At 33.1% G+C, this 72,089-nt stretch overlaps 2 protein-coding genes across 3 annotated transcripts in view; one reads left to right on the top strand and one right to left on the bottom strand.

Moving 5' to 3' along the window:
- Positions 1–3,305, bottom strand: part of LOC136970420 (uncharacterized protein DDB_G0287625-like) — a 6,103-nt gene extending 2,798 nt beyond the window's left edge. For both annotated transcript variants that reach the window (XM_067264864.1, XM_067264860.1), the window contains exon 1: positions 2,059–3,305. In XM_067264864.1, coding sequence (XP_067120965.1) covers positions 2,059–3,208 — 1,150 coding nt within the window. In that variant the 5' untranslated portion in view covers positions 3,209–3,305. The remainder of the gene's footprint in view (positions 1–2,058) is intronic.
- Positions 3,306–16,894: 13,589 nt separating this feature from the next.
- Positions 16,895–70,668, top strand: Mtpalpha (monolysocardiolipin acyltransferase Mtpalpha). Its single transcript, XM_067264857.1, has 17 exons — positions 16,895–17,045; positions 24,482–24,520; positions 25,659–25,729; positions 33,254–33,387; positions 34,920–35,058; positions 37,006–37,125; positions 48,257–48,359; positions 49,558–49,680; positions 49,766–49,884; positions 54,402–54,568; positions 55,086–55,256; positions 55,335–55,557; positions 57,884–58,093; positions 63,619–63,814; positions 65,823–65,934; positions 69,837–69,927; positions 70,229–70,668. Exons 1-17 carry the CDS (start codon positions 16,985–16,987, stop codon positions 70,433–70,435), a joined length of 2,286 nt encoding a protein of 761 aa, XP_067120958.1. The 5' UTR covers positions 16,895–16,984; the 3' UTR covers positions 70,436–70,668.
- Positions 70,669–72,089: the final 1,421 nt, after the last annotated feature.

Below are 72,089 nucleotides of genomic sequence, written 5' to 3'. Positions count from 1 at the left end.
TACTCCTCCATTCACATACTTACCCCAGAAGTGTTTTCATTTTGCAAAACAATCCTGGTACGCTTGTTTTGGACTGTCCTTCAATGCTTGTGATGAATTTGTTTTAATGTCATCAATTGTGTTAAAATGGCGTCCTTTCAGCAGTGATTTTAATTTTGGAAACAAGAAAAAACCGTAAAGAGCCAGGTCTGGTGAATAGGGAGGCTGGGGGAATAGTTATTTGATTTTTGGCATAAATCTGGCAAATTGACAAGGCTGAGTGAGCAGGCACCTTGTCATGGTGAAGAAACCATGACTTGTCTTGCCACAACTCTGGTCTCTTTTTCCAAATTTTTTCATGCAATTGTTTCAAAACACCTGTGTAGTACTACCAGTTGACTGACCTTGAGGCAAAAATTTAAAGTGCACAACTCTGATTTTCTGAACATAAATGTCATCAGTTGAGGTTTACCCAATTCAAACATGGTTGTCAATTAGTTGAAAATGACCCTCATCCAGGAAAGCCTTTGAGGCTTTCCTGGATGAGGGTCATTTTCAACTAATTGACAACCACGTTTGAATTGGGTAAACCATTCATTACACTGCATATGACCTAGAGCAGCAATTTTCAACCTTCTTAGCTCCGTGACCCCCAAATAGTAAATATAAATAAAATTAATATTTTGCGACCCCCCAACCCAAAGGAATAATAACAGTAAGCCTTACTATTACTAATTAAATTTTGACTGTAATTATAAATGTAAATTTTTTAAAATATTATGTAATCACATTGCACTAATTTTATACATTAAGAAAATACTGACAGAATAAAAAATGTAATACAACTATTCCTATTATTTTATGTCGTTGCATTTATAGCAATGGGCATGTATGTATGATGTGTATATACATGAGCAATTTACAAGTTCCAACTTGATGTGTATGTGCTCTTTGTAATTTGATCTCCTATAATACTCATTGTGAGAGCATGTTTGAACATGCATATGGATGCCTTTGAACAAGTCCTGCTGTCACTAGTATAAAAAAGGCACTGGCAATTGCACCACTTCAGTTAAGTCTTGAATGCGAAGCGTGCATCTGGTGCTTTTATTTTAGTGTGCGGTCGACCGTGAAACTGAATTGTCTTTTTTAATTTCTAATGTGAAATGAATAAATTTGTGAAAAATGAAGTGAGCCATCTACATCCAGTGAATCAGAAATGATTTCGTTATTGTTTCATGACCCCCCTTTAATATCACCACGACCCCGAGAAACGCTGACCTAGAGCATTGCTTCCATAAGCTTGATTAAAAGCTTGAAATGTTTCCGTAAAAGTTTTCCTGCAAACTTCACATTGCATTGTTGCTCCCTTACATCACAAAAATTGCCACAAACTCTAAAACATCTTTCATTCAAAAAACAATAATGCGGGAATGAAACGAGATATCGACAATCCAAAAACAGCAGCTTACTTAGTATGTTATCACCAACATAGTGTTGTCAACTTCATGACACTAGGACACAATGTTTTTGCTCTATTCAAAAAGTTTGGTTATTTTTTGAACAGACCTTGTACAACTTGAAGATAAAATACAAAGCTTCACTAAAATGATCGACAATATAACATTAAAAACACATACAGAATATACTTGATGTCAAACTCAGTTGTATTTAAAGGTTTCACCTCTAAATACAACTGAGTTAGTAATAGTAAATATTTTCTATTAATACAGAATCTTTGTGTAATATATCCAAAATACATAATTTAATTTAAAATAAATTTCTCCTATATAAAACTACTAACTTTGAAGACATGTTTTAGTTCATGGTTTGTTACTTTAACTTTACCTTGGTTTGCTTCAAACCATTTTTATATAAAATTTAATATATATGTGTTAATAGTATACAAAATTGATATTCATATTGTTTCTGTTGGCAATATTATTATAGATTTTAAATAAACATAAAGTATCAAATAAATATATTCAAAATTAAACTAATTCTTGTCATTATATTCATGATAAGAATTAGATAATTATATTCTTTCAAATATATTTTACTATTGTTAAAATTTCTTACCTTTTAAAATTTCTGAATAAATAGAAACAGACTTGTTATTAATATAATTAGCTATTTTCATGTTATTTTTCAGGTCATTTTGTAGATTTTTTGAATTTAAATCATTATCAATTATTTGAATTGCATCCCTTATTTTCTTATTTAGATTTCTCCCATTTAATTGTTTTTGATTTGATGGAGTAAATAATGGTTCAAGCAGTTTTAATGTTTTGTTGTGTACAGTTGAATTTACTTCATCTGGAACAGATGAATCTGTCAGGTTGTTACTAGATTCCATTGGAGTTAAACAAATAGTAGAAAAACTATCATAAATTTTCGAATTTTTCCCATTGTTAGTGATATTTTTCTTTTGGCTCCTGCTAATTCTTACATTTTTCTTAAAATTCCTGTTCCTTTTGTTCAATAATTTTTTACATTTCATAGAATTAGAATTAGTGTTAGTATTAATCTTCAAACTACAATTTAATGATTTTGAATTTGTTGGCTTGACAGATTGTTCTCCATCTATGGACATAAAAGATTTTTGAGAAGTTTCTAAATTCCTCTTATTTTTTTTATTTTCTATAATTTTTGACACATTTCCAACATTTTCTGTATTACTCTTCTTATTTGGACAAATTTCAAGCAAAGTGTTGTTGCTTTTCAAGTTTAATGTTTGTTTTTTATTAACTAAGTTTTTATTTAAAATTATCAATTTGCCTAGATTTTTAGATGAACTTTTAGAAAGATCATCAGTATCTCGAAGCTTTTCATTATTTTTACCACTTTTACTTCTATTGTCTCTAATGGATGATTCCGAATAAAATTGATTACTGGTAATATTTGGAGCATAAGTGGAAAATAAACTTAAAATGCTATCTTTAGGGACATCTGATATTGAATTTGCTTCTGTTCTATTACTCATATCAATCCTTTTATTAGAACGGTTTCTACTGAATTTTGAGTACTCATTGCAATCATTGTCACTATCTTGTTTTCTTTTCTTATTCAAAACACTTCTTTCACAGACTGGTGATGATATATAATCTTCTACACTCCCATCTTCTATATATCCACTATATTCCAATGGATCTTCAAAACAAATCTTAATATCATTAGATGTAAGGGAAGATGACTTTCTCTTAGAAATATTTAATTTTCTTTTATCCATTATAGATGAGTGGTAATCAAACTTAATGATTCACATTGAAACTTTTAAACTTCTTTTGTAAGTGAAATATTATTCTTTGATAAAAATTTTCAATTTTTTCTTTCTATCGATATTCTGTAAAAAATTAAGAATTAGTTTGATATATTAATACTTTATTTAGAAAAATAAGAATTATATTTATTTTAATCTGCATGAAGTTTTTATTTTAATCCTTATTCTAAAATCTGTATTTACTTGGATAAAAATCTTTTGTTAAAGATTTGACAAAATAATTTTAATTTATATGCATGAAAGTAATTTGATAAGTCATGGCAACAATAGTTTTTCTCCAAAAATATGACAGATCTGTGAAAGTAAAAAAAATGAGAGTTTAATTTGGATTATATTAAAATTTTTGGCACAATTTGATAAATTTAGCTACAATAGAGTCATCACAGTGATGTCATAAAATTAACATTGCACTGTAAAGCACAATGAGAAACTTACAACAAACTTTTGTGGTTTACGATGCAATAAAAGAATGACTCACCTTATTGACAACTTTCAAAGTACTCACTCACATATTCCATGCACTTTTCCCACAAATCCATCAAGATATTAGGTACCCATCAAGAGCAAACTTTTCTTTTATGCAATATTTTTGAAAGAATGTGATGGACCAACAAAAATAATACTTGGACTTTGCACCATATCCAAAAAGATGAAGAGAAAAAATTCATGGAGCAGTGTTACATCTTTTTGCACAAAAGCCTAGAATTATCGATGTCCACAACCCTTTATCCTTAGGTAGTAAAATATGATACTATTGTTTTTATTCAAAAAGTCCTTTCTAACTTTATCTAGAAGCAGAATCAATGAGAGTGTTTGTTAAAAGTCATATAGTATGGGTGACCATGGGTCTACATAACATTGTAGTGTGTTATATTTAATTCATTTGTTTATAATTTCCTGTTTACTTTATTTGATTTTACTTTATTTTTTACTTTCTGAATAATTATAACTTTCCTTGTAATTTTAAATTTGAAAAATTTTAAACAAAGATGATCTCTCTTTCAAATATATTCATTCTAACAAACTTGATAACTTTCACAGCTGATGATGTTCTTATAAATGATGACTGAAAATGTTACTGAATAAAAATTTAATTTAGTTTCCAGATTTAAGCATTTTCCCCCCCCTCATCTTTTAGAATGTGAGAAACTGTAAACTGTATAGACAGTAAGACTCGTCTCTACAGATAAATAAATGTAGCTCCATCACCAATCAATCTGAAGGCATTGCACAACAGCTACAACTGACAAACTTTTAATTTTTGTCGATGGATGCCTGCAGTTAAATATAGAGATTGGATGAAAAGTGCTTACCAATACCTAGGCAGAGAAACCTGTCATTACAGAATATATTCACCTCAAACTGCACACAGAACTCACAATGTTGAGGTATCCTCGACACCAAGACATTATCTAACTGTCACCATGTGCCCATTCTGACCTATGATCGAAAACATGGACACTTACAAAAAAGAAAAAAGTAGAATTCAAGCAATGGAAATGAAATTCCTGAAGTGAATTCTGGAAAAAACAAGAATAGATAAAACTACAATCTTTTTAAATTGCAGCCAATAAGAAACAAAGATATAAGAAGTGCATAATATTGGAAATAGAATGATGCAATCTACAAGGAGAGTCCAATATTAAAGGTACAGGCCAAAAATTTCTTTAAAGATCCAAATAAATGAAAATCCGACAGGGGGGTACATTTGGACCATACAGAGGATGTTGCAGGACCTCCCAATTTCACCCTGCCAACCACAGTATGATTTGATTTGATGTATGGAGTATAGTCCAGATTTAGCCCCCTCATATTTTCATTTATTCAGACCTTTAAAGAAATTTTTGGTGGGAGAAATGCTTTGCAGATCAAAAAGAATTGGAAGACACCATTCTGGACTACTTCAAGCAACTTGACAAATAGTACTATGAAGAGATATTCAAACTGGTGTCACGCTGGGACAAATGTCTCAACATTTAAGAAGATTATGTTGAGAAATAAACAAAAGTATGTAGTTTTTGTGGAATGTATTAAACATTTTCTTTAATTATAAAGTTTAGTGTAATTTTGGCCTACACCTTTAATATCGAACTCCCCTCATAGATTGAGATGGTTTAGACATTTGAAAAGGATGGGGAAGATAGACTTCCAAGATAAATTTTTGATTAACAATTACAGGAGAAAAGGCCAGCATGACATCCAAGAAAGAGAGGGAGAGAGCAGGTAAAGGCAGTCAGAGAAAATTGGAGGAAGATCAGACAGCAGAATACGAAAAAATGGGGTCGACTCGGCCAACCCATTTTGTCGGAACAGCAGACAGACACGACGATGACCGTTAACAATTACATTCGTCCTTAAGTATTGGATCCACGTGTCAAAAACTTAATATGTGTATGTATACAAAAAGTATAGTTGACAGGATGAAAGATGGCACTTAGTTAATACTAACTGTGCCTACTTTAGGGAAGATAAAGTAACAGAATGGAGTAATATTCTCCACATCCAAACTTTTGGACCAGACAGTTTACTTTTGTTTACACAAATACTCTTTTCCAAGAAAAATGACATAATATAACTGATGACGTACAGCATACGCACTCGCACGTGCGGCAAAATTATACCTGAAGTTTACTCTGTCAAACTTTTAAATGCAATTAATCGATTAATTAATCTTAAAATAAGGCTTATAATCTTCAATTGATAAAAACATTCATTTAGGTACTTTCATTTATTTCCAATGATAAACCATTAGGCTTAAGCTATTTTTCTTACCTGAAAACAATCTTATTTTCAATTTTTGAACGATTTTCTTTATCTTTATAAATTCCACATGATAGAAGTTATTATTACGGCTATTCTATAACTTTTTTAGCTGTACTAATGATAAATAAGAATACCTTTATATTGAATTATGTTTATAATACAATCCGTTACAACAATATCCATTACGTACTTCGCGCGTCCTTCCACAACATTTCGTAAATACACCAATAAGAATCCGTGGTACAAAACTCTTCTGACCAATAAAATTCGATCTCAGATTGAACAGACGACAGACGATAACCTACTTTAAGATCTTTTTTAATAAAAACTTTTTCTTTTTATAAAACTCAAATACAAATTAAATTTATAAATTTCATGTTGTTACAACTTATATAATATTAAGCCTTTTATCACAATAAGAAAAAGTACTGAAAACGAAGCCGTCAGTTGGCGTTGCGAGGAATGCATGTTACTGTCGATAACGAAACATATCACGTGAAATAACAGCAATGCGAGAGTGACTTTGCAGTGTGTTTTGTGTTCATAGCAGGACTGTGGAGTCGGTAGATTTTTACACGACTTCGAGTTTTTCTTATTATCCGACTCCGACCAAGGTCCTAGAATATTCTAGGACGTTGGACTTCGACTCCAACCAGGGGCGGATTTGTTAACAAAGTAGGCCCGAAAATTCTGACGTCATCACGTGACCTCAGAATAAAAGTTTCAATAAATAGGTCTAATAAAAATAGAACGTAGAAACTTTTTTGTTCCAAAGCTATAGAATTAGTAATGACATAGTCAATATATAAATATGTATTTGATATTTTCTTTTTTGGTTGTTATATAATATAACAGAGAGAAAGTGTAGCGATCGGTCAAACAAGACCCCATCCCAAATTTTTTACATTTTTGGACTCAGGACACCTTGAAATGTCAACATTTACAAAAAATCCGGGTTTTTTTTTGTATGTACAGTACAGTACAGTACCAGTGGCGTGCCGTGACATTTGATGACAGAGAAGCTGTGTTTCTGTAAGAAGCCGACTTCCAGGAAATCAGTTAATTGCTAGTGTTGCAACGAATAGTATATTCGGCCAAACTATTCGGCTTGATTAATGCACCTACGAAAATTGGCGCGCAAACCTCATTATGGCAAGGACCCTGCTCTCTATTTGCCCGCTGTGACTACGCTTCGCCAATCGCGTTAATTCTTGACAGTTGTAACGGACAGACAGCGCGTCATGGCAGTATGTGATAAGTGATATCAAATGCGGATAACAATGAAATGACCTACAGGTGTAAATAACAGAAAAAGAACAGAGAAGGATCGCGAAGTGAAAATGTGAAAATAAATATGAAATTGAGTTGATAACATGATCGAACGAGTCGAGGCAGCTTATTGGCGGCCGTCAATGCCAAATAATTGTTCTCATAGACTTCGGAAAGCTAAATGCTTGTAATGAAAGTCACTTAGCATGCACGGGCGAAAGCCTGGGGCCATTCAGGCTACCAAGCTGTCTGGAATCTGTGAAATCATAACTGTGACTTTGTGAGGACCCAGACGAGGTCCGAAATCGCAAAAATGCAGAATTCTGTTGTGAAAAAAATAACGATAAATTATATAAGAGAGAGAGAAAAAAAACTCTTGATCAAAACAACGTAACGAAAAATGTAAACAACGAGTCTCGGGATGACGTCAACGCGTGTTAAACGACCTGTTAATGTTTAATCCAAAGGTAGAACTCTGACACACGCACTCATAAAGAGGTATAAGTTTGACACAAGTATTCAAAGAAAAAAATTGAACTTAGGAAAACAATTTCAGAAAAAGGGAAAAATTGGAGAGATAGAAAAATATCGCGTGATCGTTAAAATTCCAAAATGACATCAATTACAAACAACGGATTAAATTATGAGTGCAGGTGTTGTGGTTCTATCAACAATCTTGGAGCATAGTCGACCAAGGGTGTCAAATAGACACCTCTAATCGGACCTTTCCCGCGACCCGACATGGTCTCGTTTTGCGCTTGAAAACAAAGAGAAGGCCAATCGGGAAGCGAGGAAAGGGACGAGGGACCAATCCGCAAGGTGGATAGTACACGAGAAAAACGTATAAAAACTGGAACTTCAAGGTCAGAAGAGGAGTCTTTCGGAATGACGGACATGACTCTTGTAGATTAAGACAGTGTGTGTAGTGTCGTCACTCGGAACTTTAAGTGTGTCACCGCCCGTCACCATCGTCCAACAATCCTTCTCGTCCGCCCGGGACTGGATAGATCGACCAACCGAACTCTCACGTTACTGAAGATCGCAGAGATTTGGAACAACCTAACCGATGTAAGCATGTATTCGTCCAAATAAACGGTTTTCTGCTTGTAAACACTTGTCATCATTTGCCTCCTTCGCAATCGCCCACATACACGGGTTCCCTTAAGCTCATCCTGACGCGGGATATTTAAGCCCAGTCTACACCAGTCCAAATCTTACACTGGTGTCAGTGACGCGGGATTAATTGTATCCCCCTTTAAAGTCGGCGAATCTTACACTTATACCGACGTCCTATCTGTCTCTTTTCTCCTTATCATCAGGCTATGAGTCACGTAATTGTAAAATGGGAAATCTACGATGGAAACAGGGCCGGATTATCGAACAGGCAAAGTAGACAAATGTCTAGGGCCCGTAATTCGGAGGGGCCCGGCTTCAGTGCAGAAGATTTCTCTGTTTCAAAACGAGTTAAAAATTATGTAAGAAATTCGATAGGACAGAAAAGGCTGTATTTAACAATTCCTACTAAGCTCCGCTCGACTAGCTATTATCTAAAAGAAAAAAAAAAGGTCAACACCCACCCGTGCGTCAGAAGTAATGGTCTTAGGTCTTATGGTTGACGTTGGGCGTCAGTTACTCGGACTATTGCGCCCCGTGGTGGTTGGGGAGTAATGTACGCCACGAGATCTCTCGCGCCATCTAGAAATATTCCTAAGGCCGCTCTCGTGGTAGTACTGATGTATGGTTATGATTTATTTTCTAAATCTAAACTTATATGTCGCGACATCGCATATTCGATATAGCGTTCAAGTTGCCCGAGTGCGAAGATATTACAATTCAATAGTGTTTTATAAAAGAGTTAAAAAGGGTGACACTACGGTGTGACTCGGGGTGACACTACGATGTCCGCACCGGGTGTCACCTATGCTAGCTATGTTAATGTCACATTATATAAGATTTGTTTAGAACTTATTTAAATGGGGCCCCAATTTTAAATTTTGTCTAGGCCCGCTAGAGGCTTAATCCGGCGCTGGATGGAAAAGTGACGAATCGAAAGTATCGTGCGCGCACATTATGATGTATGCATAGCATACGTGGACTAGAGCGATAGAGGAAAGAGAAAGGAAAGAGCAAAGACGAGCGCTTAAAAAGAAGGATAGGTAGGGTCGGACCCTCAGATGTGCGACGATTCTCGAACGAATAGGTGTGTACGTGTGCTAATCTTTGTAATTATAAATTGTGAATACATGTGACTAATATTATTTTGTTTTTTTTTATTTTGTGAAAGTTATGTTATAAATCAACATAAACAAACAACACTAACCCGGTAACATTAAATCTAAATACCAAAATGATTAATTTACTGTGTTTTTGTTATTTCTTATTTCTGTTTTTAGGTATTCGGTATTCGGCTGAATAGCAAAAAATAGGCCAAATAGTAACCGAATATTCGTTGCATCACTATTAATTGCGTGTCAGTGATGGTCTAGGGTCCATTCGTATTCATTTGTTCGAAAAGCCAGTAAAAACTGTAGACTTTTCAAAATGTATTTTTAATATCACAATTACATTCTGAATCGCTAGCCACGGTATAAGGGCTAAAATTAAAAACTTACTTGGTGAAATAAAATGTGCGGTGGATATAGGCTACGCAAAAACCTAATATTCTCGTATAAAGACGAATAGAAATTTCGATCTTATCATGTCCCTTACAACCGAAAAAAACAATAAACTTCAAGTATAGAAACCCCAATTTTAACTACCTTTGTAATTTAGTTAGGGCGCCTTAAACATTTCTGCTTTTGTGGGAACACTGGTATGCTTCAGCTACTCACTATAGTTGTTCAGCTCTTTGTATCGATTTTTACTTTTTCTGTACGAAGCTACAATAAAATAGGGAGATGTTCACGTAGAAAATAGAAATGAAAGGCCAAATGAACGCCTGACGTTAACAAAAATAGTTGTGTTCATTAAACGGTGTAGGCCAATTCACTGAGTCACGTAAGGGTTTTACTGGTAAAAATCACGACTGTGGCTGAAAAACTTCTTTGAAATTTTGGGGATTCAGTCGTCTGCAAACTTTTTCTACAGTCGACCCCTTAAGACCCTTTAAGCTACGTAAATTATAATAGGGCAAGCAAGCAAACAAGACGCTTATTGGGCGGCAATAAGAAAATTTTGCCTGTCTTTTCCTTATCTCGAGAACGGAGTTAAGTAGATGAAAGACGAGACCAGATATAAAAATTAGGGGTAGCAGGAGACCCCGACTATGTACCAGGTATGTACGAACTCGAAATCGTTTAATTTACAAACGTTTACGGTTTACTTTATAATAAGTCTGCCTCGGGTTTTATTAAACTACGAATTTCCGAAATCCCTGCAGTTTGTAGATTCAAACCCGAGGCACCTACGACCAACAATCTCGTGGGCGCTGGGCGACACGACGGCCATCCACCGAATGCTTTCAATATGCTGTTAGTGTAACGGTTACAAAAAAGTTAATTTGCATAAATTTGAGCTTTTGTTATACTGAACAACAACATTTGTTCGGATCAATTTTATCCTAAAAAGCGATAAAAGCAAGGATAGGACCCCGCCAAGTTTGATTTATCCACCCGCAAGTTTCGCCAGCCCGTCACTGATAACGAGAGAGGCTTAAGTTTAAAATTTGCGCTCTTTAGACCCAGTGGTGTTCTTTCTCTAGGAGCATCTGCACCGCCGAATGAATAAGAAAGGGAAAAGTTACAGCTTTTATGGAGATCTTTGTACTTTTCAATTACTTATATTTCGGCAATCCCTTTACAGAAAAACCTGAAATTTTGCACGCTACCTAAGAAAACAAGTATCTTTTGAACGAATAATTCAAATTTACTACAGGCGTTTAAAAGACGGAGAAATCGGCAATTTTGATTCCTGTATCAGCGAATTTTCCACTTGGCGCTGTGACTGCGATACTGCAGAACGGCCCTTTCGCTTCGAAATTCGGCGCTGTAAAAGCGGGAAAGCAGTTTTGTTGGTAAATTCCCGAAAAATCTGAAAGACGCTCCTCTGCCTTCAAAGGTATGTAAAGAAGTTTTTTTGTGTCTGTAAAGATCATCTACACGCGCGTTTTTTGTAAATAAACTAAGTTTTTTGTTATTTTTAATACTTCTGTAGCATTACACTGAGAAGGGGCTTAAACGCTAAATAGGCCCGAAATGCATTTGTAATTTCCAATAAAGGAGTACCTAACCTGATAGCTGTGAGGAAGTCTACCGGATTTATTTATTCGGATTAAAGAGACATTCATTCACATTAAATTTTTTATTAATATAAAATGTGTACAGTGCCTGTAGATGCTGAACGCTTCTGATTCTCAGATTGAAGTTTATTTACATAGGCAAGTAAATAATTGTGTTCTGACAAAAATGATTAAAAATAAATTTATTGGTCTACTTGAAATGATATTCAATTTTTTTTTTTAAATCTTACCTTCTATCATCAATTTTTGCTATTTTTTCATCAATTACAAAGTGAGTGATATGTTTCGTTATCAACAGCAATGTACAGTAGACTCTCGTATAACGCGGGGGATACGTTCCACGTTGTAGGAAATTGCGTTATACGGGACAGATCAATTTATGCAAATTCAGGAGTCTCTAAATTGTAATGGTTGTCAATAAATCTGTACTGTACAACCAATATTAACAAAACGGCATCGTTGAAACTTATTTGTTGATACTTCCGATAGTGAATAAATGTTAAACAGTGAAGTGCATAATTTTATTTTAAGTTGAATGAAATTATTTTCCTCTTATATCTTTAAATGAGCATGTATTATTATTTTTTTATAAACCACTACTACTTCTTTAAACTATCAGCTTCATTATTCATATATAAGCAACAGGTAAGTGTATACATTTGCTTTTCTAAACAAAAAATCAGAAACTATGTGAAAATGTTAAATTTATCTTACGCGTTATACAGGACTGTTTATCGCGCTGTATGAGTACTAGTCGCAATTTTTTCGTCGCGTTGTACGAATTCGCGTTTTACGAAAGCGCATTATACGAGAGTCTTGTACATTCTTTCTTTCTTGGATTGATATGGAGATTGCAGTCAGGGTGGCTATATTCTCCAATGAGGCGCCATCTAGGGGTTACAGGAATTGACCTGTCTGGCGTATGAATGTCTCTAACGCTGCTACATGCTTTTTGGAGACAAAGCAGCATGTGGCCAGTAAATGGGGGTAAGGTCTTAAACCAAGTTCGGGTCTATGTTGAGTGCCAAGCCAAGGGTACAAGGCTGATTTAAATGTGGGCATCTGAGCCTATAGTGATTGGAGTTTCAATCGTGCTGCAATGGGGACACGCTGGCGAGGCACTGAGCTGTGTCCGGGTTTGCTCCACGTATGTAACGCCTAAATAGAGGCCAGTTACCCTTTGAAAGACTTCCCGGAAGGCATCCCCGTAGGGAGATCGCTCAAGTATTGCGTTGCCATAAGATAACAAACAATAGCAATAATGAAAATGCAGAAGTGACTGTGTCTAGTAGTACGTACTGTACCTATTCTCAGACGGCCGGATGACTGAGCGGTCAAGGTGGCAACCTACGGCTCTGGGGATCTGGCGATCGAATCCAGACAGGTCAAAAAATCCCCAGGAATTTTTTGGGGGATGGTCCGTCCGGAGTTTTCACTCTCAGTTCTAAATTATCTTTTTCTAACCCTCATCACTCTATGTCTAAACAAAAGTAACTTTGCGATGTCAACCATCTTACTTAATTTTAAGTTCACAGTAATGAATGTCTTCTTTATGGTTGGGGTAACTTGGATAAATTTTATGGCTGTGCAATGGAGAAAGATTATCAATTTTCTTTCTGGCCAAATGTTTGTCTTTTATACGCCATCTGATTTTAAAAAACAGTTTCCTTTTACTCGAGTCATTATTGACTCTTTGGAATGTAAAATTAATAAACCAAAAATTCTAGTAGCCAACAGGCAACCTGGTCAACTTACAAAAATGACAACACAGTTAAATATGTAGGTTGTACACCAGTTGGCGTAATTAGTTTTTGTTCAGACAGTTTTGATCTACAAGTAATTGAGAGGTCTAGATTAATAAACTTCTGCAAGCTAGGAGATTCTGTCATGGCAAACTTTGGCTTCAATATTGAAGACCTGTTAACAGTACCGTCTTTAGGGGAAGGCCTACGGGGTCCGGGCCCAGGGCCCCGAGGTCGTAGGGGCCCCAGAATCCGAATGTAATAAAGTTACAAAGAAAACAAATAGGTTACTTGAAATGAAGAAACTATTAATAATACGATTGAAATTACTCCTTCAACACGTAGTGTGAAGTGTTGAGTACAGGGTGAAAAATCTCACTGGCTAAAAAAAACGGTCAACAGATTTTCTGGGATATGTTAAAAGGGTGATAGCACGATATCCGTAACCGCTCTCGCTCGTGCTAGCTACACCAGCGACCCCTAGGTCTGTAATCTAGTATTGATTCTGTTTCTTCATGAGGGGCCCCAACATTCTTCTGGCCCAGGGCCCCTTACGTTCTAAAGACGGCACTGCCTGTTAATAGCAAAGAATGTAACCTTAAACCTGCCATGTTTTGTGAAAGAAAAATCTCAAATTGATAATGCCGCATTAATTTGCGATGGTAAAGTATCCAGTAAGAGAGTTCACGTTGAGAGGATGATAGGACTTGGAAAGAGACAAAATTCTGAAGTATTCCATGAATCCAACTACAATCTCTGGTCAAAAGTATGATGTAATGTTATAAATTCCTACATCATATCATTTCAAGCGCGAGTTTTAAAAAATATTTAATGTTTGCTTGTTGATTGCTTTTGCAAATTTTGAGACAACATATTTGTATAAACTGTATATAACTGTATTTCCGGCTTCTGTTTACCTAACCACACTGTAGTTAGTTGACCCATGTGGTCTGAACTGCAATAAAACAAAAGGGGGTGACACCCGATCGGTCGAAGGTTACTGGCAGAGGAGGGAGGGAGATTCGAACGGAACAAAGGGCTGATTCGGGGAGAGAGGAAAGCAGGACGCGGGATACGTGAGGACGAGTACGTAAAGAAGACAATTATTAAGGAACGGATTCGAGGGGTTTTTTTAAAATTATTATTATTATTGCCAGTCACCCCTTTGAACTTTTCATTCTGTACAATTCCTGTATAATTCTATGACTCATATCTTACTCTAAATTTTGGCCCGATATTAGTATAATTTAGTTAAGTTAAATCTAAGCTATAGTAAGCTCTTTGTTTGTCGGTACTTGGGAACCCGTCAGTTGTATTGTAAAGACCGGTCCCAGTTAATTTGTATATCGTAGTTTGTAAGCGTGAATATTTGTATATTCAGGATTTGGAATAATTTTTGAAACCATTAAAATTTTATCAACGCCAAGCGATTCTCCGGATTCTGTTATTTATTACTCGGCTACAATCCATTATAAAAGAAAATATGATTTATTTACTAATCAAGAGAAGAGAGAAAAATATGGAATACTAATATAGCTGGGACAAAGGTTTAGAATACGATGGGTATGTTACATATTAAAATTAATTTAGTGACACTGTTATTGCGTAATATCAAACTGAAATTGAATATGCAAAACTGTAATCGTATTTAATGTTTTTATTCTAAAACTATGCCGAAAACACCAGAATTGAGTAGTGCTAAGAAACAGTTGATAACTTCATATTACAGACATGGTGGAAAGCAACACATAATTACAAAACACGTACAATTTACCCAATTTGCAGTGTCTAAAATTATAGCTAACTATAAAACACAAGGAACTGTTCAATCAACATAGATGTAGACGCCCTACATAACTATTGCACCAGAAGACAGAAATTTCATCAAAATCGTTAAAAGAGGAAGATTTAAGTCATTCAGAGAGATAAATGCTGAATGGAAAAAAGCTGGTACAGATATATTTGAAAAATCAACTCACATATGGTTAAATGAACATGGCTACATATTAAGAAAAGCAAAGCAGAAACCATATCTGATAAAAACCTACGTCTACAGTGAGCAAAAGCCTACTAGAATTGGGATTTGATGGATTGGAAACAAGTTATGTTCACCAACAAGTCACGTATTTGTATGGGGATATGGAGATAACAATAGTAACAAAGTTTGGAAAAAACCCAATGAAAAGTTACTATCAGAATGCTTTCTTTCAGAAACAAAATTTCCAAATAGAGTTATGGTTTGAGGTGCCATAACTGCAGCAGGATCTGAAAATTTGAAAATTGTCAACACTACAGTGAATGCAGAGGTCCACTTGGAAATTTTAGATAATTTTATGCTAAAAACAGCAGAGGAACATTTTAGTGAATCTGGCTTTATCTATCAAGATGGCAATGCATCTTTCCACCGTTCTAAAACAGCACGCCAATGGTTTCTAAACAAAACATTTCACATTTAGATTGGTACCAAACATCCCGGATTTAAATCCAATGGGAAATTTCTGAAATATTTTAAAGAAACTGGTTCGAAAAAAGAAACCGATTTCATTGTCCTAATTGAAGAGTGCTATTCAAACCAGCTGGGCAGAAATATCTTTACAGACTTGTGAAAACGGCGGCGTGGCAGTTCTCTATTTTTCTTTCGAGTCCCTCGGTGGTAAGGTCGGGCTGGTGTTGATAAGCTGATGTGAATGAATTGAAATATATCGACGATACACGGTTCAGACAGAAGAGTGGTTTTTGAGATTAAAAGTTGCAGAAGCGTGGTTTCTTTGAAGAACGGTCAAAAAAACATGGTTGCAGATCGGTTGGAGTAAATCGCTTTGACCTTGAGATGCGATTTTATATAAATTTTAACCGCGAACCGAACAATTTAGTTGGTTCCTAATTTTTCACTTTCCTCCCCAATTGGTCCTTTTATTGTCTTCAGATAGAACGACACCCGATCGGGAGCGAGAAAGGTCGAACCTCGATGTTAACGGCAATCAAGTGGTCTCCATCAATACCCAATTGGATAAAACACCGAACACTGGTAATTTAGTCGCGAGAAAATCCGAACAAATAGGTATATGTCTTTTACGTTCGGGATGAATTCCAGATTCTGGGTGGTTGTATGACTAACTTTTCTGTACGTGAAAGTTTTATAGTTTCGTGCATAAAATTTCATTTTAATTAAAGATCCTCTAACTTCATATATATTTTATATAATCATGAGAACACAGTTTCAAAAAAATTCAAAGCAATATTTAGACTATCGAAGTTCAACAAATATATTTTAAATTGTGCACTAACAATCTATCTATGTACTTTTCAGAACGAAAATGATTGGATTCGATCTTTGTCGGGATGAGAAATGGGGTCCTCACCATTTGGACATCCCCGAAACATTTCAGTTGTAACTTTTCGGGTTCCAGGATTCCATCCTGGATCCCTCAAAACAAACTCAAAACAGCTGTGCACTCTGCCAGCGTCATATTAAAAAATTAAATTTTAGAAAGCTTTATATAATTAATTAATTAATTAATATAATTTATATATTAATTAATGTTATAAGTTAAAAAATAAAATGAACCTGATAATTAAATTCTACAATTTATGAAAAATATAAAAATTTACATCGATCGTTGCGTCACTACCGGTTGATACAGAAATTGGAATATTTTCCGGGAAGGTGTACACGAGATTTAGTTTGTAGTTGAACCTAAGTTAGCTGTAGCAATGGCCACGATGTTAATCGGACGATCAAAATTAAATAAAGTCCTTCACTTTACGAGATCAGGTAACTATATTTTCTATTAATATCTTATCACAGAAATAAACTGATCTTAATTTTATATAATTAACGCATAATCTTCAGTTTAATGAAGACATAATGATATTGAGTTAAAATTAATGTAATTATTAAAGAAGTGAAGGAAATGTTTGATGTTTACTGCAGCTAATGAGGAAAAGTCTTGTAAACATGAAGAGAATTCAGCATTGTGCAAGATTTTACAGCAATTGAAATATGACCCTATTTTTTCCTTCATTAACCTCTTGCTTGAATTATACACACTTGATACATAAAAAATTAGCACAGAAAAAGCCAAAAATATTGTTTAAAACTTTAGCTTATAATTAAACACAATTCAAATTAGTGAGCTGATTTGCATCATTTTTTTCTTATTGAAATATTAAGCAACTTGTATATAAAATATGTATATAAGCTAAACATTAAAATTCTGTCTGAATATTTAAATTATTTGAATGTTGACTGATTTTATCTATCTTTTGAATGTTAAATAAAAAAAAGATACGTTTCAAGATAAAGGGCGGAGTCCAGACTCTGTAGGAAATTGAACTTTGACCTTCCTGTTGGTTTGTGGTGATAGGTCATATCTGAATGACTGAAATTTGTAATGACATGGCATAATTCAATGAACCTGTTTAATAATAATAATAATTATTATTGTCAGTATCATTGAAGTGGAAGATAGTTTTATTACAAATGGAAATAAGCTTTTTTTTTTTTTTTTTGCTTTCTAGTGTCTACAAATTAATACAGGTCTTTATAATTCCCAGCTTTAATTCCTGTTGATGTTTGTATGGTAGAATTTTAACAGATTAGTTTTTAATGTTTAGTTTAACTTCAAAAATTTTTCTTTCATCAAAACTACCAGCTTTACACTTTAATGAGCAAAATACTTTATTTAAAGGTTATATTGTTTGTGAATTATTATTCCACTTTTAGAAGTATTATAGTTAGTACTCTTTGGGTGAGTGTAAGATGGAATATTTCAAAAATAATACAAATGCAGCTTTGAATGAGGTGTTTGGGCACAAATTTGCCAAAAAATTTAGCAAGCTGCATTCACTTTCCACCAATCACACACAGTTGTCTGGTTGCAGCTGGTTAAACTCTTTGACATCTTTTTTCTGACTGTGGGGTCCTATCAAAATAACTTAAATCCATTCTTCCTCACTGAGCACCTTGCTTTATTTGTAAAAGATTAAACGAAGATCAACATAATTCCTATGGTTTGAAACTTATGGAACACACATTTTTGTAAAAATTAAACTTCTTCATACTACAGAAATGTATTTGTAATTTTATTAATGAAAAATCAGCAATATATTACCAATAAGAGGATTTTATAACAAGATTTGCTTATTTCTTATAAAGAATCATATTTCTTTCAATCATTATTATCTATATAAGAAAATTAAGAGAGTTTGAAACAAAATAAATGTGTATACTTTCCTGTGGTCACTGTATTTTTATTCATTAAATTTGTAAAAACTTATAATTTTTAACTAAAATTCTTTAGAAATCTATAGTTTAGTTAAATCCTAAAAAGGTCTAATATAATTACTTAAATATTTTTATCATTCATGATAAAGAATTTTTTATCTTTCACTTGATATTTATTTATTTTTATTAATGAAATTAAAATTCATAACTTTGGAGAGTTTGAGGTAAACAATTTATAAAATTATATTTTGAGTTTATCTAATAGGTTAGATTTAATGTGTGATAAATCTCAAATTGTGGATTTTTTTTACTGAATTTATACTCTTTTCATACTTTTAAATCCAATTCTATTGTTTATTTAATTGAACATTAGTATAAATTTAAATGGAGAAGCTATCAGTTCAGATTTATAACTGAATAGCTATAATTTAAGTTGATACAATAATATATCAATTCTCTCATCACAATGATGGTGGACAGAATGTATAGTTATTCATTCTGTGTTGTTTGCATAGAATAGGAAGAATCTCATTCATTCTCATTATTGTTTGGATAGTGTTAATAAAAAGAAAATTGTTTTTTTTTATTGATGCTTTATTTCCAAACTTTATTAATGTTTCTCACCTGTTTAATTCCATTTTGAGAAATGTGTAATAGCAGCCATGGAAATTGCCTCATTTGTGATATATACCAAAAACCATTTGATAGAATGTGACATGGAATATTTAAGCTATGACTGTGACTATATCCATAATACTAGCAATTCTCAACAGTTTTGAAATCAGAAATGTTACTTACTGGCCAGTTTAGCATCTGGAGAGCCTGACTCTTATAGATTGTTAAGTTATGGCAATGCAACACATGGGCGATCTGCCTAGGGGGATGCCTTCCGGGAGGTCTTTTAAGGGAAACTGGCCCCTATTTAGGCATTACAGACGTGGAGAAAACCTGGAAAACTCCACGTGGCTGGCCCATCCGAGCGAGGTGCAAACCCACAACCAAACTCCCAGTATTCATGATATGAAGACTGCTTTGCCACTGGTGGGCTGACTCTTGCAGAAATTTTTTTTGAATGTAAACAACAATTTACACATTAAATTAAGTGATAATGCAAACAAACTGTAGAGAAAAGATACATTATACTTCACTCACCATCTTGGTGCAGTGACATGATGCATGGTTAACCTTTAAGATGTAGGATTTCATGTTACAGAATTGTTCCTTAATTGCTGAAACTAGCTTGGAGATAGTATGTTTCTGTAATACTGCACATCCACAGACTCATAAAGTCTGCTGATATCTTTAGAGGATATGCATTCCTGCACCATTTGACACACTGGAAGCTTTATTTTCTACATCAAGCAATCTTTTATAGGCTTATTTTTAAACCCATGTTGCATAGGGGATGTTGCACAGTTTGTACTCTTTTACATCTGATCTTTACACTTTACTTTCAGTTCAGGAGAACTGACAGTACATTCTCCCATGCTAACATACTATAGCATCCTATTCTGAAATAACATACTTGCATATTTATCTCTTGATCCAATTTTTAATGTTGCAATGCTTATGTTTTCTTTAGAACAAATACACAATTGTTAATTAATGATAATGCATTCTGTACTATTTTATGAGAGTTCAAAGTTATAATTACAAGAAACAATTTACAGAACTTTTTTTCAAAATTATTGTTCTGGAAGTAAATTTTATTTTAAATGTATAATAACAGATATTATACAGTGCTTAATTGTCAAAAAACATTCCATTTTACATATAGAAGTATCACCTTTGTATTTGTTTTTATAAAAACTTCTACAAAATCTACTACAGCAATGTAGTAGACTTTGGCATGAGAATACTTTTTCACTGGCTAACAAGCCAATGAAAAGTATTCTCATGTTTATGATTTCATGAATGATGCAATTTTATAGTTTTCTTGCATGATTGTTTACATGTTTCCTTTACAGAACATCTTCACATTCAAAGTCTTTCAAAAATTTCCATGGCTGCTACTATATAAAGCCTTTTTGGATTGACTGTTAACAAATTTTAAAATTTGTAAGAAAACTAACAAAGCATACATCTTTGTGTTATAAACTGTACAGGATATGCACAAGTTATTGGTCAATTTTTAAGACCATATTTTCATCAATACTGAACAGAAATACATGATATTACCACTGTTTGAAAGAGGAATATAGGAATATTTGCAGTTTTTAATGCCACAATGTCTGTCTGGCCCATTCCTTTTGTGGAAGGCAGAGTCACAGGAAGGGTGTACTTTACCAGGACATGCTGGAAAACTAGTTTATGCCATAACTCATGTATGAGATGGGATAGGAGTTTATTTACCAACAAGTTGGATCCTGTACCACATTGGCATATTGACATCTGGGAGTACCTAAATGGACACCTGCCATGTTGATGGATTGATCATGCAGCATTTGAAAACATCTTCTGTACATGGCCACCCTGCTATTACAAACCCTCCCAGTGTGCTATTTCTTTATGTCGGATTTTGTCAAGGACAATGTGTTTACATCCCTTCATTTCCAATGATACTACCAGTATTATGGAGATGCATCGACACCACCATCAGGAATATCACACAAACATGCTTGTGAGAGTTAGGCAACAATGGGAGTACCACCTGGACATCTGCTGTGCCACAGACATGAGGCACACATCAAATGCATTTAAAAGTAGTATGAAATTGCAAATATTTCTCTTTGAAATAGTGGTAATATCATTTTTCAGTACTGATGAAAATATTATCTTAAATTGCTCAATAATATGTGCACATCCTGCATTTCAGAAATTTTTTCCCAGTAAACAACCATAGAAAAAGTATTTGAAAGAGCTCCTTGATCAATTTGTTGGTCAATTTAGTAATATTTAATGAGTTACACAACTTTTTAATAATTGTGCTACGAGTCCAAAAACTACTGTTAGTAGTGTTTCAATGTACTTAATAGAATACATTATAATTTAACTTTCTTAACTTCTTACTAAAGTTATTTTTATAGAATACATTATGCTTGTTTACCCCTCAGTACCGCTTACTAGCAGTTTAAGTGAAAAAACAGCACTTGAAACACCTTACTTACACCTTACTTGCAAGTGTTTAAAGTGCAGTTTTTTCATCTAATGCACTATAATATCATTTTAGTTTCCATGGTGAAAGAGTGACACTTCTTGAATATCTCTCTGCTGCTAGATATACTATTATATTTTGGAGGCATTTTTTAAGCACTAATCTTAAAAGTTTGTAAAAATTACAAACCATAGCAAAAATGCCATTACTCCAATGTTACCAACTTTATTATCACCTCACAAGTAGCAATGGCACCTTGGAATAAGTGCAAAAACAAAAAATGGCACTGTGCAATAGAAATTAACCCAAATGAATTATTTATCAAAAATTTATCATTGGACAAAGCCTGACTTTAACACCACCCCATGAGTGGTAAGCAAAGTTCAGAATCTGTGCAAAATTTAAATTTCAGACTTATGGTTAAATTATTCATAAGTTGAATGTTTGTAAGTAGGGGAGTTCCTGTATTTGTTTAAAATTCAGAATTAATTTCTAATTATTAATCTTAACATAAAATGATGGCATAATCATCCATAATTCAGATCAAATTTTATAATACAATTCTAGCATGAAAGTAATTTGGCTTTTTACATGCCTATGATAATCATAGGATAATTTAATATTATGTATTAATATAATGTGATGCTATACTTTTCTTAACACAAAATTCATATAATTATTTAACCTACATTTTTTTTGCCAGTTGAATTCGTATATTTTTATTAATACTTTTGGTCTCTTTTAGAAACTTTAGAAAACTTGTTTTATTGTTTATCATTTGTCAAGTTCAATATCTTTTGATAACAAATTTGCATAGACATAGTGAACAAAAGGTCATCTTTTGTTATCAGTCTGATTAGTAATCATTCTTGAATCATTTTAAAAACTTTAAATTTTGTTTAGAAAATTTATAATCCAACATGATCTTAGAACATCTTATTCTACTGGAACCATATTATTATTTATTGATCTACGGAACATTATTCTATTTTAATGCTTGCCTTTATTTCTTCCATCTTTATTTCCATACATGCATTTCAGGAGTTCTATCTCCCTTCATCAATATGGTATCTATATACATAATTTGTTTTATTATTTATTAGAACATTTTTAGTTTTACAATATACATCAAATATTTATTTGTCTCCTTTTATAAAACAACCTTGCATTCAAGATCTTTAAAAAAAATTTGTCATTTTTTTTTTTGCCTTTTACAGCTAATGTAACTTTTTACTGTTTTTTTTACTTTATCACTGTCTTGATCTTTGATTAAACCAGGTATTCATTTTGGTAACAACTATTGATGAGTTATTGTTTAAAAATGCTTGAAAATCCCTAAAAATATTTTTCTTACCTATTTGGTCATTTCTTAAAAAGTTTTGTAAACTTAAAAATTATTAAGGATCTTTCTTTGTAATTCAGTTATGAATTGTACTCCTGTTGTTATCTTTCTTGTACAGTGGTTAATTGGGTTCTCTAGCTCTTGTTTATCGACTTCACATTTGCCCCTCTTTCCAATTCCTTCCCCTTCTAGGTGGCATTAATATTTACTAATTTATAGGGATTTTTTGATCACAATTTCTTTCCAGTTTGAGTTTATTTCTATACTTCTATTATTATTTTGATTATTTATTAGTTTTTGATGTACAGTACATACATACTTTCTTTCTTTAAATTGAGATTTGGTAATTAAGTTCAATTGAAATAAAAAAGGTTAAAAAGTTTTAAATCAGTGTAAGTTCTGTAGTATTAATTAATTTAAAGAAAAAAAAAAATCTGTTACAAAATTTTAGTTGAAATTTGGTATGTGTAACATCAGAACTGTGTTAATTTCTAAAGGGGAAAAAGATTGGAAGTTGGAGATCAATCAAAATAATTTACTTCAATTTTAAAGAATATTTCTAACATTACATTTGAATTAAATTCAATATGAAGTAACCATAAATCTTGAATCAGTTTTGTCAGATCATTCTATTAAAGTTGATCTAGGAACTAGTTAATTTAATGATGCAAGCAATAAACTTTTAACAACAGGTAAACTTGAAGAAACACTAACATTTTTTACCCTTTTTAAGTAAAAAACCAATACAGGTATGTAGCCGGCATTATTTACATTTAAGAAATATAAAAATAAATATGACTTTTACAAAGAAAAAACTTTGCATTTTGTCCTTCATATTTTTATATTTCTATTTTTGACTCTGTTAATGGATCATCTTCATGCATGAAGAGACATAGGAGGAATATCAGAGTCAAATAGGAAAAATAGTGAGTAAGCAAGAGGAGGAGGATTATGATATTAATAATTGTCCTTGCATTATTTTATTATTTATTTTCTATGTACAGTATTTCCATTTCTCTGAGTTATGGGTTCCAAGCCCCTGCAAATGCTTGAAACTATAGATAATGATTGTACAGCTCTATTAAGCAAAATAAGATATATAAGTACTGTAAGTGCTATAAAGAGACTGACTGTGTGTGCTGGAGACTGGGAAAACAGTTGACAAAGGGATGATTCATGATGCTGACATGCAGAATTTATGAACTCAAATTTTGAATTTCCTTATTTAATGTTTTCAAACTCCTTTAGACGGTATACTCTCCTTATCTGTGGTGGATGAAACTGCAGATAAGGAAGGTATAGTGTATAGTGAAGTCTCTGGATTAAATTATATAATGCCAAATTTCCTAATATCTAATTATTATTAATAGCAAATTTATAGCACAATTAATTATGGTGATCACTTGAGTGAATTTCTGGATTATTGTTGTTTATTATATTTTTATTGTGACTAATTTGATTATAGTTAATATTTTGTAATTAAAATTTCTAAATGTTAAGATTGTTTTCTTTATAAAAATTTCTAAAAATTAATTTTTTTAATCTTAGGTCTTGTCAGATCACAGTTTTTAACAAATATAATGAAACGTAAGTATACCGATATGAATATTAAATTTAATGAATATAAAAATTATATTTGTAAGTTATAAAATTTACAATAAATTAACTAAATGTAATTATTTAAATTTTCCAATTATATTTTATTTTAGAAATGTTTTTATTGCCAAGATATTTTTATTATAATTTGAAATTTAGCAATTAATTGTTTGAATGTAATAAGTATTGCACACACTTTTCATGATACTTTATTTTTCTCTATATTTATTTATATTTAATAATATAATAGTAACTTTTTATAAAATATACATTAAAATATCCTTAAAAATATTACTGTAAGTATTGTTACAGGAAATCATTATTATAGAAAAATATTTATTATAAGATTTATTAAATTTTTAATATAATTGTAAAAGATTTATGATTATATTGAAAATTGTGTAAGTACATTGTTGAAATCTAGTGCTTGATTTAAAACAACAGTATCACAAATATAGAATCTGTTGTATGTATAAAGATTGTTTATAAAATTCCTACTTATTTCAGAAAAATAATGGATAAGCTTTTTAAATTCGATTACAAAATAATACAATAATACTCCGAAGAATACATTTATTGAACTTTTAAAAATAAAATTCATAAATATGATGCCAAAATTTCATAGACATTGAATTGTCTAACTCAAGTTCACATGATGTAGCTCTAATTGATGTATGTCATTCTTCTGTAATATTATTTTGAACTGAATTTCCTATATTCTCTAATATGTGTGGATATCTATATCTTCATTTATTATTAACAGATTGTGTTATTTTCAATTTGCCTATTGTCTTGACTGTAGGATCTGGTTTGTGAAATTGTTTCAAACTTTAATTTCATTACCTTTTTTTTTATCCAGGCTTTACATTGTAACCACTATCATATGTTGCATATTCATCTTCAATGGAGATGAATATGCAACATATAGTGGTTCACAATAAAAATTCATAAAATTTGATCTTTTTTCTGAAATAGATTCATAAACCTTCTTGTATTTTATTACTTGTAAATTACTTGTTAATTCTAAACAATATTTGCATAGATTAGTTTTCATAGTTCTAATATTTGTATTTATTTAAAATTCATTATTATGATTATTTATTTATAAATCATTATTTTTACTTAATAGGTCATAAACATATAACTTTAGAGAGGAGAAATGATGTGGCTGTTATTAAGTTCAATTCACCAGATTCTAAGGTAAATTCAATTAAAAGATTATTTTAAGTTATCCCTATATTTTACTATCAATATTTACATACCTCATTGAAATGGCAGGTTAAGTTTCAGAATACTACCATAAGGTGAAATAGCCTTCACACATATAAAAACATCTAAAACAGAAACAGCCTTTTTTTTTACCTGTTAATGAAAACAACTTAGATGTCCAAAAACATACTTACAGTATCATTTAAATGTACTACAGGGTGTTTCACAATGTTTTGACAATTTCAAAAGTTGAATAACTCCCAAACTAATCGCTAAAAAAGTTGAAAATTTTACACAAGGTATAAAATTTATTCAATTTTACTTACGAAATGTTACATTGGACAAATGACGACCATTTGCGGCTACACAAGACTCGAGGCGTTTCGTCCAGCTTTTGAACACATTTTTCATGACTGCTGTAGGAATTCTGGAAATTTCATCTCGAATTTGATCTCTTAAGTGTTCCAAGCTTCTTGGCCGATTGGAGTACACTCTCGCTTTCAAATAACCCCATAGGTAAAAGACTGGTGGGGTTAAATCAGACAAGTGAAGTGGCCATTTGAAACAAGCACGTTTGGAAATTATGCGATTGCCAAAAGCTTCATGGAGAACTTCAAAGGTCTTGTTGGCTGTGTGGCATGCACTGGCAGTTTCGTGGAAGTCTTTTACCCAATTCAATATTGTTCCACAAGCAGGAATTGGATATTGCGGCTAAATCTTAAAATGTTTACAAAATTCGTGTTGCATGCACACGACAGATTCGCTGACGCAAAAATAGCACTCTACCACAAACGCACGATGTTGCTTCGACCAGTATGCCATGATATTATGTAGTAACCTATATGAGATGAAAGTTGACAGTCTGCACTACTAATAGAGGGCGCCACCGTTGCTGTATCTCAGTTTTAATGCGAGTTATTCAACTTTGAAATTGTCAAAACATAGTTGTTATTATACAGGGTGTTTCACAGTCTCACCAGTTACCACCACCTTGTTGTTGTGAGAGCTCAGTAATTCTGATGAATCACAGAGCTATGCCTGCTGTAACATCTGCTCCTGCTAGGATCACCCATGTCAGTGAGGTCTGTGGGGAGAAATGAAGCCAAGAGTGACTGAATCCACATCTATGGTGATAACATGATCAAAGTGTAATACCAGCTTGAACATTGCCTGGGTTAACAAGGCCTGCACTCTTGAGTTAGGCAGAGGCTCATGTTCAAAAAATATATCGGTCTCTCTTGGCCATCAGTGGTGAAAGCAGCACTGATCAAAGTATGGCTATTGCAATGCCCACACTAGTTTTGGGAAATCAGCCTAATTTTGATATTTCTGAAACAGTTCAGTCACAGACCACTAAAGCAAGTAAACCATGCTAATGGATGAAATGGACATCAGAAATGAATGAGTTCATCATCCATACTTACTACACCATCACATAACACGAAACAGATATGACAGCATACAGACAACAGTTACATCATTTCACAATAATATCCTCATCTCACAGTCACTGTACAAATGGTTGTTGATCAAAAAAGAACAATTATACATAACAAGCTTACACCACATACAACACTAGAATGCATCAAACAACAAATTTCAGAACAATTACATCAACAATGATCACATAATCCTTCAGGATCATCAAGATACATGCATTGGCAATACTGTTCCTACCACCACTGTTTTTACTGATGTTGACAATATCAATAACTCATTACCTAAAATAGATTCAGGTTTAATTCATACTCTCTCTCTCTCTCTTTCCAGGAAGCACTCACTAGATTTACAAGCATTGACCCTGCATAATGGCCATGCATTTCCAAAATCTAATAGAGAAAACTCTGTACTATGTGAACACTTACATATTACTAGATTGCACTCATTTTATTTCTGCACTCTGACATTCATACACTAGTCTATGCTGGTGCAGTCACAATAGTGGCTAAAACTGCATCCACAGACAGAAGCACACAAATCAAAAACACTTCAGAAGCCTGCCTGGCAAAGAAGAATAGGAACACAAATAAACAATAGACAGCAGTTGGCAGACTGACACAATATACTAATAACAAAAATATTTGAAGCATCCTTTCTAGATGCTTGAATATTTTAAAAGCTTCCATTGGTTGTAACTTGTTGACATCAAACACCTTTTTTAATAATTTAACCTGGTCACAACATGCTGACACCCCCAGCTCACTTGCAAACTGGGAAAGCACTGTGGATAGACTATTTGTATGAACATTGTATTTATGTTTCCTGAGCCTTTGGGTTAACAATTTTTAGTGGCACCTATGTATGTATGTTAACTTTCGACCAAATCTATCATTTCATACTGGGACTAAGTTTCTATCTATAGAATATTTACCATTAGCTAGAAGCCTAATATATAGTCAGGATTACGTGTATAAGCTATTCTGGCATATGAATGCCAGAATAGCTTATACACGTAACCTGACTATAAGGAATTACGTTAAGACCAGGACATATTAGCATGTCTTATTGTATTGAACAATTTGAAAAAAAGATTTTGGATACTTAATGGAAGAAAGACCATTTGTTCTGTTTTACAGACTTGTGTTGTTTTTAGATGATAGTCTATGAAGAATAATATTTCACTATAAGCAAAGCATTACATGTATAAGCTATTCTGGCATATGAATGCCAGAATAGCTTATACATGTAACTGCTTTGCAATGTTATTATATGTAGAAGTCAGCCTTGGATTATAGTCCACAGCTATATATTTCTGAAGTAAAATTTCAGAAATATATAGCCTGAGGTTAGTTTCATCTCCCAAATATGCTGTTGTAAGAGCTTACAGATTAATGTAACTGGACAGGCCCAGAAATTGCATTAAAAGAGAAAAATGTAAAATTTGTTAAGGTCAACAGTAAAGAAAACAAGATGTATAAGTGTCGAGTCGGCAACTTTGATATCGATGCTCATAAAGAGTATCAGGAAAAACAAAATTTTAGATAAAGAAAATTTAAAAGGAAACTATTAAAAATTTAAGATGCAGTTTAGAAAGCAAAATGAAACTAGAAAAATGATCAAAAATAAGCGTGGGTATCATAGTCAGCAATGAAACGCAATCAGAGTCTAAAAGACAGTGTCAGATAGACCATCTCTAGCCGACCTTTCCTGCAACCAACGTGGAGCTCCATTTACACCTGGAGATGGGTAGGAGACCAATTAGAAAGTGCGGAAGAAAAGTCTGTCCAATTAACAACAAATTGATCTCAAAAAACTTATAAAAACTTCAACTTCAAGGACAAAGGATGGCTTCCTCTAGTCTACCTTTTATGTTTGTTCACCTCCGTTCGTCATACTTCTGTTCATCCTTTTTGTGCTGTCTCTCCCGATTACGAACTTTAACTCAATGCCATTCCAGGGCCCCTCTTACGTTGGATCAGAACAAAAAGAAAGGCACTTTCAGAAGACAACTTACAAAGCTCAGAACTTCAGGACCTTGATAAATTTATGTAATCATATTTGTCAAAAATAAATGGTTTGTTTGTGAAACACTTGTCTTTTCTGCCTCCTCAAAACTGCCACCCACATAGGTATAGACCATAGCTATCCCGACGGTTGGGAATAAACCCCCCCATTTTGGCGAACTTACATATCTAGTGGATTGAAAATGTGATGAGCAGCAGCTAAAATTAATTTCCTTGTAACCTTTTCGAAAACACATTTTTTAAATTCATCACATTTATTCAAAGGGTGTCATTACTTTGGTCCCAAGTTTTTCCTAAAACATTTGTATCTGCTATACAGTTTAAAGTAGGATCTGCATACTTCCACCCTCTCAACTCAAGCATTCTTTTGGCAATAACCTTTAACTTTTTTTTATGTTTTTATTTTAAAAATACATAAATTATTTGTTTGTAGGACTTTCAAAATACACAACTAATTTGTTTTTTGAATTTTGTAACTTATGGTTGAACCATAACTGCCATTTTTAGCAGTTATAGTTCTACCATTAGAACTCAGTTTTTTCTTTAATTTGTGTTTTAATACATTTTTAACCTGAGACAGACCTCTGAACAAGGTCAAAGACATTTATTTTGATTAAACTAGTGCTGGAAAAGTGTGTAATGTGTAGTGTGATTAGTAGATAAAGGAATTATTAAAGCAAGGACAAATGTGTATTGGAAAGATACTTCAGAATTTAGAATGCCTGCAATATTATCTAGGAAACATACAATTGTTAAAAGGTTAGTGATGGATGAACGTTAAGACCAGGACATATTAGCATGTCTTATTGTATTGAACAATTTGAAAAAAAGATTTTGGATACTTAATGGAAGAAAGACCATTTGTTCTGTTTTACAGACTTGTGTTGTTTTTAGATGATAGTCTATGAAGAATAATATTTCACTATATGCACCTCCACCAGCTGATAGTCCAAGATGTTACTGTTGAAGATTGTCTTTCAATACTTATGTCAACTTAGATGGAAGGATGTCAGAAATATTAACTGTTCAAATGATTAGTTAGTCAGTTGTTATGACAACTAGCATGGAAAAAAATTGTGTGTTTGAATTTGAGAAAAAAGTTTGAGGAGAGCTGTTAAAAAAGTGAGAGTAAATCAAACACAAGTACACTCCACTTGAATACACTCCCAAGAAATAAAGCACCTGTGGAGAATGGATAGGATGTTTAAGTCTGAGTCTGTTGTCCTGTCTTCCATTGGTGCCATACTACACAAAAAATCAAGAAATGTTAAACCTTAATAGAAACATACATTGCACTACAGAAAGCTGCAATATTGAATATGTGTCATTCTAGGAAGATTCTAGACATTGACACATATACCAATAACACAGAAGCTTAATGTTACACTTGTTTGGATAGCTATGCCTTGACTTCAGTCTGGCATAGCACTTGGCACCAGTATCAGCTGAGCCTGACACTTACATTTTTTTTAATACAGTCAACTTGCATTAATATGAATCACTAGGGAAACAGTAGTTAGTTTGCTTTATCAAAAGTTTGTATTAAGGAGTTTTGGGGTCAAGGACAAACCTGTATAATTTTGGTGTTAAGTCTTAACAGACAATTAAAACCTCTAAAATATTATATAGTATTTTGAATTAATTTACTAAATAAAATTAAACATTAAATTTATTAACAAAAACAAATTCTAAATGATTTTTCAAATCAAACAAAATGTTTAAGTACAGAATGGTATATCAGAGTGGTTAAACAAAACAAAGCTAAAAGAATTTGTGATTTTTTTTTTGTTGAAGATTATTTGAAAAAGTAGAAAATACATTTTGGCTCCAAAAGATTAAAAACAGAAGCCAAATTTGGCATCATGTATCCAAACCTGGCACCACTGTATGCAGCCCCTTCCAATTTTCAAACTAGCACATGTTTGTGTAGAACCACATCTATTTAGTCTAAAGAGGCGAGTGTCCTTGAACTTTTAACTCCTATTTTCTGAGTATGGTAGAATGGTCTGCTAAAACCAGATGTTTGAATTGCTCTACAATTGGAGATTGAACCCGTCTGCTTAGTAGGAGTAGAAAATTATTCTACTCAAAATAGAACATTTATTAAAGCACCACTTTGCTTTTTACACTTTTCAATATGAATAATAAAATCATTATTAGAAATAGTTATTTCTTGGAGATTATGAAAGTAATTTACAGTTTGGTCTAACAAATTCTGATAAAATTTTTGTTCATTTTATTGTGTGAAAATTAACATTATAACAATGGTGTTTTGCCAGGGTAATGATAAAATTCACTTTATTGGTGTTGGTTTTAAGGTAAATTGACTATACAGTATATTGTTATTGAAAAGGGTCATATTAGCATAGCAATGTAAGGTGAAGTGTCTTAAAGTAAGATATGCACATATAGTCTAAAATTATTAAGCTTTTATTAACTGTTAGATTAGAGTCAGCTATTTTAATTTTTATAAATAATACAGGGGCATAATTGTTAATCCAAACCAGTTGTTTTTAAATTAATTTAATAAATTTTAGATGATTTTGAATTGTATTTAATAATAACAAATTAATGTGTGTGAAATATGTATTAAAAAGAATAATAATAGAAATCTTTTGTAAAATAGATTAAATTTACATTTTTATAAGATTTCTAGTTTAATTAATGAACAGATTAATGATTAGTCAAAACTAATGAAACAGTAAATTAAAAAAATAAACTACTACTAGAAGTTTCAACATAGCACTTAAAATCAAATGCAAAAATTCAAATAGTTTGCAGTCTGATATAGAAACTTTGTAATCTTAGTATTTAATAATAATTTTAAAAAATGAGAGATTTATGAAATTAATGTAATTAAATTAAAACTACATGTCTGTAGTTCTGATTTCTTTATATATATATCAGTAGGTTATTACGTCGCGCGAGCGGTCACGTTCGGAGTAGAGGTGAGTTGAGAGAAACGAGGAAGTAACTCGGGATCCCCTTTAACTAGTAATAATGATTTAATATTAACAAAAGTAAATATAGTATACATGGAACCGGTTGTAATTGGGTCAATCAGGGAGAGAGAGTTTACAAACGAATCGCAGGTTGATAAATACCTGGTTATGATTCTTGCTATGATGCTGCCAGATAGGTCAAACAAAAGAAAGTTCTTGGTTCTTGGCAGTCCTTCATTCAGATGCACTACAGGCAGTCTGGAAGGTAATCCGTAAGGAGGAACTTGACGAGGGTAGAGGCACAGGTAATAATATTGGAGGATAAATCCACAGGTATTGATCGAGGGACTTGATCTCGAAACTGGCGGCGACTTTCATGGATTTACACCCCTTTGGAATGGGAACTGATAACGACTCTCTGAGTTTGTCATCACTCCCCTTTTTATTTGCACCTTCTTGTGGGTTTTTTCCATGAGGTCAGGAGAGGGTCTGGCGTCCAATAGTTGAAGTTTTTATCGAAGGTTCTGGGTGTCACACTGGATGTGTCATCTCTTCAACAAGGAAATGTGGAAATTAATTTTATGGGTTTAACTTTTCCTTTTGCTGGAATGATGATTGAAATTTATGGTGAAATTTTTGTCTATTTGCCGCTCACAATTTGACATCAAAAACTAGGTTTGACTGTGCTTATTATTGTATCAATTTTAAGAACAGAAGCAGCCCATCACTGATTGAGTGAAAACCTAGTGAACACTGCTAGTTGGCCATGGGTTTGCAACAGGCTGGCTGCATGGAGTTTTCTGGGTTTTCTTTGCATTTATAACAACTAAATAGGAGCCACTTTCCAGCAGACCATTCTCCTTGGCAGATTGCCCATATCTTGCATTGCCATATACAAGAATACAACAAGAATTTGCATATTCTCTTTATTCTTGTAGACTGTTAAAATTACAATGAGATGACATAAAGTTTCTAATATTAAATAATAATTAACTACTAATATTTGTTATTTTGTTTATATAAAATAAAATAGAAATACTATAAACAAGTATTTTTACTTCCAGATTGTAATTAGAAAATAATTATATAAATTCAAAATTTCTTTTCAGGTAAATACACTTTCTGAAGAAGTTATGAATGAAGTAAAAGTATTAATGAGGGAGATATGGAATGATCCTAAGATCAGTAGTTCAGTTCTTATTTCATCAAAGCCAGGATGTTTTATAGCTGGTGCAGATATTGGGTACAAAATTATATTTATTTAACATTTAATAATATATTCATTTATTAAGGAAATTCCTTTCTTAAATTTGAGTATAACACCATTTTATAAGTTTTATTTCTGTTTAACTCTAATTTATGAACTTCGATAATACATATGCAGCCAATAAGTTTGGAAAGGTGCTGGGAAATTTGAGTCAATGATGAATCCATTTAACAAAACAACAAATAAGATTTAATGAAATGCATAAATTGAAAATACACCAAGCGATCCATAATAAAGCTTACTTAACTCTAGATTCTAACCGCATGAGAGAGAGTTTGACCTAAGTTCCCAAGTTTATACTACCTTAACAAATTGTAGATTGACGTTGTTCTGTTATTCTATCTTCTTTGGAAAGTTCATTTCTATAATTTCTTAGACTACTCTTCTCTTTACACAAGTGATAAGTCTTGATTCTCCTACTTGAAATATTTTGCCTTTGGGAGAATAGATTTGGTTCGGACTTAGGATGAGGCTTCTGGAATCCCTCATGTACTTTAGCGTTGAAAGTTGACGGTGGACTCTTAACTGATATTTCGGAGAACTCCAGGTTTGCTTCTACATTGGGAGAAAATTTTGGTCAGACTCCTCAATTTGAGTGCGAAATTTGATGATAATCATCCGTTTTATCCAATCAAAATAAAGGATTTTCCTTATGTAACCTGGACGTTTGGGTTAAAATCTAGGGAACAAAATCTTGGATGACGTTGAAATTTGGTGATGACAGCGATGATAAAAACTGTTGAATTTCTGTTTTAACAGAAAGGGGGGGTAGTTCCTCCCTTTTACATTAGCAATAAATTTATTTAGATTAATCCTTTCTTTAATGAATAGAATCTTCAGTTATTATAATTAAATCCACGTATGATAGCATCAGTCAAAAAGTATTTCTTAAATGAAATATTTGATAAACATTGGTTTTAAAGATGGGGGATGGAAAAAAAATAAAAGATGAGTAAGTTCCGTTATCATTGACAAGGAAGTTCCAAATGGAAGCGTCCTTTCTTACACAAGATTAAATACAATATTTGAAATCTTAGAAAATTTGCAAGAACAGATTAATAATCCTTAATAAAATAAAAGAGATAACCTTATTCTCACAATTATATTTATCTGTGTTCTTTCAATGCTTTTCAATTTTAAAAAACTTCTTACATATTATTGTATAGTGCTGTATAATTGACTAAGGTGCCACCATTTGATGAACACAAAATAAAACTTAGTGAAAATGAGCTGCCAAGGGGTATGCAGTTTTCCGGTGGACAAAACACCCCTAAAGAAGTATCCACAATGGCCATCCGATTATGCAGCAATATTGCAAAAAATGTGTACTTCTACAGGGTGACTATGTTGAAAAGAGATAGCAATTAAAGCTTTCAGTACTTTTTAAGAAATAAATTCGGAGACCTCAGATCTTGAATGCACTTCATGTCTAATTTTATTTTGATTTATTTTACTTTAAAATGGAAAAATTTTGAAATAATTTTTAATAATTTTTAAAATACTTTTAGGATGTTAGAAGCTTGTAATACAAAAGAAGAGATGACTGCTTTGTCTAAGGAGGGCCAAGAAGTTTTAGATCAAATTGCTTCAAGTAGAAAACCAACAGTTGCTGCTATCATGGGTTCATGTTTTGGAGGTGGTTTAGAAGTGAGTTTATTATAACAATAATAATTATTATCTAAATATATAAAATTACATGTGAAAATTACGGTAAGATCCATTGTCGGTGCATGAGATGAGGTTGGTCTTTAGCTTAAGATAAATGGGGCAAGTGCTACTGCATGCATTATAGTTAACCTCCATTTTCCTGTCTAGGAAACCAGTCTGACAGGAGTGATTGGTCCTGAACCTTTCTTCATTCTCTTCTGTGTCCTAAACCTTCATAAAGTTTCAGCCGGTGATTCGTGGCTGAGATAAAACAACTTCACAACAGTGCTTTATGCACCAACATCAACATCATAATGAAAACTGTATGTCAGCGCCAGCAACAGAAAAATTCAGAAATGAGCTGTTAATCATACACCCTGCATTTTATAAGACTCAGATTTGCACAATTTCAGTAGTTTTCTTGAGTTCAGCCCCCCTATTGACAAAAATTTAAACTATTTTCTTTTTGTTTACCCAAAAAAATCCCCCTTCATGAGAAGAACTTTTATGCAAACTGCATTCAAATATACTAATTCTTTCAACTTTTATGAATTTTTAAACTATTTACAAACTTATGGGACACCCTGTATATAAATTTTTATAAGCTGTTATAATTCTATTTTTTACAAATATCAAAAGCAAACAATTTAATTTATAACATTGACGTCAATAACCTATAAGCAGTCACTAGTTTATAATGATAAAATGTTTTTTTGAGATAGTATACATATCATTATTAGATCAAAATACTTGATTGATATAATGTTGAGATGTATACCATCTCAGAAAGCACTTAATCACAATAAAATAGTAAGTCTTTCTTGGTTTGTGGTGTTGAAATGAGATTATGCAGTCATTTTTTGCAAAGATTAATTTCTTATGAATATTCAACATAAGATATTATTAGTATTATCAAGAAAACTTAAATATACTGAAATGTTGAAAAAGTTTGAATTAAATTAAAACTTGTGGAAAATATAATTATATATTAGCTCACAAATCATATAAAAAATATAATTGTTATCATATTTGTTAAAATCAATTGTAGAAAATAATTTAGAAATTGTAATTAATTTAGTCACTTTATCAAATCTTACTCCTTGTTCTGGTATATTTTACAGTGGCAATTTTAAATTTTTCTTGAAATATTAATTTTAAATTTATAATTATAATCTAGAGTACAGTGGTACCTTGTATTTTGAATGACTGTAACTTCAAATGTTAAATTTGACAAAGATTTGCTTTGTAGATTGAAGAGCATATGCAGTGAAAAAAATTTGTTGGAAGAGTAAACTGAATATGTTGTACACCCATCGTATTCAGTTTATGCTTCCAATGCTCTTGCTCTTGTGTTACAATTGTATGTTTTTAGCAATTTTTTTTTTGTGTGTTTGGTCATATTTATTGTGTAATTTGTTGATTTTTTTAACAATTTCTATCTGCAATTTTTCTTTGTTGACAGCTTCTGGGCACTCCCTTTTGTATCTTTTTTGTATTGTTTAGTTCAAAATTTTTCCACTGGAACTTTTTAAACCACATTTGATATGTTTGAAAGTTTAATAGCATCTTTCCTATACACATTATGAACTTTTTAGTGTTTATATGGTGTTATATCCGTTTTGAAATCCATAAAGCATAATATTTTATCTGAAGGCATTTCAACTTGATTTTATTCAAAACAAAATGTGAAGTAAAAAGTTTAAAATAAGTTTCTAAATGAAGAATTCAATCTCACATCAGTAATAATGTATATTTATAACAGTTTAACACACTTCTATGTTAAATAACACAAGTTCAAGTCTCACTCTGGACAATCTCTTTTCTTCCAGAATATTCTAAATTAATTCATGTTTAATTAATAAATTTAACAAGATGGTGGCTTAACTGCCTGTTAACAATAAGTTTAAATTGTATATAATGAGAAATTTGTATTTTATTTTTTTGCAGGTAGCGCTTGCATGTCAATACCGTATTGCAGTAAAAGATAAAAAGACACTTCTAGGAACTCCGGAAGTGATGTTAGGTCTCTTACCAGGTGCAGGTGGAACACAAAGATTGCCACAGTTGGTATGTATTTGGTAACATTTTAAAAATTATACTAATTTGTAAAATAAAAAAAAATCTAGTAATTTAATAGTCATAAACAAACTTATGAAAGTATAAATATTTTTCTGCCAAATATTTAAAATTCTACAAGGAAAACTTTTGTTGACAACAAATATTGTATAGAATATTAATTATAATCTATATTCTGACTTGTTCTAAAAGTAAAAAAAAAAACATATTTGAACAGTTAAATTTTGGATGTTATGTAATTACAAATTACAAAACATAATAGAAGAAATTAACTTTAAAGAATATAAAAATATACAGAAAACATGATGATTGATTATCACCTCATATGATGTAAATAAATATAACTATCAAATGAATATATATATCATTAGTTGATCTTTGATTCAGTGGAGTAACATCGTACATCGTTAGGAAAGGGGGGTGAAGCCCATGCTACTCGTAGGTATTGCACGGGGGGAAAATGGAGGAGAGGACAAGAAGAGGATGAGAGTGTAGTAAGGGAAGAGGGAAATGTAAAGTGAATAGGAAAGTTTGGAAAAAAGTGGGCGTCTGGCATCGCAATTGTTTACAAAAGTAGTACAAATACAAGCATAATACAAGCATAGTATAAACATGATACAATTGAAATAAACAGAATATATAGGTGCCACGATATTAAGAACAGAGTAAAACATTACAAACAGTACAGAACAAATATGGAATGCAGAGTATCACGTTACAAAGTACAATACAAAATAATATGAAGTATAAAAATGTCAAAAAAAATACAGAGTAAGATACCAAGAATTTTAACATAAATTGCTAGTACAGAATAGAGAACAGGATGTTAAATACATTGTGTCGAGAACGTCGGTGGTACAGGTAACAAATAGTGTAGGCAATATATTAGTACAAAATACAATGCTTAGGGGTACAAACTAAGAATACACACAAAAGGAGAAACACACGTAAGTACAATATGTACATAGATGAAGGGCCTGCCGAACTTGGAGCTGACGTCCCCTGGGATGAGCCTACTGATGAAAGTCTGTCATCGTTGGAGGAATTTACCTGTTGGGGACTTGGCGGGTTGACTGTTGCAGCTGGGGAATGTTACTTACAAAGTTTGTGAGGCACACAAAAAGTTTCTTGTTGTCGATGAAATCTTGGAGACGACAGGGCCAATGAAGACCCTCAAGTAGTGCCGTATCCCGAAGCTGCTTCCGATGGGCTGCAAGATCCACGCACGCAAAGATGAGGTGGTAAGGATCATCTTCCTCCCCCATCCCACAGCCGCAGAGCCCATCCCCCTTGCCGAGAAACCTCAGCAGGTAGGAACCGAAGTTACCATGGGCCGACAGCAGTTGGGTGAGGGAATGGCTCGAGAGGAAGTGTCGGTTGTTAAGTCTGCTGTTGACATTCGGGATGAAGTCATGAGTCACCCTCCCCGTAGTACTGGAGTCCCAATCTTTTTGCCAGAGTCCAATGAGAGTCTTTTGGATAAAAGTCGAGATGCAAGAGACAGGGATAGCCTCGTAACTGTAGCTGTTGGCAATGTTGTTGGCTTTCTTGGCAACCAAGTCAGCCCGATCATTACCCGGCACCCCAGAGTGCCCCCGAACCCAGTAGAAATTTAGCTTTGAATAGCTGTTAATGTCCTTAATGAGCTGCAGGCTTTCTTCAACAATCGGCAGTTTTCTGTTTTCTTTCTGTAGTTGGTAGAGGGCTGTCCGGCTATCACTGATAATATTGATGGTCACCTTTCTAAAGTTATCTCTGTTGCCGTTGATGTAACGGAGGGCGCGTAGGATCACGTACGACTCCGCTTGAGCGATGGAACAATGAGGCTTGAGACTGTAGGCCGCTTGCCAGTGCAGCGTCCTGTGCGGGTCCACCAGGACCACCGAAGCCCCCACCTTGGTGTTAGTCTTGGAGCCGTCAGTATAAAAGTTGACCCCGTATTTCGGGGTGACAGGATTGATATAGATGTTGCTGTCCATGGTACAGGCGGGGTGTGGATCCTTAGGGCTGTTAATACGGTCAATACCGTTCGTGGTAATATCTCTGTTGATGTGGTCTAAAGAGTCAGAGAGCTTCAATTTGGTGAGGAGGTTTTGCCTCTGGGTGGGCATGGACCCATCCTTCTCCAGGAGCAGGAGAGACTTCTTGATAAATTTCCCCAGAGCCACGAGATGGACTGGGAAAAGCCCAGCGATGGCCAAGAGGGCGTCGGTGGAAGTGGTACGGTATGCCTTAGTAATAGCAATCAGGGCGGCCCTCTGGGCCGAAAGAAGCTTACGCCTATGGTGCACCTTAAGGGTGGTGTACCCCCATTCTTCGGCTCCATAAGTGAGAATGGGTTCAATTACTGCCCTGTAGATAAGAGCACTGTTTTTTGGGCTTAACCCCCAGGTGTTCCGAGCGATGCTGCGGAGGGTGTTGCTGACTCTGACGGCTTTGTTATAGACACAGTGAATATGGTCAGTCCACGTAAGCTTGGGGTCAAGGGTAAGCCCCAAATACTGAAGGGTGTCCACACATTTAATTCTGCAACCCCCGATCTTGATGGTGGGTTTCTTCTTAAGGATGTTTTCTTTAGGAAAGACCATGCAGCTACTTTTTCTTTTGTTAACTATCAACTTGTGATTAGTGCTCCAACTTTCAATTCTTTCCAGGAACTGGTTGGCGTAACTCTGAAGCACCTCCTGGTTTTGATGCGAGAACAGCACTACGGTGTCGTCCGCATAGCCCTGAATATAGGGACTCCCCTCGGACTGAGAACTATCAGTAAGTTCAAGGAGGCTGTCGTACAGGATCGTCCAGAGGAGCAGCCCAGATTTAGAGCCCTGGGGGCAGCCCCGGTTGATGAAAGTGCAGTAAAGGGTGTGACCCTGATTGGTGGCCCACACGTGCCTGTCAGTAAGATAACTCCAGACGAGATTATAGAGGTTTTGTGGGCAGTTGTCCTTGCCCAGCTTGTACAGGATAGCCGGCCACCAGGCGTGATTGAATGCACCTATATAGTCTATAGACACCATAAGGGTGTGCTTACCATTCTGTCTGGCAGTCCGAATGTAGTTGAGGACTTTTTCTACAGCGTGATGTGTGGACCTGTGCCTCCTGAACCCGAATTGGGCCTCGTGGAGAGCATTGCGGGATTCCAGATGGTGAAGGATCCTATTTCCCATTAGGGAGTCAAGGACCTTACCAAGAACAGAGAGCAGGGAAATGGGGCAGAAGTCGGAGACTTCAGCAGGAGTGTTGTCCTTCTTCTTAGGAATGAGCCTGACATCCGCCTCTTTCCAGTCCCTGGGAAAATACCCCTGGCTAAGGCAGGAATTGAACAACACCAAAAAGGTTGTAGGAATTGCCTGATAGGCATGCTGGGCCATGTTCGTGTTAATGGTGTCCATCCCCGGTGCTTTCTTTTTCTTTAGTTGGTAAAATTCTTTCTTGATCTCTCGGGGGTTGAAGGGGCAATCCATAGTGTCACTCTGATAGTTATTCCCAAACTCTCTGATGAGGCGCTGCTTGTCGCTGTCCTCCGCTGGTTCATCCTTTGGGAACAATTCATCAAAAATAGCCCTGTAGGTGTCGTGTGGGTTGTTGGTGTAACCATCCGGGGTCCTGATGGTGTCCGGAATGCCGAGAGTTTTGCGCTGTTTAAAAATGGCGTAGAACGGGATGTCCCAAGGGCTCTTTTTTCCAATCTCGGTGCACAAATTCCTCCACGAAGCAGACCTGGCCCTGTTGATCATGGTCTTATACTCCCTAAAAAGGACAAGATAGTTTTCCTTGTGTGTTTGCTTGGAAATGGGGTCCGTGCAGCGTTGGAATATTTTCCTGGCCCTCCGGACCCTTCTCCGCTTGTCAGAGAGCTGTTGATTCCACCACGGAGCCGAGGGCCGCTTTATCTTGATTTTGGTAGAAAGGAAGAAGGCCTGCTTAATGGTGTTATGAAGGTGCCGAACCACTAAATCAATTTTCTTGGTGGAGTCCAAGTTACGAAGGTCACTCGGGTCCCACAAGAGTTTGACAAACTCCTCGAAGCTGCCCCAGTCAGTTTGGTTAACAATAGTCAGATTTTTCTTACACTGTTTGTAGTCCACCCTGGTGAGAATATAGGCATGGTCGCTCGTTGAGGTGCAGTCCATAGTGTAGCAGTCAGTGTTCAAATGAGCGAGAGAACTATTGCCGAGGACGAGATCCACCCAGCTTTCTCCGTGGCTATTGGAGAAGGTGGGGAGACTGCTCGAGTTTAGGGAGACAAGATCCAGCTCAGCCATGAGACCGATGACATTCCGACCCCTCGGGTCCTCCAAGGGGCTATGCCAGATGGGCGACTTCGCGTTGAAGTCCCCACACACCAACTTGGGGCCCGGAGGGAGCCCCTGGTAGATCTCCTTTATGTCCTGCAGGATAGGGGCAATGTCCTCAGAAGGAGGACAGTAGGCATTGATAATGTGCAAGCATGAGGCACTGAGGTCCACACTGATGGTGGTGATGTATGAAGTGCAACCCTGGGTGAGGACTTGGCAGTTTACGTTCCTGTTGTAGATAGCGAAGCCCGTGAGGATAGCTTCCTCGAGCCCGCTGCCCGTCAGGGTGTGTCCCCTACCAAGCAGGGCAACCCTCCCTTTACGGGTGTAAGGTTCCTGGTACACTAGAATATCGATGTCGTGATCTGCCACCATTTGAACTGTGGCTGAGGCCGCCGCTTTACATTTCTGTAAATTGATTTGCAGAATGTTTAGCCGATCCTTGCTACACTTGTCATTGTCGTTGAACATAACGACAAGAGAAGAGCCGTTTACAGAGAGAGAAGCCGAGCTAGTCATATTGGGTCTTGTTAATCTGTATTAGCTTATGCCGTTTCAGTCTCGGGCAACTTCTGTCAAACGCATTGTGATCAATATCCACTTTATTGTGGTCAGGGACTTCTTTGTTGTGAAGATGACAGTTGATACACTTCGGATCCCTAGACAGATATGGGCATTCCCTAAATTTATGCCGTTTGGTACAGTGGCTGCAGCGTTGCCTCTCCTCGCATCTGTAGGACGTGTGCCCGAAACCGCAGCAGTTGAAACACCTGATTACTGGTAGATAATCGTCGACTCTGAGAGACAGCCACCCCACGAAGATACGACCGCTCTCCATGACGGCATTCCTGATGCTTGGGGGAACCGTCATTATAACATGTTTGGCCTCAGTCTCCCCCCGTGGGTTGAAGCTACGGTCGACTTTGGCATGTTCAAGGCATTCCTCTTTTGTCAGAGACGCATTGAAGCTGGAATTTTGTTCGTAAATATTTTCTAAGAGGGATTGGACTTCAATAACTTGGGGCACATTAATTATAATTATCTTGGGCTTTCTCTTACTTTTTTGGGTGGTCTTTAGTCTGTGTTTAAGAACCGCACTATCCTGTATTGCCGTTTGCAGTTTGTCGATATCACTTCTATCCGTGGTCTTAATGTCGAGAGCCCCACTTGGAAGGGGGCGGACTTGAAGAATTTTTACACCCAGCAACTTTGGCTTAATATTGGCCTGAAGGAGGTCCATTATTTCCTCCGGAATGAGTTCCTTACCCTCCTGGTCGGGAATCGCCGATACCGTAAGACAGTGGTCGGTTTTATTGGGGTCCATCAAGCCACCCCTGTTCACTGAATTGGCCGCGATTAGTTTAGCAGTAGTACTCCTAGGACGAGTGTTCCGTTTGGCCATTTCCGAGTAAGAAACGCGGTGTTCCGTAGTGCGGGGAGAGGAGTGGAGTTTGGCCGCTTCCCTAAGGGCAAGGACCATCCCGAAGATTTGGTTGGCGACCGCGTGAAGCTGCACGGCCGCTTCCCGAGCCCGAGTACGGTCGGCCACCTTGATCGTACAGTTGCTTTCCATAGGAATGGCACTGAGGATAGACTCCAAACAGTTATTAGCAGCAGAGATGAGCTCCTCCTCAGCGAAGCTGGTATTCAGCGGGTCACCCATGTTGGACAGCCAAACGCACCACCAAAAAGCAAAGCTGGAAGAGCGAAACCGAAACAAACAAAAGCGCACCTAATAGAAAACCCCACTAAAAGACAGAGGGTAAAACGACGGATCAGACGATATATAACACGAATGTGTGCGAGGCGCGAGTCCCGGGAAAAGCGACAGCAACCACGCCGAAAATGGCCGACAAAAGGAGCCGACCCGGCCACGTGCAGAGGTCAGCGACCTTTGGTTTCTTTGTTAGGAGCGAAAACAAAATCGCTCATAAAACGAAAACCAGAAGGCCGAGACTGCCGAAATATACAGCACAGGAAGGTAATAAACCAAGGATGGAAATGCCCGACCTTGAAGAAAACCGGCGGCCCGAGAAGCCCGCACGGCGGCCCAAAACGAAAACAACAGCGGTCTCAATAAAAGCGGAAGCGTGTCTGTAATTGCTGATTTTCTTTAGTTTCTGAGGAATATCTAAATAGTAATTCACCAAGCAAATTTTTGTTGATTGGATCTTTAGACAGGGTGGCTTTCTCCCATAGGCAAAGGTCCAATGGGAGAGAGCCATTCTGATCTTTTTATGAAGAATTGTGTTCAAATAAAAGTACCACTTGAGAGATTATTCTGCTTGGTGTTAATCTTAAGTATATGTCAACGTCCCAAAGCCTGATGTATTGATATTAAGCCAAACAATTGCCATTAATAATCGGGTTATTATTATGATTTAAAAGTGGGTAAAGTGATAGCTGGCTGAGTGCCATAGTGGAGGAGTACATAGGCCACAGGCATAGGAGTCGTCCCAGCTAGCACCATAAGTAACCCTTGTTGGTTATATCTAAATTTAAATACATCTAGAAGCAAAGACTTGCTCGCAGTATGGATGGCATAACTGGCAAGCACACTATGCAGTAAGCAGAGGTTATGGGTTCAAGCCCTATTCCAGGCTAGTTCTTTTCTTCAAAAATGTTCTAAATTATTTAATAAATTATTATAATTATTAATTCAGATAAGAGAGATTGCCTAACATCTACCTCTAGTACCAAATTACTTAGATTCTAATTATTAGTTACAGCATAATAATAGCGATGGCGATAATTAATGGTGATCATTTGGTTTAATTAAACTTAACCCATTTGCTCCCCACCTGTTTATTTGGGGCATATCAAAAGCACCCAAGGTGAAACACCTGAATTTACTTGCTTTATTTTAAAAATTTACTAAAAATTTAGTCTTTGTCAAAAACATGAGAAAAAATTCAGATATATAGTATTCTTATTGTAGATTTAAAGAAAACTATATATATCAATAGTCTGGTTTTAAAGTTTTTAAAACATAATAACTGAAAAAAGTAATTGTGAAGAAAAAAATATATTTGATGCAAAAAAACGAATTGTTTTTAATATCTTTATTAGTACTAAACTCATAAGATAAAGAATTTTGTTTTATGCATTTTTATATAAATATTATTGACATAGGTGATTACATTTAGTGCGGAGCACACTTTAAGTTGCACTATAGAAAAATCTATTATGCAAAGTTAAATCCTTTTTGAAGTGCATGAATCTTTTTTCTGTTTGGACTTGTTATATTGTAGTTGATGGCAACTTAAACACAGATTGGCTTTTATTTATATTGACTGATTTTATTTCGACAAATAAGGTTTTTTGTTACCTCTCAATGTCTATAAATTTTGTTGCAGAACTCCTATCCATTATAAATTTATAGGAATACTTGTAAATTATTGGTTGTGTAAACTTCTTGTAAAAATGTCTTAAGTTTGGTTAGTAGTTTTTATGTTGATTGACTTTTCTTAAATGAATAAGAGTCAGCTCTGAACTGTGAGGTAGGACTTTACCTGTGAAAGCCACAATTTTTTTGGCTGCTGTGTCGTCAAGGTCATAACTTATAAATATGCTATAAAATCATTATTTTCTTGTTTTTTCAGCTCTAATTATTTGAAATAAAATAGATATACTGTATTTATTACTATACAGGGTGCATAGGAAAGTCCTTTTAACCGGAAGATTCTTGCGAATGGAGAGAGCTACAGCTATGCAAGTGAGGTAACGGTATAGTAAAGTGACTATGCTCGACCTAATGCAAACGACAGCAGCGCCCCTAGTGGCAAAATTTGGAAGATAGGCAGTACAAAACGAAAACAGATAGAGCAAACTTTCCAATTAGAAAGTTTTAGAACATCAGTTAATTAGTACGAAACGACGTGTGATTCACACGGATAAGATAAATTGTCGTTTGTATACCCAAAAATGTCCAAAAGCGATGCATGCCATTTTGTGTGACATTTGAAAGGAATAGCATAGGTGTGAAGAAATACACACAAGTTTTCAAACATACTCTACATTAACTTGTTATCACTGTTTGACAGTTTGCCTTTCCATTGTTTTTTGTGGGATGTTATCAAACTGTATTGACATAAGTACGTATTTTATGCAATAAATTGTACGTATTTCTTCACACCTATGCTATTCCTTTCAAATGTCACACAAAATGGCATGCATCGCTTTTGGACATTTTTGGGTATACAGGCGACAATTTATCTTATCCGTGTGAACCACACGTCGTTTCGTACTAATTAATTGATGCTCTAAAACTTTCTAATTGGAAAGTTTGCTCTATCTGTTTTCGTTTTGTACTGCCTATCTTCCAAATTTTGCCACTATGGGGCGATGCTGTCGTTTGCATTAGGTCGGGCATAGTCACTTTACTATACCGTTACCTCACTTGCATAGCTGTAGCTCTCTCCATTCGCAAGAATCTTCCGGTTAAAGGGACTTTCCTATGCACCCTGTATATAGAAAATTAATCAAATGTTTACAAAATAATAATTTTTTTTTGTTTTTAAATCTGAAATTTAATTATGTTTTTAAACTTAACAGTCATAAACTGTAATATGTTCCTGATTTAAAAAAAAAAATAATAATAACAGATTGAATCTAGTGCGATTTTTAGTGAGATTACAATTTATAAAAACATTCAAAAATCGAAAATTTATTTGCACTACATTGAGAGTTTCTGATTTTCATCTCTGCAGCTAAAGGGTTTTTGAATCTAATTAAGTTATATAGAAGTTTTTACATGCTTTTTGCATTCAACTCTATTATATTGAATGGAGACTATTTTTACTGTTTTCTTTTTTTGAAAATATTTTTATACGTTATCCCTGATTTTTTGATAGATTTTTAGTCCTTGTGAATTACAAAACTCGTCTATTAATAAAATCATCTATAGTTAATAATAAAATGATATTCTGTATAAATTAAGTGCAGTAAATTTAAAATTACCATCTTAAGAAACAATGAGAATACTCCATGTAGAATGAAAAATGCAAACAAAATGGTGACAATTTTTGAAACATTCCTTTGTCTTAAACACAACGATACTATCTAGTAGAAAATATGTTCATTAGAACTTCTAGAATCTCCCACCAGTCAATGCATTCTTCTAAGAAATGCCACAAAAGAAAAATTCAAAAGTTTCCAGCATGTCGGCCATTTCGTAGAAGATTGGAGAGCTGATACATCGGCAAGTTGGGTGTTTAAAGGTTAAGATTGAACATACAGCAAATTTTTTGTGCTGTATGCAATTACCAGATTAGATGAAATGATCTAAACTAGAAGCTCTTAATTTATTCAATAAACCTTGTATTTTTTTTCTTTTTAAGAACACTATCTGCTATAATTCTCTTTACAACATTTTTTGAGGAGCAATACAGAAGAAGAATCATTATGAACTTACCATATAGTCACTTTACATTGACTTAAATCTAGAGTTTGATCCATCAACTCCTGATGACTGCAACTGAGCTTAAGTATAACTGAAATGGATACAGAATTTAGATCTGTTCTAAATGAACAAAGCACAAATCTATTCATTAGTCTTTAAACATTAGCCATTTAATCATTTGTGTATGTCCTGGAATATATCTTCTGGGATGATTTCCTGGTAACAAGACCATTGTTGCTATTATTGCTGCTGCTGTTTTACTTAATGCAGATAACTTCATTTAGTCATTTGTTTATTCTATTAATACTAAGTTTATATTTGCAGTGATATATTTTTGATTTGTTTTACTTCTAAATCCTTTAGTAATTACTAGAGTTTATATTAGTTGTTTAGAAATGTAAGTAATAAAAGCATTATTTCAATGTGTATTTGTCAATAATTAAATACAAAAAATATTTGAACACAACTGTCAATATAAATTATTCTTGCAGAGTATGTTTTCCCAAAATAACTTTGTTACTGAGAATTACTCTTACCAGGTTCTTTAAAATATTATCTTATTTAGATTCTGGTGTACTGTGAGGATGGTCATAAATCAGTGTCAAGGAAATGCCATTTTTGATTTTGCAAAATGCCTAATTCAAAGGTTCTTTCTTTATTGTTATGTAGTGCAAAATATATTGTCCTTTATAAGCTCTTGCTTCATGAATATCTAAAAGATGTGGTTTCTTTTTTTGTTTTTAGTTTCTGGAGACACAAAACCTTTACAGGCAAAAAAAATTTGCATTCCTTTAACTATAACATAGCCCAATTAGACCTTTTAATAGCATTGGAAAAATCATTAAAACTGTGTGTGGTTTTCTTTAGTGATAGCTCCACTTGATGATGTAGTCCAGTCCTACTTAAATAAAACTTCATATCTACAAGTGTACTTAATAAAAACATTATATCTGACATTCAGCAACATAAACACATTTGATTTTGTACATAATAAAAACATAAGAGATCTTTACTAGGTATGACTGTAAAATTTTGTACTTACAAAGATCAGATTTTACCTATTTTCTATTCATTTGACTTGACTTTTGACAGTATTTTTCACAAAACTAGATAAAGCAAATGTATAGAGGTCACTGATTTTGCTGACACAAGCGTTTTGCTACTAATGATAGTGTGATTTGATCAAGAATTAGATCATATATTAATACTGAGTTTCAATACTTCCATGTATTCAAGTTCTGGAATTTCTAATCTTCAATAAATTTTGAATTTTTGAAATCATCTTGTGTGTGTGTGTGTTTGCATGCACATGTGCATATATGTATTCATTTTTTTATTATATAGGCTTATTATTTTAGAAATTAACTTTAATTACCCTTTTTATAAGTGAATTTTATCATGTTTTTTTGTATTTAAAATCTAGATTTCACTTCCATCTGCATTGGATATGATGTTAACTGGCCGTAATATCAAAGCCGATCGTGCAAAGAGAATGGGCCTGGTTGATTTACTAGTCGATACACTTGGTATTTATATAATTTTATTATAAAATTAAATCAATTATACTATTATTATATTTTAAATTTTGTAAGAAGTTTATAAATTGGTTATATGATACAGAGAAAATCCAACCCTAATAGTATATTAATAATTAAATGATACAGATGGGGGTATCAATTGATCAGTTTAACATATAATTTAATATTAAACCAAAATATATACACACAGCATATAAATGTGAGAACCGAGGGGGTTAGCTAAACCCTGCTTACCAACACGGATGGCAAGTCCTGTCACTACATTTTGGAGGGCTATAAATTGAGTGGGGAGTGTGATGGGTAAGTCTATAAGGTGTCCATATCTTGTAATAAACAGATTGACAGGTTAAACAAAACAACAAATTTAATAATAACAGAAGAGGGTTAAATACATAGGGGCAGTTACGTGTTATACTACAGTAGAGCGTCGATAAGTGGAACCAATTGGGGACTGGGGTCCTTCCAGTTAATGATTTGTTCCAGTTTCCGACTTTGTACGAAAAAATACATTAACCTGTCGGATGTTCAAATTTTTCTCCGTTGCGTGTCGCTTTGTGTTGAATTTTTGTCGATTTTAAGCCTAACGAAAATTTTTATAATAATAATCGAGGCTATTGTATCGTTAAAAATTATTTCTGCATTTTGTACACACAAAATAAATATATTAAAGAATATAAAAAACATGAAAATTATACTTTAGAAGTAAATTTAGTATCAAAAACATTTGATTCAGCACGACACAGTCCGACTGAAAATCATTCCACTTTCCGGCCATTCCACTTACCGACGTTCCACTTATCGACGCTCTACTGTACTTATAACTAATGAACCAAGAGAGAGGGCTTACAACCATTTAGCTAAAATACCTCTGAGATGACACTTCAAAGCTCCTCTTCAATTTATAAGAGAAAGTTGAATTTTTAATAAACAAAATTTATTTTTTTTTATCTAACAGAATAAAATTTTGAGTCTATAATATTTTTTTATCTAAACAAATGTTAAAATAATGCAGTATAGTCTAGAGAGAGACTAAATTATATGTATCCATTATGTTCAAATAATAATAATGATTCTTCATAAACAATCTAATAAGTAACTTTAAATGTTGCAAAATTTTAAATTAATTTAAAGTTCAGAAATGATAGGAAGTAGAAAAACTTGTTAAATTATAGTTGACAAATTTTAGGACCCGGACTGAGTACACCAGAAGAAAACACTTTAAATTACTTAGAAAATGTTGCAGTTGAAGTTGCAAGTAATCTTGCTAAAGGAAAATTAAAAATAAGTAGAAAACGCCCATTAGTTGAACGTGAGTATTGAAACCACATCTTATATTTCTGCAAAATAAATTTTTTTAAATATAATTTTATTAATTAAATTTTTTATATTTAAAGGAATTACAAATTATGTTATGTCTTTTCCATATGTGAGGCAGAAAGTATTTGATAAAGCAAAGGCTCAAGTTATGAAACAAACTCAAGGTTTATATCCTGCACCATTGAAAATTCTTGAGGTAAAGATTAGAGTTTTGAGAATTTTTAAATTTAAATTAATATTATACTTGATATAAATTAAAAACATGTATTGAATTATATTTTTTATGGACTTTATTTAATGAAAGTAGGAATTTTACTATGAATTTTTATATTTGTATCCCTTATAAACTCAACATACATTTCACAGATAATATACATACATGTATCTAATATAAATATTAGATTAGATACATTATAATTTCTAAAATTTTAAGCTATAAAAGTGATGATTTTACAAATACACAAGTTAAAATAAGAAAAATAATCGAACTGATATTTTACGAAGCTCAGTAAAGTATCAATATGATAATTTCATAAAAATGATAATTATGTACTCTCAAACTAATTTTAAATCTATGTAAAGTTTGCTTGCTGTTTCATCTATTATTATTTATTCTTTTTGTTCAATTCTTTCTGCTCTGTGGGCATTTTGAGGTCCTTTTTTTCCATAACCATTGTGGGTTTGGTCTGGCCTACAATGGTGGAAGTTGGGTGTTGTGATATGGGGCTTGACATATTCAAGACTTGACCACTCATGAAAAATTTCTAGGCAGTTGCTTGCTCAGAGTTGATTGTTGGCCTTCTAGAGTGAGCTGATGCTTTAATTGCTTCATATATCCATTCGTCACCATTTCATCTGTTGGTTATTTTTTTAAATAAGAATAGTAGAAAATTACTAATACTGAAATTAGATAGTTACTGGATAGTCACTCATTATTTTTCATCCTTCACTTTTAATATATAAGTATAAAAATAGTATGCAAATCTGTAAATGAAAAAACTAGTGCCAAAGCAAATCATTTGTAAAATTAAAATATATTTCAAAATCTTATACTGTCAGTGAAAATGTATTCCAATTTAACTAATAATAGATTTCAAATTGGAAGTTTCAGTACTATTGTTTTATATTTCTATAGACTGTTATTCAAGCTGTAGAAAATTATTCATTACACTTATTTAAAATTATTTTTATATTGAAATAATAATTTAGATGATTTTATCTATGATTGATTTTTATGTTAATAACATTTTTTAATAAGAAACTAATTAAGAAACTTGTCATAAGAAACTAATGACAGATTATAATTTAGAAACAGTGGGATCAGTCTGAAAGCTGCCAAAATTGGAGGAATAAATGAGGTCATTTTTGATCCTTTGTTTACTATAAGTCAGATTTGCAAGTTTATTTGGATAACAAGATGAACTAGTTTCTGTAAGCTTAACTTTATGAAAAAAGTAAGCTACTAGAGTCTAAGATAAGACATTTTGTCAGTAGCAATACTCAATTCACAAAGTTAGTCAAGGAATTAATAATAATTTTGCTATTTGAAATAAAGTCCAATGAGAAAGAATGCTGCCTTAATTCTTAAAAATGTTTTATTATTTATGTAAAAATATAAAAAATTAACAGTTTTTAGATGAAAGCTTTGTGATTTTTTTTTTTTTTTTTTTTTTTTTTTTAAGTATAAGTAATTCATTATATATTTGTATGCATTTATTTTTATTTTTGTAAAATATACTGTTTCTCTGCATATAAGGGTATAAACTGGCACTTTATTCTGCAAAATATCTAAAACATTTGCTATTTTAAAGAAATTTGTATAGTATCAGGAGCATTTTTTTTATTTGACTTTTTATTTTCAATTATGGACCAGAAAGATGTCACCAAATATAACTGATCAGTACACTTAACATTGGTAAAATAGTGTAGTGCTATTATAAGCCAAAACAAGCTGATACATACATAGCATGTTCCTATATTTGAGGTATATCATTGTAAGTGAACAGGGCCGGATTTACCAATCCAGGGGCCCTGGGCACAAATTCGGTGGGGGGTCCCCCCTTTAAGAGTAGGCAAATTTGATGATTTAGAAAATTTACACAAACTACTGTACTTTCAATTAGATTTGAACTAGGAAGTTGTAAATTTCATTTAAAAATAAGGTTATTGTAAACATACATATATTTTATTGTGTAAAACTAATTATTTTAATTTAACTGAAAAATACCCATGTGAAATTTTTTCCCGAAATTTTCCGATGTTTCATAGGTTTTTTCCCGGGTTTGGTTTTCTCTGCCTGTTGCCCTCATGATTAGGCCACACTAGGCTGTCGCGGTAATAGAAAAAAAAATTATGTTTAAACATAATTTTTTTTTTCAGTTTTGTGGGGGCCCTGGGCACAGGCCCCAAATGCCCTTATGTAAATCTGGCCCTGTAAGTGAAGCAGGTTATATGTTTCAAAAACATGAAAACAAGTGATTTTTGCATAAGAGCATGTTCATATTTGCTTGGAAATAGGTAAAAATGCCAGCATCTTAATTTTAGATGACCTGACTGTAAAATGGCTGAAAACAACTAATGTAAACAAAATCAAATGGATAATTTTTGTTTGATGGAAATATGTTTTTATAGTCAATTTATTTTTGTGTATATAAATTAATAAAGTTTTTCCTTAATTTAAACTTAAATCTTTGAAAAATTTAAAGAGAACTTAGATTTAAATTTTTATTTAATCAAAATGTTTGTTAAAATTATCATTTAGTATAAAAAGGTATACCATGTAACATTGTATATCTATATATAAAAATGGACATGTTTGTGCCTATATCTCACTCTGCAGCCAAAACTACACATTGCATGTGAATGGTGTTTGTGTGTGGTAGTAGTCAAGTCTCCCCAAGTCTCCCATCATGCACTATGGTGGTCGCGTTTTGATAACTATAAGGGTGTGGGAGATATGTGGGTTGAAAGTGGTTGACTACAAAAATGTATGATACTTCAATGAGAATGTTCCAGTTTCCAATTTGGTACAGTTAGGGTATGTCATGAAAATGCACACTAAGATGGGATTTTTCGAAATTCCCCCTCGGGGAGAGAGGGAGAGGATTAAGTCTTAACCTGAAGAACGGCTTCTACTGTACTATTTTAGATGCGATTTTTTTTGTTTTTAATTACGTTTAGTCTTCATTGAGTACTTAGGGGTATTAAATTGATAACATTTCAGACATTGTTATAAATATTTTTTATATATTTCAATTTTTTTACCAAATGTTTGAACCGTTTTAAATTTGAATTTGTTATTGCATATTGGTTCGTTTATAGAACGATTGTAAACGTTCCAGAAAATTTATCAAATTAAAAACTGTTAGTTTGATTCTCAGCAATTCTCAGCAGTAGGTGTTATATAACAATTACTATGGTTGTTGAAATATTGAATGTAAATAGGGTTTGCTTGCAAAATCTGCTCGAGCGAAGCCGTGGGTAACAGCTAGTCTACAATAAAATTATATTTTATAATATGCAATATAAAAAAACTGCATATAAATTTACATATTTTTCAAATAAAAAAACTTTAATTTCAATATATTCCCTTTCCAAATGAAAAGTGTTTATAATTTCATTTATCTTATAATCAATATGGGTTGATAATGATGATAATAAGTGCAGAGTCCAAATGGTTAGGAGTTGAAAGTTGAAATTTGGTACACAGTTAGGGTATGTCATGAGAACATACACTAAGAAGGGATTCCCCCTGCAGGGGAGAGGGACAGGATTAAGGCTTACCACAAAGAGCTTGGCTTCTATTATACTATTTTAGATGCAGTTTTTTGCATTTTAATAGGGTATGCCATGAGAATGCACATTAAGAAGGGATTTTTTGAAATTTCCACCACGGGAGAGAAAGGGGGTTAAGGATTACCCTGAAGAACTCTGCTTCTACTGTACTATTTTAGATGCCTTTTTTGCATTTATGCAGAAAATTGGACATATTTTTAGACCCTTCTAAAAATTCTCAACAATATTTAGTGTTCTATTGTATATAAAGTTGACACAGGGAGTGCCTGCACATAAGTTTGCTTTATTCGAACTCTTTGTCTTAATGTTTGATTTTATGTTTGAATTTATATTTATGAATGATTCTGGAAGATCCAGCTTATTTTTTAAATTTAGTAAACCTGAAGAAGAACCCAGAAAGAGTTACGAAAACGTTTATTATTCATCACTTAGTGGTACTATGCACCGGTTAGTGGTTGCAGTGAGTCTTATTTATCATTATCCCAGTGTGGTAAGCAACTATCTAAAACTTTTCTAATTAGTCTTGGAAGAGGGAGGATCTAATTCTTTCATTCAGTGAAAACGGGTAAGATCGACTATAATCTAATAATCTTAATCTTTGCTATCGTTACTTTTTGTCCAAGCAACGCCGGGCTCATCTGCTAATTTATATATAATATACATGTATCGGTGATTATCTTCTTACATAAAATTGTGTGTAAAGTTTCATAAAGCTATTACAAATTATTAATTGTATTCTCCTTATAAGTAGCATTTTATCTGTAAATCTAGATAATGTTTTATTTTAACTTTTAATTTTTAAACTATATTTATCATACTAATGTAATATTTAATAATAATTTTCCATTATGAGATTATTTTATTTCTTATTTGGTTTATTTTTTGAAAGTTATTTTAATGAAACATAATTTCACACAGGTGGTAAGGACTGGAATAGAAAAAGGACCAAATGCTGGTTATCCAGCAGAAGCAAATGCATTTGGAGAACTTGGAATGACTTCTCATTCCAAAGCTTTAATAGGTTTGTACCATGGCCAAACATTGTGTAAAAAGAACAGATTTGGAAATCCCCAAAAAGAAGTGAAGTAAGTAATTATAAATCAACAATTTGTAAAAGCAATTGATTTGAATTTTCTGTATTATACAGAGTATTCAAAAAGGTACTGTACTGTGAGAAATTTGTAATGACCTTAAACTTATATGTATTGTATTACATATAAAACCTGTAAATTGTACATCCTGCTTTTCTTTTTTGCAGTAAAGATTTGTAAGTTATATGATCCATGGACATCCAAGTTATGGGTCTCATATGCAATGCCATGTGTGTAACTTATGTTATTACAAATTTCTCACTGCACAGTTTTTGGACACCCTGTAAAATATTAAGATTTTTGCAGCATTTAGTAATCCTCAAATGCTGAATAATCATAATTTAAGAAGCATTATTTGTGTGTACAGGCACAATGAAGTGACTTCATATGTAAATTAGTATAGTTAAACATTCATGTGATCATTTTGTAAAACATTTGTATAAGCAATTTAACTTAAGGATTTATAAATACACTATTGATGTGTTTTAAAAGCAAATTATTGTGTATTTAGGTCACTTGGTGTTGTTGGTGCTGGTTTAATGGGTGCAGGAATTTGTCAAGTTAGCATTGACAAGGGATTTAATGTGATGATGAAAGATGTGAATATAGCTGGGCTTTCAAGAGGTGAAAATCAAATTCAGAAAGGTTTAAATGATGGTGTAAAGAAAAAGAAGTTCTCTTCGTAAGATTATTTCTGTTTTTATAATTTTTTTTAATTATTATATTATTAACTATATGAATTTTATGTTATCATTTTTAGTTTTGAAAGAGATCATATTTATTCAAATCTTCAGCCAACATTAGACTATAAAAGTTTCAAATCAGTCGATATGGTTATTGAAGCAGTTTTTGAAGATATTAATCTTAAACATAAAGTTGTTAAAGAACTTGAACAAATAATTCCTGAGCATTGTGTATTTGCATCAAATACATCTGCTTTACCAATAAATAAAATTTCAGAAGCAAGTCAAAGACCAGAAAAGGTAAGTTTATACAGTATTGGCTGACAAAATTAGGATACTTTTGTTTTTGCAGTTCAATTAGAATTTTTTAAAAATAGATACACACAGATTACCGAACTGTATCTATCTGTTTATAGAAACATACAGGCTCAGATTATATATATTATTAAAATACAGTATGTGAGTATATGTGCATTTTGTGAAAAAATACTGTTCAAATTCATACTATTTGAAGCAATTATAAGGTAGACAGGAACCAATTATTTGACTTTATATCTGAAAATGTTTAGTAAATTTATAGCAGTGAAATAGTAAAACTATGAAATAACAAAAACTAAATTTGATTTTTCTATTAAATTTTACTGACCTTTCATTATTTTTAAATATGATGCACAATTTCAGTTGGGTAGCAAAACTGATTTTTAACTGGTACAAAACTTATTTTTGTCCTGAAGATATTTTATCACTTTACTTCATAAGATGCTCCATCATCTGCATAAAAATCCATAAATTACAAACTAAACTGTAATATTAAACCATGTTTAAATATTCACTAAAGTTTTATGCTTCTGATTATCATAGTGATACAGCACTTAGAAGTTTAGATTTTTTTAATTTTTTATAAATTTATAATCAAAATTTTTGAGAATTTGAAAGTGAAAATTCATTTCTTTTGAAAACTGTTAAATATGAAAATGATTGATTCTATATTTTCATGAAATTAATATTAGAGAGGAAAAATAGTAAACTTTAAAGGACTATTTTACATAATTTTAATTTAATAATTTATATACAGGTTATGTGTAGGGTGGTCTGTTTATAATGTTATCAAGACATATCTCAAAAAATATGCATCCTACAAAATGCATCAGACCATATTTGTTTGATATCAAAGAGGAAACATAAGACAGCACTGCTGTTGTGAAAATGAGATTAACTTCATTTTCTTAAATGGGCACCCTAATTTTTTATTGCGTATTCTAATTCTACATATAATACTAATAAGCTTTGATATGAAACATTTTTTTATCAAAAGTTACAAGTATTTGAAATTAGTTTGTAGGCTGCATGTTTCCCTAAGTAAAAAATTTATTTGACTGTGATTTGTAAATGATGTGTAATCAGAAAACAATATTTGTGAGAAAAAAATTGCCTTGTTCTATCCAGTGACAAAAGTTCTTGTGATTTTGAAAACCATTGTCATGGCATTCTCAGTGAAATGAAATATGATTTTTAATGGCATGCATTTCGTTTTTATGTTGCAAAACACTGATTTTAACATTCCTGAGCCTAATGCAATTTTTCTAGAACTGATGGGAGAATTTCGAACTACTGCAGCTAAAACACTAATTTCTGCATATTTATTAGTATTTCTTTGAAATTTAGATTTTACTTGAATGTTTCCCATGTAAATAAATTAATGATGTGATGAAAACTCGTAACACGAATGATTTCTAATAGGGAATCTGTTAATGCACGAATTGCAGGCATCCATGACATATCTATTAGTTTCCCCATAAATAAAGATGTTAACTTTTTCTGCAACTGTAAAACCATCTACCATTTTCAATAACTTCAATACTACTGAAACAATGCCATTTACAAACTTCATATTTTCTGATCTTTAATAAACTTTTATCTAAAACAATTTTTGGGGTTTTTTTTAATGTAAAATTAGAATATACAATAAAAAATTGGTGTTCCCATTTAAGAAAATAAAGTTGGCCTCATTTTTACAGCAGTAGGACCATCTACTATGAAACTGATAGTGCTGTCCTGCATTCCTGTTTTTGTAATACGTTAATCATAAATTCAAAAAAAAGCCCAAATATTAAATTAACTCTATTTTAATAATTAATTTAAAATTTTAACTTTGAATATTATTAAAGTACAGGATACTCTTGCTAATCTGAATTAACTGTTGTGTAGGGTGGTTAGATTAGTGAAAAATTTAGATTTAGCAAACATATATAAAGCAAACAAGTCAAAAAGGATTATAGACAAATACATTCAGTGGACTCTTATTTTTCACCCAGTAATTCAAGATAATTGTCATGTCAATTGATAAAAGTCCTGGTTAATCCAATACTGGATTAAATCCTGTATTCAGTAAATGGAACAAGCAAATTTTCAACGAATACATGAAGAGAACAATGTATACAACTGCCTTATGTAATTACTTTTAATAAACTGAACACTAATAAATGAGAATAAAACTACTATACATTGTGTTTTTTATTCATAAACTGTTAAATGTTTTTTCTCACTTATTCTTTTGTTTTTAATATTTTCAAGTGAAGATTTTTTTTAAGGACAGTTCAATTAATTTATTATTTTTAATTCTTAGGTGGTTGGAATGCATTATTTCTCTCCTGTGGATAAAATGCAGTTATTAGAAATTATAACTACTGATAAAACTTCTAAAGACACGGCAGCAGCTGCAGTTAGTGTTGGTCTTAAACAAGGAAAAGTTGTAATTATAGTGAAGGATGGACCGGGATTCTATACCACTCGAATTTTAGCTCCAATGCTTTCCGAAGCAATCTCTCTTCTACAGGTATATGAAATTTTATAATTCTGACATAATTTATTATTAACATTTTACTGAGATGTTAACAAGTAATTTTTATTTAAAAATTATTTAGCATCAATAATATTTCTACATATAGATCTTAAAATATTTGTTGGTATATTTCTGTAATTAGACCCAAACAATTCTGGAATTTTTACAGCATAATAATAATAATAATAATAATAACTCTCCCGTGGTCACCACCTGGTCGTGGTGGGAGAGCCCAGTAATTTTACTGATCCATAGGGCAATGCAGGCTGGAGCATAAGCTCCTGGTAGGGACACCCATGCCAGTAAGGTCTATGGGGAGAAATGAAGCTAAGAGTGACCACACCCACATTCTGTGGAGATATTCATCATGGTAATAACTAGATCAAAGTGTGATACCGGCTCGGACGTCGCCCGGGTTAACAAGGTCCGCGTTCGTGGGTTAGGCAGAGGCTCACGTTCGAAAAATAGGTCACAGTCTCCCTTGGTTACTGGTGGCGAAAGCAGCACCGGCCCAAGCATGGCTACTGCAATGCCCTCAACAGATGTGAGGAACCAACCCAGCCTTGGTGTTTCTGTGGCAATGCATCCACAGACCACAAAGGCTGGAAAACCACGCCAACGGATGAAATGGACAGTAGAAATGAACGAGTTTATCATCCGTACTTATTACATCATCACAAAACTCGAAACAAACATGACAGCATACAGACAACAACTACACCATAGATTCACGCAACAGTATCCTCATCTCACTGTCACCGAACAAAGGGTTGTTGATCAAAAAAGAACAATTATACACAACAACCTTATTCCACAAACAACACTTGAACTTATCAAACAACAGGTTGCTGATCAAATACATCAACAGACAGAAACATCTAACATTAATGAAGATCATGTAACCTGTCAGGATAATCCAGCAACAAGCATTGATAATAACACACATACAACAATTACCACTAATGATACTACAGACACTTCCTCATCCATCACTGATAACATAGACTTGGATTTAGTTAATACGCTCTCACTTATATTTCAGGAAACACTCACTAAATATACAGGTACAGATCCCACACAACGACCACGAATACCAAAAATCAACACGTCAAAGAAAGTAGGAAAAACACTAAATTATGTAAACACTCACTTACTACCACACTACATTCATTCAATTTCTACACTCTCAGACATTCATACATTAGTTTATGCTGGGGCAGTCACAGTAGTGACACACCATGGACTGAAAGTACAATCACAGACAAATACACAGAAAACACAATTCTATCACAAGCCTGCCTGGCAGAGAAGAATAGAAACACAAATAAATGACATTAGACAGCAATTAGGCAGGCTGACACAATACACTAAAAACAACATAACACCCAAATTAAGGAAACAGTTTGTAAAGGTCGCCTTTGGCGGCCTGTGTCAAAGAAACCGCCCGACTGAGGTAATTGCTCCCACCTGGGGTCGGGGCCATAAACGGCCGGAAGGATCAAAGGTGTAGCGTCTCCACTTAAGGGACAATGTGTTGGCCACGTGCCGGCCAGCTTGAGAAAACAAGAATAAATAAAGCACGGACGCAAATGTGAGCTACGTCGGCGGGGGATAGGGCGGACGTCTTGGAAGGCTCTAAGAAGGGGAAGGAAGTGATTGGTCGCAGGAAGCAGTGCCAGAATCCCTTAAATTGGAAGGGTGGCAAAAAAGCGAGGAGAAAGGGCGAGGGACCTGGTACGTGGCGGTCTCTAACAACAGGCAGACCTTTGAGGCGGATAGAGAGAGTGTTCTCCTCTTGGAAAGTCCTCTGGAGAAAGGTTGTTGTAGAGACGGACGGCCACGAGGTTAAGCCATCTCCGGAAGAGTGACTCGTGTTCCCAGGCCAGCTAAGTCGACGTGCTGCATCACAGCTTCGATACTGTAGTGTACGTAATGCTATTACATAGTGTATATCTTTGTAAATATTTGTAAATAAACTGTATATAACTAATTATCGAGTGTGGAGGTGTGACTTTCAACGGACCATCAAACGGACAATCTCGAGGCGGAAAGAACGACTCGGGACGGAACATTTGTAAAGATCACGTGACGAGGAAGAAGGATCTTCACTCAGTTCAAAAACATTTTCAAGAAAATAAAAACACACACAAAACATGAACATCACAACACACGCATTACAGAATACATTGATACACTAAAACAAAAACTTGCTGCCAAAGCACGTAGACTCAAACGATACAAAACATGTACACTACGAAAACAACAAAATAAATTATTTACAAACAATGAAAAACTCTTTTACAGACAAATTAATAACAAAGCAAACACTGATACACAGCACAGTGGCACACCAACAGAAGAAGAACTCACAACATATTGGTCTTCTCTTTGGTCCAGTGCTGTCACGCACAATGCTGAAGCAGGATGGATCGAGGAGGAGAACAAAAACTTACACAACATACCAACTATGCCCTGTGTTGAAATAAACATACATGATTTCCAATACACTGTTAACAAAACACACAACTGGAAGACACCTGGTGTAGACAACATTCACAATTTCTGGTACAAAAAGTTCACATCACTGCACCAGGAACTAGCTAAACATCTAACACACATCATCATCAATCCACAAGACATGCCAAATTTTCTTACTCAGGGCATCACCTACATGAAACCTAAAAACAACAATACCACAGACCCCACACAATACAGACCAATTACATGTCTTCCAACACTCTACAAATTATTGACATCCTGTATTGCAAACAAAATATACAAACATGTTGAAGAACACGACATTCTAACAGAACAACAAAAAGGTTGTCGTAGAAACCACAGGGGATGCAAAGAACAGTTACTCATAGATTCAGTCATTCTACGGCAAGCACACAGACAACACAGAAACATACACATGGCATATATAGACTACAGAAAAGCATTCGACAGTGTTCCACACAGTTGGCTGCTACATATCCTACACATGTACAAAATACATCCATCACTCATTGCATTCTTTCAAAACACTATGCAGCACTGGAGAACAACACTACATCTCAGGGTTAGTAACACTTCCATACAAACAAACCAAATTTTTATTAGGCGAGGAATTTTTCAAGGAGATTCCTTGAGTCCTCTCTGGTTCTGCTTAGCCCTGAACCCATTATCCAACATGTTAAACAACACGCAATATGGTTACAATATTAGACACAAAAAAACAACACAGTTTACACTGTCACATCTCATGTACATGGATGACATAAAACTTTATGCATCCACACAAAAACAACTTCATCAACTCCTACAAATCACACATTCATACACCAAGGACATACAAATGGAATTTGGCCTAGATAAATGCAAAACAGTTCACATAGAAAAAGGAATCCTGAAGAAAGAAGATTTTGCACTTGGAAATGGAGACATTATTGAATCCATGGAAGAGGGCGAGTTCTACAAGTATTTAGGATTCCAACAGGCCAAACTAACAGAACATACACAAATAAAGCAAAGATTAATTAAAGAATACCAAAGTAGGTTAAATGCTATTCTCAGAACACAATTAAATGCAAAACACACAGTTAAAGCAATAAACACATATGTCATCCCAGTACTCACATATTCTTTTGGAGTTATACATTGGACTCACACAGATCTTGAGCAACTCCAAAGGAAAACAAGAACAACACTTACTAAGCATAAACAACATCATCCTAAATCCGCCACAGAAAGATTAACCCTTCCACGTAAAGATGGTGGGCGTGGCCTGATTGACATAGTTAACCTTCACTACAGACAAATACAGTCACTGTGAGAGTTTTTTTATGAAAAACAAGAAATATCACAATTACATAAAGCAGTAACTCTAGCAGACTCGAATAACACACCATTAAACTTACACTCACATAATATGGACACAACACAACATATAAAAAGCATAGACACCATTAAGCAATCGTGGGCTCGAAAGGCACTCCATGGCAGGCATTCTTATGATCTGGCCCAGGATTTTGTTGACAAAACTGCATCAAACAGCTGGTTAGCTCGGGGATGCCTCTTTGGGGAGACAGAAGGATTCGTGATTGCCATACAGGATCAGGTCATAAATACTAAAAACTACAGAAAACACATACTCAAAGATGCAACACTCACAAATGACACATGCAGAAAATGTCACGTCATGCCAGAAACTATACAACATATCACCTCTAGTTGCAAGCTCTTGGCACAGACAGATTATTTACACAGACATAATCAAGTAGCAAATATAATACACCAAGAGCTTGCAAAGAAACACAAATTAGTAGACATCCACGAACCATACTACAAATACATTCCACAGACAGTATTGGAAAACAACACGCACAAAATGTACTACGACAGCCATAATCACAGATAAAACAATTTACCACAACAGACCAGACATCACACTCATTGACAAACACAATAAAATCACATACATTATAGACATATCCATTCCAAACACTCACAATATACGAAACGCAAGCACTGAAAAAATTAGCAAGTACACAGAACTCGCCCAGGAAATAAGGCATCTGTGGAGGATGGATAGGGTGCTTATTGTACCTGTTGTTCTCTCCTCTACAGGTGTCATACCACACATATTACACAAAAGCCTGGGCACATTGGAATTGAATAGAAACACATACATCATACTGCAGAAAGCCACTATATTGAATACATGTCATATTGTGAGAAAATTTCTGAATACAGACACACACACTGATACACTTCTTTAATTTCTGTTTTGTTTACTGTGCCTTGACTCTGGTCCGACATAGTACACAGCCACCGGTGTTAACTGAGTATATCTCACTTAACCCAACATAATAATAATAATAATAATAATTTTTATAGTATTTATGTAATTTTTCCTTCAAAGCCTCAGCTGCTAATAGATTGAAATTTCTATCACTGACAACTGATATACAGGCTATTTATACCTTTAATGTCAGCTACTAATCTGTTTACAGTATCCCTATCCCAATCAGTTGCTCATAGCTCTTGAACATTTATGCTAAAAAGAAACAATGATAAATCAAGTCATCTTGAAGAAGGAAACATCTTTCTCTTTGTGGAGAGTTTTGAAGAGCTCTTCTTATGGAAACTATTCTGGGCCATAAAATTTATAAATTATGATTACTTCATTATTACGTTATATATCACCAAGATAAAACAAAGTCTGAATACTGTGCTAAATATAGTTGAAATATCCAATGCTTGGGTTTATAAAGTGTACAATGCAGGTGAAAAGTGCACCAACAAATTGAACATTAATGAAGAAAACTCTAATTACAAGAACACAAGTTACAACATCAACATTCTGTCCTACAAGGACAATAGAAGAATACATAAGTATGATCTTTTTAAAAATTTCTGTGAATATTTGTGCTATCTACATCCCAAAGGTGCATAAAATGTACTAGTGTGCTTCTCAGGTTAATAAACAGAATAGAAGTGTTAAATTTAACAAAGTTAACTTTTTTTATTTCTTATAGGAAGGTGTTGAACCAAAGGAATTGGATTCTTTGACAAAAAAATTCGGTTTTCCAGTCGGAGCAGCAACTTTAGCAGATGAAGTGGGTATCGATGTCGCTACACATGTTGCTGAAGATTTAGGCAAAGTGTTTGGACAAAGATTTGTTGGTGGTGACATTAATGTTTTGAAAGAGATGGTTTCTAAAGGATTTCTAGGTATTATTTATGTACTTTTGACTTTCTTTTAGACTAGCTTCAGTTTTATATACAAAAATGTGGCTTTATATTTTACATATGTAAAGGTAAGTTGTAAGTTTCCTCTAAAAAATTTAATAATCACAAATAACCAGTTGGTAGAGATTGCAGACTTATCAAACTGTGATGGAACCAATTAATTGAGATGACATCAAGAAGATAAGACACTTATTTTGGAATGCATTTTGGTCTTTACTAGACTATCCTCAACCACAATTATGTAAATACAGATACCTACAACATTTAGCTTAATGTATAATCAAACCTTGTTTAAGAACAAAATTTTGAATGCCATATTTGCTTCGATTTATATACAATAACTCTGTTTCCAAACAAGCTACTCTGCAGAGCTGGCCACCAATGGTTAACTTCCTATACTTCCTATGTTAAAGAAAGTAGAAGGCCCAATCAATCAATGACAGTACTACAATTCAGTAGTGGTGCTGATATCCACCTTGCTTCATTAGATGTCACAACATGAACCATTAATGATGCTGTTATTCAAATTAGATTTCAATGCACGTGTCAGTAAGATACTACTACCAGTTTTTGGTATACATTATAATTCAATTTAAATCAAATTAATTAATAAAAACTGCATTAATTTAATTTGCGTAATATAAATGGCATTCAATAATTTGTATTTAGAGATGCTTAACTGAAATTAAATAACAAAAATTTATTAATTTATTATATAATATAATAATGTTTAAATATAATATTTATTAATACTAGGTAGCCAGTTAATTAAAATTAAAAATAAAATAATTATAAATAAAATTTTGATTTTTATACTGAAACTAAAATTTAATTTAATTAATTTTGATTTTATTTTTAATGAATATTGAAATTAAATCAGTTAAAACATAATATTTGGGAAAGTGTGGATAAAGTACTTGTTGTCTGTCTTGATTGATTTGGCTATATTTTATCCAGACAGTTGGGTTTCTATTTATAGCACTTTTTGTAAAATGTTGGTTTCAGTTTCAGTTGGCAGTGATGAAACATTTTGCTTTTAATATATGTATAAAATGGATATAGATAATATTATATTGCATTTGTAAGCATTTTTATGCATGAAATGCTGCTAAAATGGTGGGGGAAAAAGGCTTTGTTTTGGAAGTCTGGAATAGATTAACATATTTTACATTGTTTCTTATGGAAAAATTTAATTTGAGAACAAATCAGTTTCCAAACAACTTTTAGGAATGAGTTAAGTTCATAAACTGAGGTTTGATTGTATATAAAAAATTTTACAAAGGGAAAAACAAGCTACAATATTTCACATAATAGTTATAGGTTACATGGGCATACTGTAACTGTTTGTACTTCTGATTGTTTGAACTGTGAGTAAAAATTGCAGACAATTCCTCGTGTGACAGTGTTAAGTGGGTCCATAGTATTTAACAGCAGTTCCCCTTGATGAGAATTGGTAGACAGGATTTACTCACTTCCTTCTAAGAATGTTCATAATATTGCCTTTAAATAAGTTTTATTTCTGTTTTTAATATTTTTTTTTTTTCACAATTTCACACCCTTTGGAATTGCAGCACCTGGCTCCTGCTGAACTAACATAATTATATTTAATTGCTTTTACATGTTCACCAATACGTACATCTAATGGATGGCCAGTTACACCAATATATGAATGACTAGGTTTAAAAATGAAATTAAACATATATACTACATGCTGTTTTTTTTAAAAATATTGTTATTATTTACTATTGTTGGTTTACATAATTCATTAGCTATCAGCTGTCTTAATTCTGGGCTAACAATGATGTCAAACATTTTCACAATTTTTTGTAAAGGAATTAATATTAGTCTATTTTAAATTCATAGTATACTATTAACAGAAATGTTACTGGTAAGGCTTTTTCGAGTATGAGATGCTTTATATTTGAATATCATTTCATATGTGTAATTCTAGATGTATTTAACATTTAATTATTTTCATATTTTTATACAGGTAGAAAATCAGGTAAAGGTTGTTACATTTATACACCTGGTGTTAAGGAAAGAGATGTTAATCCAGAAGCAACTGAAATCATGAAGAAATATCTTAGGCAACCAAAGAAAAAGTAAGAAGTTTTATTCAAAAATATATTAAAATTTAACTTAGTAAATCTAGATTTGTATCACATTTTTGTATTTGCTATGATTAACATAAACAAAGGAAAAAATCTACTTTAAACATCTTTATGCTTAAAGTGGAATTCATAAAATTCAAAACACAACAAAAATGATTGAAAAGTTTGTTTTTAGTGATAGGAAGTTCAAAACTTCCATTTGAACATACCTGCCAGCTCATTTTAGATCATCTCAGGCAACTTTATAGATATTTTTAATTTAATGCTTGTTTTGTTTTTATGAATTTCTTTCATTATCTTTCTGTTAATATCATCACAAATTAGATAGAAAACAAAAAAATCTATATATAATGCAATATAAAAAGAATTAGATTTTATCACTGTAAAACTTAAAAATTTAGGTATTTTTTGCACATGAGCAATGATTGCACAATTTTAATCAATTTTCAATTATTAGCTTAGAAGAGAGAATATGCTATACACATTCACATCATCTTTTTCTCTTTTACACTAACAGGTGCTTTAAATTAAAAAGCTATATTTTCTTTAATAATAACCTTTTCAAAGACACTGAATAAAAATCCTGCTTCTTCATTTACTTATTTTTCATTATTTAACAGTTGAAATAACAAAGGTTTGTTTTTATTTAATTTAATTAAACTTAAGTTGAACTATTGGAAAAGTTAATAATATACAGAAATAACTGAAGGATAAAATGTACATTGTTAACAATAAATCACAAGTTTTCAGCCTATTGAAATAGTTATCAAACTTCAAAAATAATTTTTGTTATAATGCAATATTTGGTTTTTGGAGCCCAATGATTGTCCATTAATTAGGTTGAAAACAAATTGAATTTCAGAAAGATTTTCCGTGTTTGGAAATAAATGCACACCAATAGTTTAAAACACAAGATGATTTAAAATAAACTTTTCAAAAGTTCAGCACTAATAATTACTTTTTGAATCTTTCCCTCATACTTTACTTATCACGGTGCCTAGTCTCAAGTTATATGAGAATATCTTGTATCAATTTGTTCAGTGAATAGACTTGCTAAAGTTTGACATGTGACACACGCAATACATTTATATTGCTACTCACGTAACTTGATTTTCTTGATATCCTGGTTGGCCTAGTTTCATCTCTCTTCTAGTCAAACTTCTGCATAGTGCCATGCTTTTTAACCTATCATATGGTCAAAGTTTTCTCCATTGTGTGTGATGCCATGTTGAATTTTTGTCAATATTAAGCCTAACAAAAATTACAAGTTTTTTTGAAAAGAATAATTGTGGCTATTGTATCATCTGAAATTATTTTTTTAATTAAATATTGTACTCCGCTCTGTAAAATACTTAATAAATCATCAAACACCTGATGCTGAGAAATGTTTATTAAACAAACATTAATATTTTCGACCCAATATGATAGGCCATCCTCAGATGCAACCAAAATTCGAACATATTTGAACTTAACATTTAAACAGCAAAACATTCAAACACTTCTACATTTAAATTTAAAATAAAATACTAGATAAATTAACGAATAAATAATAAAATAAAACAAAATATACTAATTGAACTAATACAATAATGATGTAAATAATATAATAAAATAACAAATAACATATGTAAAATAAAATAAAAATGAAATAAATGCACAAAAATGCTTTTAAGTATAAGGGCAGGTGTGGGCTAAGAATATTTGTGTTTTAGTTTTTCTTTTATGTAGAATTTCCATGCAGAAGTTAGTGCATCTGCATCCCTGGCATTAATACAACCATCCTTTAATTTACTTTTATAGATTTCAATTTTTTCTTTGTATATTGCTAATGATGGGGAATGCATTGCCCTGAGGATAGTCGCTTCATTCCATTTAACCACAGAGTCTTCTGCTTGTGCCATACAGGATAATATTGCATTACAGTGCCCTTTATTAATGTCATATTTGTGCTCCTTGATTCCAATAGCTAAATTCCTTCTTGTGACCTCAATATAGTCTTCCTTAATTCCTAACTCCTGATTTCTGATGAAATTTTGTATATGCCCGCTTTTTCTTTTCTTTCAATTATGTCTTTATCATTTATTAAAATATTGTATAAATTAGGCGCTCTTTTACAAACTATTTTTGAGTGTTTTTTGTCCGACACTTCTTTTATGATGATCTTGATGTTTTGATTATAAGTAAACTTGGAGATTTTAAGCTGATTTGTTTGGGTTCTCATTCTATTGCCTTCTTTATATTTTTTAATTAGTCCTTCTATTGTACTCTTTTTATAGCCCAGGTTTGAAGCTGTTTCTTTGATTCTATTAATTTCTTTGATCCTGTCCAGCACATTACAGCAATATGTATGTGCTCTTCTAATGAGTGCATGAAAAATGGACAGTTTGTATCCATAGGGGTCATTCAAGTTAGCCGGAATGTATAGTGGACTATATGTTGGTTTTATGTAGATACCTGTTGTTATACCATATCCTTTCAATTGGATGTCTGTATCTAAAAAATGTATCTGTTTATGACTTTCTTGCTCTAGTTTAAGTTTTAATTCATCATTGTTGCTATTGTTGATTACCTGTCCAAGTTCACTTATAATCAAAACATCAAGAACATCATAAAAGAAGTGTCGGACAAAAAACATTCAAAAATAGTTTGTAAAAGGGCGCCTAATTTATACAGTATTTTAAGAAATGATAAAGACATGATTAAAAAAGAAGAAAAAGTAGGCTTATACAAAATTCCATCGAAAATCAGGAGTTAGGAATTAAGGAGGACTATATTGGGTTCACAAGAAGGAATTTAGCTATCAGAATCAAGGAGCACAAATATGACATTAATAAAGGCACCATAACACAGTATTATCCTGTATGGAACAAACAGAAGACTCTGGTTAAATGGAATGAAGCAACTATCTTCAGAGATATGCATTCCCCATCGTTAGCAATGCACGAAGAAAAAATCGAAATCTATAAAAGTAAATTAAAGGATGGTTGTGTTAACACCAGGAATGTGGATGGACTATCTTCCGAATGGAAATTCTACATAAAAGAAAAACTAAAACACAAATATTCTTAGCCTGCACCTGCCTTTATACTTAGAGGCATTTTCGTGTATTTATTTCATTTTTAATTTTATTATATTCTTTACATCGTTATTGTATTAGTTCAATTAGTATATTTTGTTTTATTTTATTATTTATTCGTTAATTTATCTAGTATTTTGTTTTAAATTTAAATGTAGAAGTGTTCAAATGTTTTGCCATTTAAATGTTAAGTTCAAATACGTTCGAATTTTGGTTGCATCTGAAGATGGCCTATCATGTTGGGTTGAAAACATTAATGTTTGTTTAATAAACATTTCTCAGCATCAGGTGTTTGATGATTTGTTAATTATTGTTTTATTTTGCACAAACAAAATAGATATATTAATAAATGTAATAACCAAAAAAATTATATTTCGAAAGTTAGTTTTAATATAAAACTTATAATGACTAGCGACATCTAGTTTCAAAAACATTCTGATGCTGAATCGAGATATCTTGGGTCAACTGGTCAAGGTGAGGACCGCAAGATATGTCGGGAATAACACAAGACAGGTTAAAGCATTTGTGGCAACAGTCCATTCACAGGTACTCATTAATGTTAAATATATAATCATTCAGTATCTGTGAATTACTAATGTACAGTTTTGCATTGCAAGCAACATTACATATAGTAATAGTCTTGTGATTGGATGATAATTCTTTACAAATGAGTTTAAAAGTCTTAGTGTCTAAGTCTCTAACTTAATCTCAAACAACATCATTTGTTTGCTTGTTTTTTGACATGTTTACTATTTAATTGTGTTATGCTGCAGTTAATATAATTTTGCTTTGTGTAATAAAAATTTTAATTTTTTAGACACACAATTGAAGAACAACAAATGAGATTAGCAACTAGATTTATCAATGAAGCTATATTATGTTTACAAGAAGGAATTCTAGATAATCCTGTGAGTAGAGATAATTTGTCTTAATTTATTCTTTATTTACTGCAGTAAAAATTAATTTTTATTGTGTCTATTTTTTATTCTGTCTAAAGAAAAACCCTCTGTCATTTTTATGGAAGTATGCTAAAGTTTTTAATAATCTACATATTCAATAAAGTTAATATAGCTTAGTTTCAGCTGTTTTTTGTAACTTAGCTGAAAATCTTCAGCATTTGATTGATTATGATCTTCAACATTTAATTAATTATTATTTTGTTAATTGTGAAAATTACATGCACATTAATGGAAATTCTTTTAACTGCAGTTGGAAGGAGACATAGGTGCAGTGTTTGGTCTTGGTTTCCCACCATTCCTCGGAGGACCATTCCGTTACGTTGATTCTTATGGAGCGGATAAGATCGTTCGTTTTATGAACGAATTTACAGAACTGTACGGACCTCAGTTTGAACCCTGTCAGCTATTGAAAGACCATGTCAACGATCCGAGCAGGAAGTTTCATAGTAAAAAATAGTGAAATACACGTTAAAATATTTAATAAATTGATAAGGAAGGAAAGTAAAATGAGATTTGTAATTGGTACAAAATAATTTTGTATTCAAATTCTAAAAAACTTGTGTATATTTTTAAGTATACAAAGATGTGTCGGGACTATTTTCGCAAGCATAGTCATTTATTACGGTTATCATGTAGCATATAATATTTTTACTATTTTTTATTGATTGAAAAATAAAAGTTATACAATTATTTGATTTATTATAGACTTCAAAAATATACATTATAAACTTACGTAATTTAGGAACATAAATTAACTATTTACAGCACTCAACAGATGAATGGCTTTTAAGATGAACTAACCTTTTGTTGATTACATTGTAAACAACTCAGACACTAAAGCCGCAAGTCTAAAGATTGGAAAATTACCAATTCGAAATGCATTGTTAAATAAGCAAAATAAAGAGAACTGTTTTAATCTCAGTCTCTGTTAATTGTGCATAATTAAGAAAGACGTGATAGATATTACTAGTCTCACTAATTGAAGAAGAAACCTTTAATTGTAACTTTTTAATATGCTGTCCAGCCCGATGAAGAAGTTAAGTCCAGTTTTGTACAATGCATAATACCCTTAAGAGTTCTCTCAGGATATCTTGGGACACATCCAATAACAGATGCACAAAATAAATTGAGATTAAGCATTAAGCACAGATGCACAGATATACAAACAACCCAAAACCTGATATATTAGTAATATGCCAAAGACTGCCGGATTAAATCTGCTTGCTTCTCACAACTAAGCCCGTATGCGTAGTCGTGGTTCAAAGCCGTGGCATTTGATTCTTAAATGCTGAAAGAAGTTTCTGAGGAAGAAGCTTAGAAGTGCCATTTGGAGGCACTGCAAAACAAATGCTATATGCTATTGCTTTTTGCCTTTTTCCATCAAAACAAGACTCCTTTTCGGATTTCTTTGTTCCCGAAAAAACAGATACTAACGTAGGTTAAGCAAAGGGAGATAAAGTGAATTTTTGAAAAGCAGTGGTTACTTGTGTCCATAAAATTTAGTGTTGCTTGTTGCAAAAGTATTAATCACAAAAATGTATTAACTTGCAGCAGATGCCGCTCTTCTAGGTTGATGCTGGAGTAGTGTTTTTATCCCTCCTGTTATAGCCAGAACTGTCATCAAAATTCATTTATCTCATAGTAAAGACGGTAAAAGTTCCGGGCTCTTGCTATTATTTTCAATAGAAGATCAGAGAGTTGAAAATGTTTCGAAATGCATATCCTCAATGAAAGTAAAAATATATTAGTTAAATTCTCGTAGTTAAGAGTAAGAAAAGTGAATTTTACATTTTAGTATTTATATAAGTAAACAGTAAAAAAATTGACTAGTGTTCTGTACAGCAGAGTTTTGACCCATTTAAGGTTTCATATTTGAAGTGAATGGTGGAAGAGTACTTTGCCAACAAAATTGATATACACAAGAAATCATAATGTACTGTACAGTACTAATTTATCTTGACCTAAAAAAAGGACTACAAGTTTTCAAAAATTTAATTTGGTGACTTCTCACTACATTAAAAATTTTTAAGATGTAAACCTATGACTAAAATCAACATTTTTCGTTTGTTTTTAATAAATGCAACAATTTGTATTAGAAGTGGGTAATTCCG

The sequence above is a fragment of the Centruroides vittatus genome, unplaced genomic scaffold, assembly GCF_030686945.1.
Source record: "Centruroides vittatus isolate TY-2023 unplaced genomic scaffold, ASM3068694v2 contig_1048, whole genome shotgun sequence".
Taxonomy (NCBI): domain Eukaryota; kingdom Metazoa; phylum Arthropoda; class Arachnida; order Scorpiones; family Buthidae; genus Centruroides; species Centruroides vittatus.
Note: the sequence above shows the minus strand (reverse complement) of the source record. Positions and strands in the feature narration are given on the sequence as shown.

What these genes read in the sequence shown, in the direction of transcription:
- Mtpalpha (XM_067264857.1), top strand. Translation starts at nt 16,985, where the DNA reads ATGGCCACGATGTTAATCGGACGATCAAAATTAAATAAAGTCCTTCAC. An exon ending in GTTTTGGAGGTGGTTTAGAA is followed by an intron (nt 35,059 to 37,005) that starts GTGAGTTTATTA and finishes ATTTTTTTGCAG; the next exon opens with GTAGCGCTTGCATGTCAATA. An exon ending in CAAGTCAAAGACCAGAAAAG is followed by an intron (nt 55,558 to 57,883) that starts GTAAGTTTATAC and finishes TTTAATTCTTAG; the next exon opens with GTGGTTGGAATGCATTATTT.